The sequence below is a fragment of the Lactuca saligna genome, chromosome 6 (genome assembly GCF_052625555.1).
Source record: "Lactuca saligna cultivar CGN05327 chromosome 6, ASM5262555v1, whole genome shotgun sequence".
Lineage (NCBI taxonomy): Eukaryota > Viridiplantae > Streptophyta > Magnoliopsida > Asterales > Asteraceae > Lactuca > Lactuca saligna.
In genome coordinates this window covers 25,402,442-25,474,530 of record NC_136422.1, presented here as the reverse complement: position 1 = coordinate 25,474,530, position 72,089 = coordinate 25,402,442, and the positions used below count along the sequence as shown (strand labels likewise).

At 36.9% G+C, this 72,089-nt stretch overlaps 1 protein-coding gene and 1 long non-coding RNA gene across 7 annotated transcripts; both read right to left on the bottom strand.

Moving 5' to 3' along the window:
* Positions 1-30,891: 30,891 nt before the first annotated feature.
* Positions 30,892-34,988, bottom strand: LOC145003443 (small ribosomal subunit protein mS47-like). Of its 5 annotated transcripts, none has more exons than XM_078962564.1 (11): positions 34,185-34,988; positions 33,986-34,091; positions 33,716-33,902; positions 32,635-32,736; positions 32,263-32,488; positions 31,931-32,015; positions 31,731-31,816; positions 31,574-31,637; positions 31,373-31,418; positions 31,205-31,267; positions 30,892-31,086 (listed from the first exon to the last, which is right to left on the bottom strand). In XM_078962564.1, exons 3-5 carry the CDS (start codon positions 33,836-33,838, stop codon positions 32,297-32,299), a joined length of 417 nt encoding a protein of 138 aa, XP_078818690.1. In that variant the 5' UTR covers positions 33,839-33,902; positions 33,986-34,091; positions 34,185-34,988; the 3' UTR covers positions 30,892-31,086; positions 31,205-31,267; positions 31,373-31,418; positions 31,574-31,637; positions 31,731-31,816; positions 31,931-32,015; positions 32,263-32,296. The 5 variants fall into 5 exon arrangements, with proteins under 5 accessions (XP_078818690.1, XP_078818691.1, XP_078818689.1 ...); XM_078962565.1 differs by having other exon boundaries at positions 33,716-33,872; XM_078962563.1 differs by having other exon boundaries at positions 33,716-34,091.
* Positions 34,989-35,158: 170 nt separating this feature from the next.
* On the bottom strand, positions 35,159-37,006 carry LOC145001558 (uncharacterized). Of its 2 annotated transcripts, none has more exons than XR_013661639.1 (4): positions 36,692-37,006; positions 36,349-36,568; positions 36,186-36,264; positions 35,159-35,196 (listed from the first exon to the last, which is right to left on the bottom strand). It is a non-coding gene; the product is annotated as an uncharacterized LOC145001558 (long non-coding RNA). The 2 variants fall into 2 exon arrangements; XR_013661638.1 differs by having other exon boundaries at positions 35,162-35,637.
* Between the last annotated feature and the right edge of the window lie 35,083 nt (positions 37,007-72,089).

The following is a 72,089-nucleotide window of genomic DNA, read 5'->3' as shown; positions in this document are numbered from 1 at the left end:
ACTGATTTTGGATCCACGAGAGCTTCAGATGAAGAAAACCCTAAAAGTCTACTGAAGTGGGACTTGGTGATCGAGGTTTTGTAAGATGCAACCTCAAAGTGAATGAAATCAACTGCTTTGCTATAAATTGCAGATTAATATGCCTTAAATAAATGAGCCATTGGAACATATTCCACCATCGTTAACGCCAGATCCAGAGGTGAGACCTTAAGGCATTCGATTATGGGTATGAGAACTTTATCGTAGCGTGAGGAGTCAAGATCAATAATCACATTTTGACCGTGTTTCACACTGAGAATGATTAAAGAGGCTGATTGATCAACAAAAGAGATATGCTCAGATGAACCTGCCATTGAAGCTTTGAGGAAGATGATTAATAGCTGAGAGAATACGGGGTTTTTTCTTTAAAGGATTCGAGAATAATGTTTGCAGTGAGTGTGCCAAAGATAAAGAAATAAAGCAAATGAATTTTAGGGATTCTATGATATCAAATAAAATTGACATGAAAATTAGATGGATCTCAGGCAACGATCTCTTCCTTCTGAGTCAAGAGAGACTCTGAAGTGCTTGTGTGGTATCCTGTTGAATTATGATCACTAGTCTATTAAGAAACTGCGAAAGACTTCTTTTAACAGGCTTTTAAGGGTGGTTTCATCTTCAATCTAGTTTCGAAACTTAACATAAGCCCGAAAATTTGAAAGAAGTACTTGCTTGACCGATGAAGCCATAAAAACAAGTAAGTTTTGGATATTATTCAAGTGACTGGATATGATGGAAATAAAAAAATGGATCTACTTGGGCAGAATTGTCTTGGGTCGAGAACATTTCATTAAGATCACTCAAAAGAAAAATGAGATTTCAAATTATAATGGTACAAACCAAAAAGGTTTTATTCGACAATTCCTTGGTGAAAATATCTAGAACATTTAATTGTTCACCGTCAATTCCGAAATGGGATTCAGGATTTTGGGTCTCACTCAAAATTATGGTAATAATGATTTCAAGAACATAAACACAGATGTTGTGTGATCATAAACCTCAGTGGTAATTTCTGAGAGTCTCAAGGGTTACGTTTATGAACACGAAATTGGTGGAGAAAATGTAGACTGGTTCCAAAGAAGAATGTGTACCTCTACTATAAATGAATGACAAAACATTCAACTCTTAACTAGGTGTGAGAAGAGTAAGGTAGCTTAACGACTTATGTGAATGAATAGCCCGATCGGGAAGAAACGATCAGAATGAAAGTTTCATTAAGACTTCAAACATAGAGTCTCAGAGGCTTGGGACAACATGCATCAACATGCTTCTAGGGATAGTTTTCTAGTACCAAGATACAGAATCATGCCTTCCCCACTATTCTGAATTGAGATTATAAAGAATCTTAACCTGACAAGAAAACATTAGCTTTTCAAATTCAAGAAAAACAATTTTTGTTATTTTTGATTTAAAAAAAAAGGATAAAACAAAAATAAAGCAACATGTTTTTGTAATTTTCGATTTTCTGAAAAAAAAACAGAAATAAAGAAAAATGTTTTTGTAATATTTTTGATTTTGTAAAAAAAGATAAAACAGAAATAAAGAAAAATCTTTTTGTAATTTTTGATTTTCTGAAAAAAAAAATAAAACAGAAATAAAGAAAAATATTTAGTACAAGAAGAATTCAGAAACAGAAATGAACAGTAACTTTTGAATCATTCCGAAGCTTGGAACCAATCATAAAAGACATAGTGTAGAAAGGATACAAAACATTCTGAAACTCTGATGAATAGTAGATTCTCAAGCATTCCGAAGCTCGTAACCAATCAGAATTTGAAAAATGAATTTCGTGACGTTCTGAAGCTCGGAACCATTCGGAACATGAATAGTAAATTCTGATTATGAGGAAGATTTTGGAATAGAGTTAGCTTCCCTCATTCCTAGCCCTTGTAAAATTCTATTGAACGTAGGTTCATGTAATGCTTTTGTGAAGATTTTAGCCAACTGAAATGAGGATTTAATGAAATAAACTTCAATATTACCATCCTCGACATGTTCCTTTATGAAATGATATCTCAGTGCAATGCGCTTTGTTTTTTAGTGTTGCACTGGATTATGGCAGTTTTCAATTGCTCTTTCGGAATCACAATATAGAGGGATTCATTTCATATTAATTCCATAATCTCTAAGATGGTTTTAAATCCACACTACTTGTGATGTACATGATGCAACATCAATATATTCAACTTCAGTGGTGGATAAGGAGACACAAGTTTGCTTCATAGATTGCCAACTAAAAAGTTTGCCATCCAAAAACTGACATCCCCCTGATGTACCTTTCCGATCAAGTCCACATCCTCCCAAGTCAGCATCGGAATATTCTTGTACAAAGAATCCTGATTCCGACGGATACCATAGTCTGAGAGAAGTAGTTCCCTTTAGATACAAAAATATGTTCTTGACTGCCAACATGTAAGGATCTCTAGGGTTGACTTGAAATCTGGCACAATAACACACAACAACCATGAAATCGAGACGAATAGAAGTTATGTATAACAAAGAGCCAATTATTTGTTCCGAACGGCATAGGAACTCTGACTTTAGAATCACCCACCATTCCAAATTTCGCCAATAAGGTCTTTGTAAAAGCTTCTTGATTGATGAAAATTCCTTCTAAATTCTAACTTATATTCAATCCAAGGAAAAAGTTAATCTTACCCATTGCACTCATTTCAAATTTAGTTTGCATTAGCTTTCAGAATAAAGCTATTAGGCTAGGATTAGTTGATCCGAAATTAGTGTCATCAACGTAAATTTGAACAATCATCAGATGGTTACCCTCCTTCTTATGAAAGAAGGTAGGATCAACAATACCTTTTTTAAATTTAGATTGCTTAACAAATCAAGTTAAAGTTCCATAGCATGACCTTTTGTGACATCCCCAAAATCACGGCCAGAAAAGACCGATTTTCATTTATGCTTTTAAAATAATTTCAGAGTAAATCCTTTTGATTTGAAAGAGTTGCGGAATTTGTTCCCAAAACAAAACATGATAAAATAATATTTATCAAAGCATTTCATCAAGAGATTCATTTTCATTATATAATTAAAACTCGGGGTGTCATGTTCCGATACAGACCAATAAACATAAACGATAACATTACAAGTCATTCAACAAATATATACATATGCAGACTTGTAAACAAAACAACTTGATGGTTCATCCATCTACGCCCTTGCGCCACTTCCTGTAATACAAATAAAACTGAGTGGGTCAGGCTTGGGAGCCTGGTGAGCATATAGGGTTTTCAACCCACAATAAATAAATTATATTTAATTTCACCAACCAATCACTATCCCAATTACTCATTCCCGTTATCCTCACTTTACGTCCCTAAAACAAACATCTATCTCAAGGGGCCTAATCTAGGATTTTCATCGGGATGGACATTACTGCTAAGGGGTTTCCTCAATAATAGATATCCTAAAGGCAACCATGAGGGGGATAGAGTACACCGGTGAACACATCGTTCACAACATCTACAGGTTATGAACCTGCTAGCGTTCCACGAGACTGTCTAGAAGGAGTCTGTGGTTGTTATCCATACTCCGCTGAATAACTAGGTCAACAACAACAACAACATCGAGGCCTCTCATCTGTTTATTACACACCAACTATCTACCCATGTTCTACCCAACATATTAGTAGATAAAAATATACATTTTTATACATAGTTTAAAACCTGTATATCATTTTCATTCAATATATATTCCACATAACAGATGAGGCATACCCACATAACACGTATTTCATAGAAAACAAATCAGATCTATGAGATTGAAGAGAGTGAATATACATTCACGTACATAACAACAAAACTATACACATAACACGTATTTCGTATAAAATACTTCATAATTATGCGTTAGAAGAAAGTAACTACACACTCATTTGATCAGAAGATGATCGGACAGCACTACGGCTTGCAGAAGTCTTAATCCTCAGCAGATCTGGAAGATCTCTACAAAAATCGAACTTCTCGTGGGCAGAGCTTCGGCTCAAAAACCGCACTTCTCGGGATCTTTGAGATCTCGGGACTCGCTTCGGGACTCGGGAATATTACCGGGGCTTCGGGGTAGCTTCGGGGGTAAAAACGCAGAGCTTCGGCACGAAACGGAGGAGAAATGAGCAATTATGCCCGGACCCCTTGCATCCTATTTATAGGAGGCTGGAACCTCCTCGTACGCGGGGCGTACGCCTGTACGCGGGGCGTACAGGGCTCCGAAATCGTCACTGCATGCGTCATCCGAAGTGTCGACACTTCTTGCTGTACGAGGGGTGTACACGAGTACGCTGGGCGTACTCCGGATGAGTCCGGTGACTCGTCTTCAGATAATGCCGGATTTTATAATTAAATTTAATTATTAATTATTTAATAAACTTCGAAAATTCATATCTCCTTCATACGAACTCCGTTTTCGATGTTCTTTATATACACGCGAAGGTGAGACTACGCTCTACAATTTTCGTTTAGACTTTGTCGGCTATTTTTGAATTTATTTTTATTATTTATTTTTAATAGGCTGTGACAGAAAATTTCTTTATAAATTCATATCTTCTTCGTTTGACGTCCATTCTCGCCTAACTTTTTATCACTTTGATACTAACAACGAGATCTTCGATTCTCGTTTAGATCACTTAGGCTAAATATCGCTCTAACGTAAATTTCACTTTTTACGTTAATCAGCATTGTCGGTTCTGTCGCGAAACTTCGACAGGTCATAACTTCCTCGTTATAACTCGGATTTCGGCATTCTTTATATCTTCGGAAACCTTGTTTCAACTACTACAACATTATCTAAAGATATCGAGTTTATTTTACACTTAAAACGCTTATTTTTATTCTTAATTAATCAAACCACATAATTAAGCAATTAAGCACAAAACACATAATACTCAAATAATACACTTCTATTATTTCAAAACGGGTTACAAAGGTTAACCTAGACTATCACATTGCTAAAAATGGCAAGCCTAGACACACAAGCGCTACACCTTTGTGCTTGTTTGAGACCATATACTGCTTTATCTAGAACATAAAAATGATTTAGATATTTTTCATTCACAAATCTAGGTGGTTATTAAACATATACGGTTTATTCCAGTTCACCAGTTAGAAATGCACACTTCACGTCCATTTGATATACATCAAAGTGTTTGTGAGATGCATAGGCAAGAAAAATCTTAACAGATTCCAGTCTGGCCAGCAGTGCGAATGTCTCTTCGTAGTCAATTCTTACTTCTTGATAGTAGCCTATAACGACCAAGAGTGCCTTGTTGCGAATTACGTTTCCCTCTTTATCAATCTTGTTTCGAAATACCCATTTCATTCCGACAATAGAAGCATCCTTCAGAGTGGGAACCAATCTCCATACTTTATTTCGATCAAATTCGTTAAGTTCTTCCTACATTTCTTGAGCCCCATCTACATGATCAAGAGCAATTTTCATAGTTTTAGGCTAAATTTTAGAAAAGAAAGAATTAAACATGCAAAATTCCAATTTTGAAAATAATGCAATTTGCTTTGCTTTTTGTTGAGCCCTTGTAAGAACTCCTGAAGATGAGTATTCGATCACTTGAGAACTTGGATGATCTTCGGTCCATTTAGTCATAGGAGGATAATTCTGATCATATACTAGATCGATTTCTACAACAACTTGTTCAAATTCCGATTGGACATCGGAGTCATTATTTTCATTCTCCCCCTGGAAGTTTGCATATGACCCATCATTCAGAATCAGATTCTCCCCTTGGAATTAATCATCGGTTTTGGAGTTCAAAGTGGAACCCTCCCCCTGAAATGGAGCATCAGAAGGTTGTGATAGATTTAGGAATTCAGAAGCATTCATAATTGGTTGTTCCTGATAAGTCTCGATGTTTTTAGTAGTTTCATCAACTATCCTCTTTAATTCATCTTCTTTGTTGTCCTTGGCCTTCGATTGTGAGGAAATGGCTTTTTCAGGCTCATCAAACAAATTTAGAAATTTCTCATATAAATTCATGATAGGAATTGTCATAGAATTTGTGGATGGAAAGATTTCCCCATATGACAATCTTCTTTTTGATATTTCTTCATATAGTTGTCATCGATGGTGACATAGTATGCTTCTTCAATTTTCCTTGATTTATTATTCAAAACCCTATATGCCTTTGAAGTTAAAGAATAACCCAGTAAAATTCCTTCGTCTGCTTTCACATGGAATTTATTTTTTCTTTAGAGGTTAAAAGAAAGCAGCTGGAATCAAATACATGAAAGAATTTAATGTTAGCTTTCCTATTATTCAAGTTCTCATAAGGAGTAATCAGACATCTTTTATTGATCAAGGAACGGTTCTGTGTGAATCAAGCAATTGCAATAGCGTTAACCTAGAAGTAGAGAGGAATATTCGTAAATGATAACATCATCCTTGCAACTTCACAAAGAGAAAGATTTCATCTTTCAACTTCACCGTTCTACTGGGGAGTATAAGGTGAAGAAAAGTTATGAGAGATCCGTTTTCTGGTTAAGAATTATTTAAATGCTTGATTTTTGAATTCCGAACCATTGTCACTGTGAATTTTCCGAACAGACTTTCATAAATGTAGCTCAACCTGTTTGATGAAATCCATCAGCTTCGGAGTTGCATCTGATTTCTATATAAGAAAGAACACCCAGGTAAATCTAGAAAAATCATCAAAAATAACCAGAATATATTTATTACCAACAATACTTTTTATGGCTGATGGTCCACAAAGATCAATGTGCAACAATTATAGTGGCTCAATGATTTTGGTATTGACGATGGTTGAGTGACTCTTCCTGCTTCGTTTTCTGAGCTCACATGTAACACCTAAATGTTCCTTTTCGATTTTTAGAAGGGGTTGACCACAAACAAGATCACTAATGATGAGTTTGTTTATATCCTTGAAGTTCAGATGGGAAAGCCTTTTGTACCACAACCAACTATCATCTGAAGATGCTTTCATAAGCAAGCAAATAGATGACTTCCCTTTGATTGGATTCAGATTCAGGGGTACATCTCTCTCTTTCTTTTAGACTTCGTAAGTACTGCCTTAGATTTCTTTTCAGTTATCTTCGAACCTTCTTCATCAAATGATACATTCAGTCCTGTACATATAACTAATTGCAAAACACTTATCAGATTGTGTTGCACACCTTCGACATATGTTACCTTTCGAGCCAAGAATTCTCCATTCATAATCATTCCATATACTTTTATCTCTCCAACAACTTTGTTTTCAAACTTCACTCTGCCGCCATCCTTTAAAAATCTAAACTCTCTCAATTCTTCTCTTCTCCCAGTCATGTAACGAGAACAACCATTATCGATATACCATTCCTAATCGTATTGTTCGTCACGCATAACCTGAAAAAACTAGAGGGATTTAGGAACCCAAACCATCTTGGGTACTTGTGATGATGTCTTTTGAATGGGAAATATCCTAGTTTTATCATCCCAAGATGATTTTCTTTTCAAAAAATTAGATTAATCTCACAAAGATTTTGGAAACTTCCTTTTTGTTATCACAAAGATTAATTTTAATAAAATTAGATTTTTGCTTATTATATTCGTTGATTATTGGTGTCATTCTTTTTTAAAATGTCATTTCATACTTTTTCAAATTTACTTCATATTCCTTGAGAGTAATCTCTAGTTTCGAAACAACTTGGGTTTTACCCTTAATATCCATTGATTTGTTGAGAGGTTTTGAAAACTGAGTTAGAGGAGAACACTTTGATTTTGGCTTTTCAATTAGTTTCGAAAATTGTGTTTTTGGAGAAAAAATTCACTTTGGTTTCAGAATTTGAGAGGAATCAACTTTTGGATTAGAAGATCGTTCTGAATTGACAGAATTTTTATTTGAATTCTTATTATTCCAAAAATGTTTTCTTTCTTTCAAATTCTTCCTATATCTAGCATTCATCTATCTTTTCTTAGCAATAAGTTCTTTAGTAGACTTAAGAATGTTGGATTTCGGTTTTTCTTTTCTAACTGGCATTTCATGCTGTTCAGAGGAGGTTTTATTGGAGCCTTATTGTAACAAAGTTTCACACGATTCAACGGTTTTGAAATGTATTTCCCTTTTGTTTTCCATGGGTTCATATCTAAAAGACCTTTTGTTTCCTCGCCATTATCAGTCGGCTTCGATCAGAAGAATTCATCGCATCCATTTGCATTATCACTAGCTACTAGGGACCTTTGTTTAGTTGTATCATTTTTGTTCAGTCGAGTCTTAACAAAAACTTGATTCAGAAAGGTTTGAACTTTCGGAAAAACAGTTGTCATTTTTCTCAAAATATTTGAACCTTTGTTTTCAACAATTCGAGTGAATTCAATTTAATTTTCTGAAAACAAATTTTTCTTTGGTTGATCAACATTTTGCACAAAAATAAAACAACAATTTCATCTTCTACATAAATTTCATTCATATCACTTTCATCAAATTCAAAAACGTTTTCGGAATCAAAAGTATTTTCTGAATTTAATTTCTTGCATAATGAGTCATATTTTTGCATAGTATTCAATTTGATTTGTTCTTTATCTTTTTCATTCAACATTTCTTTCAACATATTATTGTGGTCTTTGGACTGTATGTGTTCCTCGATTTTCTTAAGTCAATCCCTATATGAATTAGAAACATTATCTGATGAAACAATAGATTCGCATTTATAACAAACAGCATTGATTTCATCCTCTTTCAATTTAAGAAAGGGTAAAATCATTTTATGCAGACCTTTCCATATTTCACAATCCAAATGCAATTGAGTAATATTGTTATATAAACGCTAAGTAATTAGACAAAAAATATTCCTTTGTTTCATAAGTGCAAGACTATCTCTTTTAATATAAATAACATCATCACGTGACCTAGTAAGCCCTAATTCCAAAGTGTCTATTCTTAATCTTCTCTCTTCACTATTAAATGTCACCCTATTAATTTGATCAGTCAAATTAGAATTACTGAGACGAACTATCACTAAAATTAGAAATAATATATTTTAAATTGTCTAGTTCAGAATCATAATGAGAGATAAAAATGTTAAGAGATTTCAGTATAGAATGTACCTTATCGACCACCTTCTCGCATTCTTTCACTTGCTTCGAAATAGTCTTTGTAGCAAAACAACTTTCAGAAGCTTGAACACCATCAGTAGCATCCCTTCTTTGTTTTGAAACTCTTTTATGAGCCATTAAGAACTTGCCATCGTAACCCTGCGATTATGACTTTGCCACAAAGCACCTTCCATGTGTGGGTTTCTTGACCTCATCATCCTCCAAGTCTTTAGACCACAACTCAACTCGTCCATCATCATCACTGCCTTCTCGTATAATCAACGCCGACATCACATTTGATGCATTCTTTTTCCAAAGCTCCTTTATCTTTTGAACATAAGAGGCTTCGTCCTTTTCATTTTTAGTATTCTCATTTTTCTTCCTTAACATACACTCCTTTGCAAAGTGATTCTTGCCATGACAGCAATTAAAATCATAACCTGAATCATCTAACAACTTCTTCTCCTTATTCTAATCGTCGTTCCTAGAGTTCTTAAAAAAGTCATCCCTTGGCTTCTCTGAACTCGGATTACCTTGCCTGAACTTGCTTATGTAATGGGAAAAGGTCTTCTTATAGAACTTCTTGGGATTAGACACCAAAAGAGTCTTTTCTTCTTTTGAGATTTCACTTTTCGAAAGGTCTGATTCAAAATCTTCTTCTTTAGTCTTCTTTCCCTTTGCAAGTAATGCTAAGGATCCCATGGTTGAAACAAGCTTCACTTCCTTTGTTACTTCCTCTTCATGAGATATCTGAATGCCTACAAGTTTAGCCAACGAATAGCTTTTAAATTGTTCGTTTTCCTTAACTGTGGAAACAACAACCTTCCATTCGGATCTAAGTCCATTCATAAAAGTGACTTTTTCAATTACTTCAGGCTTGTATCCGTACAAGATTATTGCTCGAGTAGGAAAGGTAGCATATTGCTTTGAGCTGCCAGATAAGTTGGGGTTGATCCACAAGATTTTCATGCATCTTAGCTTCAGAAGTATTTGTTGGATGAGAAAACAATAATTTCGTGTATCTCAACTTCTTTATTATTTAGGAGCCGACTTCCATCCTTGATGTAGAGACAAAGAGATTGGATTAGTGATGTTTCGGTGGCAACACCCAAAAGGTTTCAAGCGGACATAGGAACCGGAGGTGGAGACACAGGTGAATTATCCAGAGTTGTTTACTAGACGGGAATTAGAGGATGAAGTTTGATTCAACTTAGGAAGAGTTGTATTGCCCTAGTTTTTGTTCAGTTATATAATAGAGGAAATAGCTATAAATGAAAGTAAATAAATAAATAAGAAATACTAATACTAATAAGAATAACAATAAAAAATAACGGATAATGAAATTTTGGAGGTTTTGTAACTTTTCTAAGGAATAACTTAAATTAGTTTTTTCTTAAGGAAGGACTGAAATTGGCAGCTTTTAAACTCATTGGTGCGAAAGAATTTGTTTCTTATGGATAAAATTGCTCTTATAGCAAACTTTGGGGGCTAAACTAAAAATATAAATTTAGAGCCATATTTAGAAGAAAAATGGGCTTATTTCATTTTTTCCACAAGCCTACTTCATGTATCTTTTTATGCAAATAAACTAATTCAAGCCCTTATAACCCATATTTAGTGAAGGTGCAGTTTTTTTTTTTTTAAGTTGTCAGCCGAAGAGAAAAGAAATCGAGAGGAAAAAGAATTAGCTATCAAGAGGAAGCAAAGGAGGAGAGGTGATTCGATCTTCATCCCAAAGCATCACCACTACCATCATCTGCCATCATCGACCACCAACCACATTGTTGTGGTGCCTGTGGGTGGTGTCTCTTATTTCATACCTTGAAGCATTGAATGTTAGGTAAAAGTTTTAAAACCCAAATTTTGGCCTTTATCACTAACGCATCATACTTTGGGTTTCCCTTTTAAGCGTACCTTGAATAGTGGTTTACAATTTCGTATGTCATTTTCGACTCAATAACTTGTGGTCACCGTTAAGATGTTATTATCCAGCTTTGGGGGTTATTTTATGTTTTCTTAATGGATTAAGAAGCCAACCTAACACATTAAGGAAAAGATGTGAATTTATGTATTTTTCCCTTGTCTTTCCAGTATTGTAAAAATTATTGAAAAATCATGGAAGATCAGATTTGAGCAAAGCTAGTGCCTGAAGCTCAGGATCTGAGTCTAGTAACTCCAAGATTTTGCTGCTAAGATACTTTATGTTTAAAATCCATAATCGTAAGGACTTATACAAGCAGTCCATAGAGATCTAAAAGACAAAAATTCTGGAATATAGAAAAATATTGCAGTTTTGATAGACGTTGGTGGTACTCAAGAGGTGTCAAACAAACTATTGTTTAGAGTAAAGGATATCCATTTATACTCTTAATTTCTATTATATGAGGTTTGTAAAGTAATTTGGTTTTGTTAGATTCTCAGGCTACTACTTAAGTTCTACCCTGCAATTCGAGGTGAGTTTCTCACTACAATGTGTGATGTTGTCCATCCTTTACATTAGCTTGTATGTATGCTTGTAGGATGTGTTGATAGTACTAGGTTGTGTCAGTCTAGTGGGTGTATGATATCGGCTCGGCTTACCGAGGGATATGTGTATGGTATTCACTCAAGTTATCGAGGAATCCATGTTGGGGTGCTCAACGTATTCGGCAGGGCGGCAGGCTTAGTCGACGTGCCCCAAAGTCTCGACTTCCTAATCAAGGGGGATCGGTCTTAACTGATGTTTCCCAAACTAGTTTATGCTTGTTTTTATTTGCTCTTTGACTTTCATGTGTGGCTATGTTGTTTTATTCTTTTGGTATTTGTATGCATGATAGGGGTAGACCCTGTATAATGTTATGTTGCATATGTATGAAATTCAGTCAGCTTTGCGCTTACCCTTCCTTTAAAAACTATTGTTTTAGGATTTTCAGCTACTAAGGATGGCAATGCGTGACAATACTTACTAGCTCAGGTCAAACTGATAAATATTTTATCATACATTGTATTGTGTTCCTTTTGAGTTTAGAACTTAAGATTTACAATGGGCTTTTGAGTTACTTTGATCTAGGGGGTTTGTTTTGAAACTTTTCTATAATAAAAGTTATAATTTTGGTTAAACATATGTTGTATTGAAAGTTAGAATTTATTGCAATTTTTAGGATGTTACATTATGATTGGTGATATTTTGTTGCAACACCAAATGGTTGTAACACTGATAAATTAAATGGAAATGTTTTTGTAAAACTAGATTGTACCGTGATTGATTTTTACAGTAATTGGACAACCGTGGTAAATTTTAAAAGATAAAAAGTATATGTGTTATAATTTGGTATCGATCCATAATTTAACCAAACTAGGTGAGATTATCCTTCCTAGGCTTAAACTAGGTGAATTAGGGTGTGTGTTTGCTTAAGAATGAAATGTTTTTGCACTTGTGTGTCTGAAGTGATGTGATATAAAGTAGAAAGAGATTTTCTTATAAACATTAAATGAGTTATGCTTGTCGGTATAGGAATGTAGAAGTTAGAGTATATGACTAGGATTTTCCTTTCACTAGGATAGGTGGTTGTAGTTAGATTGTTGTTAATGAACAATCGGGTAGATTGTTTATCGAATAGTTAAGATTCTATGTATAGAATAGGACTTTGAAATTCCTAAGAGATATGTGTTTCGTAGCATTATATTAGGAATGAATTGTTCGTGTGAAGTACATCAGGAGTGTTGAGAATAAATCCAATATGATGAATGCGGAATATCAAGAACAATCAAGAATCAATCACCATAATATGCAAGTAATCTCATAAAGGTTTTGTGTATATTTATTACGATATTAACGTACAGAGAAAACCCTAGTCTGGAAAAAGCTTTCTTCAAAATCTAACCTAATGATTATTTATAGGGAACATAAAGTATTTACCATAAATATAAAACCAATTTCTTAGAAGAGCTCGATGAAGAACTTCTACTGTAAAGGCACCATAGAGAATCATAAAACGATTAACCATAAACAGGCTTCCCTAAATAACTAAACATGCCAAATCAGTTTCAATATCTCAAATACTCAACAATATCCCATAGATGTTGAAACTGACGAAGATCACGATTTTCGATCTTCTTAGCATTTATCCCCCTAATTTGTAAGACTCATCAACACATGATGTCATCAAAGCGATAGAAACAAATATTGTCTTCCAAAAACGAACACCCCCTTGAATAATCATCACTCCCCCTTGAATATTCAACAAATAAAATGGAGAGAATCCAGAAAGTAAAGAATCACCAACAATCTTCGCTAGCTCATATAGTAAGTCGTAAAACCTCCTCTACCATAAGGAGCGAGCTTGCCAAAATTGATCTTTAATACCAGTCAGATTTGATGAAATAAATCTTTTAAGAATATTCTCAATTGTCAAAAAAAAATTAAAATCGAAAAAAATAAGAAAAATTAATTTTGTATTTTTTTCGATTTTTAAATATTAGACAAAAAGAATGGAATAAGAAGCAATTATTTATAAGGTTTTAAAAAGAATAAGACCAAATAAAATGATTAGAAATGAAAATATTTTGAAAGAAAGGGGTTAAAATGGTAAAATCCAAGAATTGTAAAGGAATTAGGAATCTGGGGTACAAATAATAAAATTTTGAAAGATGGGGGATGATTCTAAAAAATAACATCTTCTTCATTGGAACGCTGAGAAACCAGTCCATTGACTTTTCAAAGTCAAAATCACATTGCCGACTCGATGAACTTCCGATGCGAGATTCTTTGTACCACTGGTTCCAATTAATGAGTTCCGATTTCGTTTGTAAATATCGATCTTAGTTTTGAAATCTATTTCTACACTACCGATTATGAATCAGCAACTCTGATTAATAGCTCTAACTAAATTCCGAAACTTCGACGTCATTAAACTCCAAGCGATTTCAATTACAGATGTTTTTCGTATACGAGCACCAAAATCCGATCGTCTATGAACTTCTGAATGCGATTGCAACATTGATACTAAATCACTTATTGCGAATTGATTGCAACATGCGAATGCATAAACTCCGAACGACAGAACTCTTAATCAATTCCAATTTGTGGTATAGCTGCGGATCCGATACCTTCTGATCATAGAACTCCGAATGCTTGCAAGCTCTGATTGCGAATCATAATCAACATACGAACCTTGAATTGCGAATGCCTCCGAACGTTCGGAGGTATTCGGAGACGAATGCCAAAATTGTTGATTGCGAGTCAAAATTCCAAATGCGAAGGTTGAGCGATAACAATGCTGCGTTCAATTGCAAAATTGGTATTTTACTTCTAAGTTACGAATTTGGTCCCCAGAGCATCAGCGAAGTAGTGATTTTGACACAATATTCCGAAAGTAACATCCTTTTGACAATAATTCCGAATCTGACCCTTTGTTTACTGTACACTGACAGTTTCAGCCCACTTTTTGATGTAATGTTAGATTGCAGCCCTCCTTTTGCAGAAAATGTTGTTTTTCACCCATTTTTTCAACTTTTTCAGCTTCTTTCATTTCCAACAATTAAAAATCAATAAAAATTGATTTCTTCAACACAATTTCATATCTTTGACTGATTTTTCTCTAGATTTCACCATATTTGATCCTTTTTTTTATAAAGGTCAAAATTCTTATGACACTTTTGGTACCCATTTAAGATTCAAGATTAAAGTTGGTTTCATGCACAACCATTTATTTGAAGACAATCGATCATCTTTTGAAAATAATGATGGGTTTTAGCTATAAGAACTTTCCTATGTGCGCATGCAAAACCCTAATGCTTAGATCTAGGCTTTCTAATAAACATGCTTTTGAATCCAAGACTTCTAATGGCTAATTAGGTTAAACAACAATATTAAAACAGATCTAGAATCATACCTTTGAATTCCTTGTTGAAAGGTATGATTCTAGATCTGTTTTAATATTGTTGTTTAACCTAATTAGCCATCAGAATCCGTCCAAGGTATATCCTAATGGATTTATAGTCTAAAGTCTAACTATCAAACAATTGACAGTTTATACCCTCTTATTTAATTAATCTCTTTAAGTCACCAAATTAATACCAATTAATTTATGACTTATATTAATCAAATAGCTAAATATTATTCCTTATAATATTTACTCTCTCTTAATAAATCATCCTTCAAGTTGCTATGGTGAAGGCAACCCAAAAGGACCATGCACAACCAAATATAGTTATAGCCTTAGACACTATTCCAACAAATAATACCTACTTTTTAGTTGGAAAATGAAAAGTTCCTAAATATTCATTAAATCAACCAAATATTCTTTTCTTTTTCCTCCAACTTCTAACATATTTACCTGAAAGAAAAATAAGAATTGAAGTTTCTTTGAACATTCTTGACTTTAGCTTTCTGAACCTTTTCACATGAATTAGGTACTTGTACCATGAGCATCCAAACCTTCTTCATTTTACTCTTGTTCTTGTTCTTTTTCTTCTTTCTTTTCTAATTTCTAGGCTTCATAAATGAATTTCGGATCTGAACAACCTCTTCATCTTTTTGAATTTGAACATTAGAAACATTTGGTACATAAACTTTTAGAGTTTGATAAATCTGAACATCTTGAAGTATTGGCTTTCTGTAAGGAATCATTCCTTCAAAAACATCATCAAAAAATAAAAAGTCATCTGTTTGAGTTCCAATTGAACAAAATGCCTTTACTTTCACGATTTCAGAAGATTTTCTTTGAGATTCATCTTCAAAACAACTAGATGCATATGGTGATACTTCTGTAAAACTAGAAACTTTAGACTCCCCCTCAACATGAAGATCTGGAGTCACTTTTTCTTTAGAAACATGAAGAACATTATGATCTTCAACAAGATCACCTTTTTTTTTCTTTCTCTAAGCTTTGTTGAATTCGCTTCAAAAATAAATATTCTTTGATAATGATAAATTGTTTTAACAAATCTTTATCTTCCGCTACACAATTACTTTTAAATCCACCACAAGAAATATATGTGAAATCACCAATTTTCTCATCAACATAGAGATTATACATCTCAATGGAATTCTTCAACATAGATTGCTCAGGACATCCCAAAACAAATATCCTTCTTTAAGATGAAACTTTGGATTTATAACTTTTAATCCTAGTCATTTAATGTCTTTTAATACCATATAATTTTCCATTAAATCTTCAACAAGAAAGAAAACTTGAAGAGAGAGAAAGTAGATCTAACAAAAATTCTAGAGAGAGAAAACAGATATGAGATAGTTTCTAGACAAAGAAAATACGTTTGAGATGATTTTTAGAGAGATAAAGTAGATCTGAACAAAAATACTTTGACAAACACGAAATTATTCTTCTTTTTCTTCGAAAACTCGATTCAAGAACAAATCAAATGAAATAATGAGTATAAGATAACATATCTGAAAAAGATTTTGCAATAAAACGAGTTAGTAGACTTTTTCTTTTCAGAAAACATACAAAACTTGAAGAACAAGGTGAGATTCATGATAAAATATCGCCATAAACAAAATCGATTCTTGTAATAAACGTTGAGATCTACAAGAACCCGCTCTGATACCACTTGTTGAGAATAAATCCAAGATGACGAATGCGAGATATGAAGAACAATCAAGAATCAATCACCATAATATGCAAGTAATCTGATAAAGGTTTTGTGTATATTGATTATGGTATTAACCTACAGAGAAAACCCAAATCTGGAAAAAGCTTGCTTGAAAATCTATCCTAATGATTATTTTTAAGGAACATAAAATATTTACCATAAATATAAAACCAATGTCTTAGAAGAGCTCAATGATGAAATTCTACTTTAAAGGAACCGTAGGGAATCATAAAAAGACTAACCCTAAAAAAGGTTTCCTTAATAACCAAACATGCCAAATCAATTTCAATATCTCAAATACTCAACAAGGAGTGAATGAATATTCATGCTTCTAAGAGGAACCTAGAGGAATAATTGACATTGAAGAAGTGTAACACTCAAGTTGGTAAGTTTAGAATTTACTCTTTTTAACTAAAAACTTTTCATTTTGGTCCTTAAGCTACTACGCGGGGCGTACTAGGTGGTACGTGTGACATCGCCATTTTTACGGCCAGAAAAGACGGATTCGTTTATGCTTATTTAAAAATCAGAGTAACCTTTTTGAAGAATAATATTGCAGCATTTGTTCCTAGAAAACATGATAATGATATTATAAACGCATTTTCGAAGAAACGTATTTTATTTATATTAAAACATTGGGAGGTCATCGTCAATACAGAAACATAAGCATAAACAGACCTTACATTAATTTACATTAATGATCTACATCTCCTTTAATCTCTTAGTGTACTGTATCTTCACATCGATACATGTGATACAAATAAACTGAGTGGGTCCGGTTGGGAAACTTGGTGAGTACATAGGGTTTTCAACCCACAATATATAATTATAATGTTTAATTATCATACAATTAATCCAATTACCCATCCTCATTATCTTCTATATTCTTAAGTATCTTCCCTAAGAATCATTTATTCCTCAATATTTATTCCTAAGGATTCCGAAGGAATAGGCACGAAGTCCATCGTTGCCAGAATTTATCTAATAGGCACTAAGTCCATATTTTTCAGTGTTATCCATTAGGCACTAAGTGCATAGCTGCCAATGTCCATCTATTGGCCACAAAATCCATAGCTGCCAACATTCATCTATAGAACAAGAAATCCATAGCTGCCAACATCCATTCATAAGCCACTAAGTCCATAGCTGCTAGGGTTTTTAGAGTACATCTGGTGAACACGTAGTTCAAAGGTTATCTATTAGACACAACTGTGAATATTATCCATTAGGCTCAACTGCCATGATATTTAGAGTACATCTAGTGAACACATAGTTCAAAAACACCTACAGGTTGTGGCGTAGATGCCAATGTTCATTTATATCATCTTTCATCTCTCATCATTCATCTACCAATCTTTACCTAATATTCTTATAGGTATAAAAATACATATACAGTTTAAATCAAGTAAAACATGTATAAATCGTTCATCTAGCATAGATATCAGGAATATATACAATAAGCACATATAGCATGTATTAATATTAAATACTTTATATCTATGTGTAAGATGAAAGTAACTATAAAATACTTTATATCTATATATTAAATATATACAATAAACACTCACTTGTATTAATATTAAATATCTATATATTAAATATATACAATAAGCACATATAGCATGTATTAATATTAAATATTTATATCTAAATATTAGATATATACAATAAACACTCACTTGTCAAAGTGATGACTCGAAATTCGAGCAGCGCTTCGATTCTAACAACTTTCTTTTCCTTCAGTGAAACCTAGTATCATTATTACTAGATTTTAGTCTAATATTTATTGCGGCTAACTATTAGTCTAGATTCATCATTAACTCAAAGTCTACATTCATGATCTATCAAGTAAAGAACAACCAGGTAGGATCATATCGGAGTTAGGGTCCGTTTAGGAAATGAAGTATATTGTTTGGAAATCTCACTTTAAACACCCCAGTAAATCATAGCCTAGACATCATCCCCATAAGTAGATCAATCAGTATAACTACTTGGAATCATTGATAAATCTTGTTTATAGGTTCATAATAACGATAATAAACTTAAACATAAGTTTTACTTAATGTATGTTAGGCATAACTCACTTACTGGGGTTTTTAGCGAGGAACCGAGCTCTAAGCGGGCAGAACTTTTGAGCATAGGCTCTTCTTCCCAGAGCTTTCCGGTGCTCTAGGACCCACTTCTAACACCTAGGAGGTGCTAGGGAAAAGGCTAGAGGGTTTGGGGGTATTTGGCAGAGAAATTATAGAAATGTGTGGAGAAATGAAGTGATTTGCGCCTCTATTTATAGGTTGTCTAACGGAAGAACGTTGAGCATTCCCTTGCCGCATGTCACCATCTACCGGTAAGCCGTGGTTAGGAAGGAGTGGCTCAGATCGTGCCACGTGTCACTCGCACATTACTCCAAAAACAAATTATCTTCTAAAATCTGTAACTTTCGTATTCGAGCTCTGTTTTTGACGTTTTCTATATCCACGCGTAGGTATCAACGGGATCTACAACTTTCATTTAGACCCTGTCAGCTAATATTGAATTTATTTTTAAAGTTATATTTTAACATACTTAGACAGTTAAAGTCCGTTAAAAATTCATAACTTTGTTATCCAGCGTCCGATTTCGATTGTCCTTATATCATTGAGCTCCTATTAATGAGATCATCAATTCTCATTTAGGTTTTGTCAGAAAAAATCGATGGATCTAAAATTCGATTTCTGGGCTGTACACTTTTCTGCTAAATCTTAGAAAAAATCATAACTTCCTCAAACAAAGTCAGATTTGGACGTTCTTTTTATGTACATTCTTGGTTTAACATATACTAAGATTTTTTTTAGATTTATAAGGCTAAAAAGTAGATTATAAAAAATTCACTATTTCGGTACGCAGCGCCGTGTTGGTTTTGTCGCAAAAGTACGACGGGTCATAAATTCTTCGTTATAAGTCAGATTTTGGCGTTTTTTATATGTACAGAATCCGTGTGACATATACTTTACTTTTGTTAAGATTATGTATTATAAATAATAGTCTATCAAAAAGTAATTTTTGATGCTCATTCTTTCTAATTTGACTAGCCCGAATTTATGGGCGTTACGATTATCTCCTCCTTAGGATGATTACGTCCCAGAATCATCAACAAAACAGTTCGTGTATAATGACTCCACACGTTATCTTTTCATCATAGGTAATAACCGTAACTCTTATGTTCTTTCAAATGAGTATCTAACTCTTAGACTTCTTGACTATTGGCGGTGCTCAATCTTGCAACCGCTCTTCATACTATTTTAGACTTTCAATTGTAACCTTCGTGTAACACCATAAATTTTCAAACAAAATTTTCAATTTTAAATTACCAACATCACATTTAATAATTAAAAAAATCTCAAGTGTCGATGTCATAACATATTTCAAAATAGTTTTCAAAAGTAATTATCAAAATCCAGGATCCTCATTCATGACTCTTTCTCGTGTGTGTACAATCGAGCCACCGCCTTCCCGTAATCCTGATAAGAACCTGAAACACATAGCACATAACATGGTAAGCACGAAGCTTAGTAAGTTCCCCAAAATACCACATACACATATTAGCCACTCGAGGCTATAACTGTAAGACCTTTTGGTCAATATGTCTCAATGGGACCGTCCGGTCCCACAATTCTGGTAAACTTTCCGGCCCTACCATGACTTGCCTTCCAGCCCCAACTATGATTCCCTTCCGACCTTAACTCTGATTGCCTTCCAGCCTTAACTCTTATTGCCTTCCGGCCTTAAATCTGATTGTCTTATGGCCTTAACTTTGTTGACCTTCCCGTCCTAAACATACGACATATACATAACACATAAATTCACATAAATCATATCAATACATAAGACCTTTCGGTCATATATCACATAAAGTCTCATACTTACACATAGTTACCATTTCAAGTAAGGTATAGTGAGAAGACTCACCTCGTATGATGAACAACCTCTAGTAATGATGCCGCTATACTCCGGTCTCTAACTCTGTGCCAAATCCCACAATTACCCCGATTAGAAACTAAGTCCAACTCCCAATCTTTAGGTCTAAAGATAGCCCACTGACTAGCCCAATAATGACCTAAAACCCATTGGGCCCACCAAGGCCCAATTCTCAATCTAAATTGCAGGCCCAACACTAGATAAAATTCCCAAGTCCACTAACGGCCCACTTTGCTAAAATGGGCCCACTCCTCCAATGGGCCTCACCCCAAGCCCAATTATATCCTTGGCCCATAACTTCATACTATTGATGGCCCAACAGCCCAAAGCATGGCCCAAAGCGAGGCCCAAATCAAAAAAATCCAACACAGATAAGTTATGCGGGGCGTACACCAATGTACGCTAAGCGTCCCGACTCGAAGGCGAGTAAGTTGAGCGTACCTGCACGTACGCTCAGTGTAACCTTCCTGTTAAGCCCTTTTCCATTAAGTGCTTATTACTTCATTCTAGAGGCTAGAAATTCAGATCCAAGACCTTATTATCCTCTTAATCCTTAAAGTCATAATCTTGGTGACTTGTAATCCACCAAATAAGCTGAAACTCAAAAGGTAACAACATACTTTTATATCAAGGGCTAGACATCATGCATGAATACAAATAGGGCATCAAGATGGCAACTTTACTGCATAAGGGATCCTTTTAGCTCTGAGGGCGGCAACCCTAAGCCCAAAAATGAGATTCCAACATAAAGGTCCAAACTTGGGACCAAAACAACTCCAAAACTTCACTACACAAGATCTATGCAATCTTAAGTAAAGTTATAAACTTTATACCTCAGAAGACCTCCAAATGATGATGATATTCCAGATCTATGAGCTCCAAACTCCCAAGTTCTTCCTTGCCAACTTCTTCTTTTGAAAAACCCAAGCTTACATCACCAAAATAACCCTCTTGAAGACCAAATCATTCAAGGTTGAAGATATGAGACATTCCAGGGCTTCTCTGAGGTTAGGGAACAAACATGGAGGCTAGGGTTTGCTCTATAATGTTCTATAAATAGTGGCACACCCTAAATTTAGGGTTTTTGGACTCTGGACATACGTTGGGCGTATGCCAAGGAGCACCCGCAACCACTTCCCTTATATGCTAGGCGTACCCCAGCCCTACGTTGGGCGTACCCACGCGCTTCCATTTCTCATGCATGGTCTTCCATGCCAAATTTTCTCCTTAAGGAACCATTTGTGTCAAAAACTTCCAAGTGTCATATCTTCCTCACCTGATGTCCATTTATATCCACGAAAAGGTAACGAGAAGCTCTACACTTCTATCAACTTTGTATATCCTAGAGCCCACTCGAGCTTAGATCCAAAATTATGAAAAGCCCAAACCAACACCTGTCAATACCCTTAGGACCCAAAGCACAACCCGAAACCTTTTCTCACACAATACACCCTATCCATATCCAAGAAATCCTAAACATTACTCCTTCAAAATCTCGAAACCTTCTTATATTCAGATTACGGCCCATGAGTTTTGAATCGCAAACAATCTGAAACAGGATGTTACAATTCTCCCCACTTAATTTAGATTTCGCCCTCGAAATCGTTCCTTTTCTTCGAATAGCTCCAATCAAATATTCCGAGAAGCACAACCGTAAAATCTTTTAACATTCAACAATCCTCCTCCTAGGACATCCGACACCAAATAGAAATTCCCAAACCAAAGAAGGACGTTCCCTTTTTTCCGTGAAGGTACCTGCTCTAACTCTCCAGAACTAGAAACTATCATGGTATGTCTCCCCGAGAGACCGCCCGTGCCGAATATTACCCTGATAATCGCTCATCAAATAACAAACTCGGATAAAACACTCCCAACTCGGAATACCAGGTCTGCTCCCGACCCAACGGTTGAACCTCCAAGGCTACTCCTTGCACACCCAATAAAATGACTTTACAACCCTCCTGTTCACAATATCTACCTTAACTTATCGTGAAGCACAAGTCACGAAGTTCACTTTACCCCAAGCAAATACCACAATTTTTCTTACATCGTCTCACCTCCAACCTCTGTCATCTAGCAACCATTGATTCCATACATTTCACGGTTCTTCCCATACCGACGAGCTAACTTACTCTGGTTTAATACATCTGATGGAGAACAATAGTTCTCAAAATGAACCCATCTACGAATTCTGAAACCTCATCTTGCCTACTAAACACACGAACGAATCCAAACTCAAGCTCTAGAGTCGAGTTCAACAACAAAATTGGGTCCACTAGATTCCAATGTGGTACTTAACTCATGACCCAAGATTCGCAGTCCATGCGTGCACCACTTCTCCAATACCCTTCGGTTGCGATAACCACGACCCAACTTAGAATATATCGATTCTTTGCAAATATGGAGACCTCAGCCTCGCCCCTGGTCCAACCACTAGGCTCCTAAAACTCAATCATTAGGGCTACCCAAGCCTAAAACCCTTTTGCGTCATGCTCTAACTAGTGAGTACTATGACTCCCAGTAGCATCACAACAACCTTTCACTAAATAGTGAGTACTACAGCTCCCCATAGCATCACCACATCCTCTCACAATCTCATTGAGATTGCAGTTCCTATCAATCTTATCACACATGCTCTTACCACTTTACAATCTCATCCTCAGGTCGACACCACATTACGATCATTAACTCTTTCCCTGCGGACCAACCATCGATAGGTGTACGCACTTACCGAAATTATGCATTGTTGTTTCTGACGATATCCACCATAACAAAACACATGTCCCTGCTGCAATCCACATTCTAGAATAATCTCGCTTGATGTCAATTGGCCGATGGGCTCCCACTGGAACCGTAGATACTTAATACACCACTTGCCATCCCAAACTCAAAACTCAAAATAATCTGAGATTTAGGACATTAAACTCGGATACCCCGATACACCATTACAACGCCTCGCGGTGTATTGACTCTACCACTGATCTCATACTCACGACATCATACTCAGATACTGCATTGCTTCCTCGGAATCTCGCAACCGATCTTTCTCTCGTGCTACTTGTATCCTCGGAATACTTAATCTCCTATTTTGAAACACGGAGAAATCACCAACAACTAAAATAACGAAGATGACCCTCCAAAACTCTTCCCTCGACTGCTCAAAACCAAGCGAGATTACGCATGCCGACCCGGAAGTAGGCTTCCTGATCATCTCCTACCTTTTCCAAAGAGCATGGAATAATCCATTCATCGAACTGAAATTTCCCAATTGCCGAAGTATCCCCACGATGTAACATCCCAAGTTAGAAGCAAGAGTTCCAGGGAGTAAAGTGTAAATTAAGTCAGGGACTCGATGAGTAGGTCCTCTTACTCACCGAGTCGGCAGATGGACTCGACCAGTTGTGCTGAAGGGATAAAACCCTAATCCCGGAAGTTGTACCCTATATAAAGCACATTATAGCCACCATCAGCCTCTTTACTGCCCATTTGAGTTCCAGAAACCCTAATTAGTGTGTGTGAGCATCCATTGTTGAAGTTTGAGCTTGGAAGAAGTATTTAAGAGGAGAAAGTCAGAAGATCAAGAGGCTAGCATCGAGAGATCATTGTAGATCAGAAATCTACTCCTTCTTGGGAACATTTCTGAGGTAACAAGTCGTTACCTTGAGTTTTCTTCTTCTAGATCCATTCTTGGTTGTTGTTTTGGGAATTTTAGCTTGATTGGAACCCATTTCGGGTTTAGAGGTTAGATCTGAAGTTACAACTTCAGATCTAGGTTAATAGTGAGCTATGAAAGCTTAAAGCTTCAGCCATGGGGTTTGATTTAGAGTATCTTTGTCCCAAAAACTTCCTTATAGCTTGATTGGAGCTTGTTGCGCCTTGCATGCACGTAAAGTTGGAAACTTGATTGGAGGGTTGTTTCTTCACGTGTTCATGCCCTGCTGATCAGAGGGTGAGGTGTGCTCTAAACCTTTTGAGGCCCGACGAAGGATTGGTGAAGGTTGACTACGGGATCTTATTCGGATGCGCAGCAGTCCGCGGTTACTTGGGACCAGTTTTAGGAGATGTTTAGTACTCGTTACATTCCACGAGTTGAGAGAGAGAGGTTGGCTCAGGAGTTCCTGGAGCTGAACAGGATTCAGAGTCAGTGATGGAGATCACCAGGATGTTCACTGAGAGGGCGTTGTTTTGCCCGGAGTTTGCTTCAAAGCAGGCTTAGATGTCTCGATATCTGAGTATGCTCAAGAGGGATATTTGGCAGTTTGTGTCTATGCAGAGGTGCGAGACCTTGGTGGAGTTGCAGGAGGCCGCTCAGCGGCGTGAGTTGGAGATTGAGTTACAGTTGCGAGAGTAGAGGCAGGCCCTGGTGCAGTCGTAACCGGCACCGAAACGGTCCAAGATCATTGATTCCAGGTTGGGAGGTCAGGGTAGCAACACTTGTGAGAAGTGTGGGAAGGGTCATACCGAAGTTTGTAGGTCCGGTGGTGCGTGCCGCAAGTGTGGGAAAGAGGGGCATTATGTGAGGGAATGTCATCAGTCAGCCCCGGTTTAGGATTTGAGGATCTGTTATCACTGTCATTAGATTGGACACTTGAGGGTCAGATGTCCACAGATGGTTGCAAGACCGATGCAGGCTCCAACACCGGCCACTTTGAGGATTATGGGTGGAGCGGAGCCTCCGAGGGCTCAGGGGTGCGCTTTTCAGATCACAACAGAGGAGGTCAGGGCAGAGCCGAATTCGGTTGTGTGTATGTTTTCGTTTCTTTGTTGTCTGGTTATCTGGTTATTTATGTAGTGTTGTATTTTATTCGTTGTTCTGCATGTTTCATGGTTTGGTTGGGAGTGTTAGTAACTAGGAGTTGTAAGCGATTAGCATCCAAGAGATTGATGGTCAGAATTTGGTTGTATGGTCTTGTTGTCGGGCATAGCAATTGTGATTTGAGAAGTGTTCAGCAGAGAGTCAAACTCCCTTAGAGTTCGTGTTGTGCGATGACGGGAAGTGATTTTGGTGAAGGTTGCTCGTTTCATAGGAAACCACTCATGGATAAGAGGAGTATGTTGAGTAGAGATTATTGATTCATGCCGATTGAGTCACCGGTAGTCAGTGCTCTAAGTGGGGAGAATTGGAAAATTCTCAGGAGGATCAAGAAGCATTAGAGGTTGATTAGCTATTTGAGATTCAGTAGTGTGTCATTCAGCCATGAGTGTGGGCTGGTATAAGTAAGTGACAGGCAAATGGGGCGGGGTACAGACCAAGGTTTTCGGAAAAGGTGATTGGTTGTTGAGAGGCCTAGGATTAGGCTGGGATCTGTGTAGATGGAAAGGAGTTAGAGTTCGGAACCCCTAGAGGGGTAGAACAGTATGTACGGGAAAGATTCCCAGGAAGGATAGTTCAGGATGATGTATGATAGCTTGAGCGGTCTGGGGAGACTGAAGGCCGGTGGGAATACCAGTCAGGCCGAAGGCTCGAAGAACGGTCCAGATAGGCTGAAGGCCTTGGAGGGCAGTCCAGACATGTTGAAGGTTATGAGAGTGGTCCAGATTGGCTAAAGGCCTGGTAAGCCGGTATAGTCATGCTGAAGACTCTGTATGTGTTGATAGATTTATATGAGGAGATGGATTGAGTATGTTGTGATGCAATAGCAACCAGTAGGTATAGCCTCGGGTATTTATTACGTTAGTAAAAGGTGGTGTATGGACTTCGATAGCCCTTGTGATCAGATTCAAAGTATATGTGATGCATGGAACAACGGTTACTCTACAAGGGATAGTGTAGAGTGGGGTGTGAGCACCTTAGCACTTATTGTTGTGGCAAGGTCTTCGAGCAGGTTTCCTTAGATAAGGAAAGGGAAGGGTATGTAGCTCCGAGAAGGAGTGTTGGTTCATTGCAGTGGAAGCAGTAGTGTGGATGGATGATTGAAAGTATTCCAATTATGATTATTGAGCATTGTGTTTGTACGAGTGGTATGGAAGCACATTCGGGTTGGGTGTCCGTTGAGGTCGCGGAAGAATTTCCGGTGGTGTAGAACCAGAGGAGTTTGGAAGGTATGCAAGGATGGAGTCTTGAATTTTCAGTAGGGTTGTGATTAGGAGGTTATGTATGCAGTGGTATTTCATCCGGGGGATGTCTAGAGGTATCATCAGTGTTTCGGGTCTTTCCAGCCCGAGGATGTTGGATCAGGTTCAATATGTGTATATGTTTGTAGATGGGAGCTCATAGGAGTTGCTCAGGAGCTGTAGGATTTATCATCCAGTTAGCATGGAAAGAAAGGGTCGTTTCAAGAAGAAATCGGCATGAGTTCCCAGCAGTGCAATTCAATAGAAATAGTGTAGGTTTGGGCAAGGGGTGATAGATTGGTACTGGTTCAGGACCGGTGGTTTGTAATGATATCTAGTTTCTCACGAGGCGAATGAGTGGGAAAATTCGGAAATAAGAATGTATCCTTTGGGTTACCCTAAGTTGATAAGTGCTGTTATCAGTAGGAGAAAGTCAGTAGCCAGTTTGGAGCAGTTTTCAGAACTCTACAGAGAAAGAGTTGGACTCTATGAGATTTGATGGTAGTGTTTGGAGGAATCTGAGTCAGTTGAGATCCGAAGTTGCATTGTGGGATTATTCTTTGGAATTTTGTGCTACAGTATGCTTCGAGGATGAAGCCTAATTTAAGTGGGGGAGAATTATAACATCCCAAGTCAGAAGCAAGAGTTCCAGGGAGTAAACTGTAAATTAAGTCAGGGACTCGACGAGTAGGTCCTATTACTCATCGAGTCTAAGCGGGATTTTGTTACGGGTTAAGTGGCCAACTCGTCGAGTTGGCAGATGGACTCGATGAGTTGGTGTTGAAGGGAGAAAACCCTAATCCCGGAAGTTATACCCTATATAAAGCACATTATAGCCACCCTCAGCCTCTTTACTGCCCATTGGAGTTCCAGAAACCCTAATTAGTGTGTGTGAGCCTCCATTGTTGAAGTTTGAGCTTGGAAGAAGGATTTAAGAGGAGAAAGTTAGAAGATCAAGAGGCTAGCATTGGGAGATCATTGTAGATCCGAAATCTACTCCTTCTTGGGGACATTTCTCAGGTATCAATTCGTTACCTTGAGTTTTCTCCTTCTAGATCCATTCTTGGTTGTTGTTTTGGGAATTTTAGCTTGATTGGAACCCATTTCGGATTTAGAGGTTAGATCTGAAGTTGTAACTTTAGATCTAGGTTAATAGTGAGCTATGAAAGCTTAAAGCATTAGCCATGGGGTTTGATTTAGAGCATCTTAGTCCCAAAAACCTCCTTATAGCTTGATTGGAGCTTGTTGAACCTCGCATGCACGTAAAGTTGGAAACTTTACGTGTGAATCTGGCCCTAGGAGTCCAGATCTATGTATTGGAAGCAATGAAATGGCCTGAAATCGTCTGAATGAAGATGTTACGTTTGGACTCGGCGAGTCTGGGAGATGACTCGGCGAGTCGGGCTAGATATCATACTTGAGTCGCATTGTAACTCGGCGAGTCACATAGGTAGACTCGGCAAGTTGTATGATGATGGGAAGGAAATCGGATGAACAACTCAGCAAGTCCGATGAAGATTGCCTTGGACTCAGCGAGTCGGGTCGCAGAACCCCGATCCCTTTCTGTTCAAGCCTTGGATTAGTGTTTCGGTTGGGGACTCAGTGAGTTGGTCAGGATGGAACTCAAAGATCATTGGACTCGGCAAGTCTTGGGGTGACTCGGCAAGTTAAGTGTGTTATGAGAGTTTTCTGGATAAGGGAACTCGGCGAGTCGACTAGGTGACTCAGCGAGTAGAGTCAACCAGGAAGGTTGACTTTGACTTTGACTTGGACCAAGGGTTGACCAGTTTGACTTCAAGCGTATTTTGGTAATTATTGGTTTTTATTGGTTTGGTTATTTGGTAATGATCAGTGGTGGAGTTCGTGCTTGTGGTCGGAGCAGCATGGTCTTATTTCTTCAAGTCGACAGTTGCAGGTGAGTTATCCTTACTATATCGACAGGGTCTAAGGCACCAAGGTCGACCCTTTATCGGATGGGAATCCAGGTAGTTGTTGTTATGTTATTGCTTTGCTATGCCTGCAACCTGGTAGTTAGGATGGTATAGATTAGAGACCCGGTTAAGGTCGGTATCCTAGTATATAGGATGATGCTATGTTAGCGATCGATTAGGTCAGAATCCTTGTTAGGATGTTGATATGCTATATGATCTGTTAGACTGTCTATCTCGTTAAGGATTGTTATGTGATTAATTGTTTTATGTGCACATTTTTGTTTGACACGGGTCGGGTTGAGGCGGTCCTGCTTTATGCTGTAGGCCAACATGCCCAGGGCGGACCGGATATTCTGAAGGCCCAGCGAGCGGTCCGGATAGGCTGAAGGCCTTAAGAGGGCGGACCAGACGTGCCGAGGCTCGGAGAGTGGACCAGGCTGACTGAAGGCCCGGTGCGGGCGGACTAGTCATACTGTAGACTTAGAGAGTAGACCAGGTGGATTGAAGTCCTGGTGAGGGCGGACCAATCACACTGTAGACTCGATGTATATGGCTTGACTCGGAGGGTGGACCAGGTGGACTGAAGGCCCGATGCGGTGGACCAGTCACACACTAGACCCAATGTGCATGGTTGTTCTGTATTGTGATATGTTATGAGTATGGTTATATGTGGTTGGTATTTTGGAGGTAACTCACTAAGCTTTCGGGCTTACAGTTCAGTGTTTTGTTTCAGGTACTTCAGGGGATCGTGGCAAGGCGAAGGCGTGATCATACAACTCCTCATGTTTATGATATGGTTCTAGGAAATACTCTGATGTTAAACTATTTTGAAAAAAATGTATGAACTTAATGGTTTTTTAATGAATTAAAATGTTTTAATTTGGCTCAAATTTTATGGTCGTCACACATGAACCAACCACCTCGAAAAATTCTCATCTACCATAGGGCCTCTACCCAACGGCCACCTTCCGTACAGACACTCAACCCTTCGTGAATGCGTACAACATGCATTAAGTCCCTCGGAAACTTACCTTGACCACCAATAACCCTGGTCTCATAGTGCATGTCTCTATCCAGCTCCCTAACCGTTCTTGAACAAAGCTCTTATCCTTTCGATAAAATACTAGGTTCTCCCCCTTTCAGGGTTCGAATCATCACCAACTGGCGCACCAATAATCTATTCTACAAACTGTTTCCCTCAGGAACATCACACTTACCCTTAGGAGGTACTTTGCAATGCTCAATGTCTCCCCGATAGAGACCCCGCAACTCCAAATATCTCGAATCTCAGATGAAATCCTCAAAAACTTCTCATCATAATTGCCTCTAATCATACAGAATCTCATGCCATCCCATTATTGGACACCCAAACTGTCCAGTAGGAACTCTGGCTCTTAATCTAAAAATAATGAATTGTTATATTCCTCATCCTCGACTCCTCAACCAACCTTCCATCACATGGATTGTAATAAGGGTGGATACCTCATTACCACACTCGATACTCATCATAGACACTAAGAGCCACCGCCCCAATATCCTCTTCTTGATCATCCGTCGCTACAGCTAATACATTCCCTAGTATGCTCAAATAGGGTGTATCCTTGTCGTTAATCATCTCAGTCCCCACTAACAGCCTGCTCATGCTCTATCATTACCTCTCGGCAGACATACTGCCCAAATACTCTGATGGAAGGCCGCCATCAATGCTAACCCACAAGGTTTTACCCCCAAGCTCAAAAACCAAAATCTCAACACTTCTTATATTTCCCACAGGAAACGGAAATTACACCACTCAGGTTATAGAAGATGACATATCCACTATCAGCTGATTGCACTACTAGAAAAACAACCTTTTACGATGCTCATTGCGTGTTGTAAAAGGCTCAGACGACGCGCAAATGCGCGTCAAGGAAGACCCTGTCATAAAGAGAGACGACGCGCTTTTGCACATTGTCTATAGACGACGCTCATTTACGACGTGCAATTACGACACACGTTTACAACACACAATGCTTATCAAGGAAGGCCTTGTTATAAAGAAAGACGACACGCATTCGCGTGTCGTAAACTTACGATGCGCGTGTTAATGACACGCAATGCGTATCAAGAAAGCCCCTGTCAAGAAAGGTCATGTCATAAATGAAGATGACACACATTTTTGCGTATCATAATTTTAAATGATTAAAACAACATTATTTATAGATTTACTAATTTTCAAATTAAATTTGTATTTAATGTCTCATAATAGAAATAAAACACCATATACAAAAATACAATTTATTGCATAAAATTTAATGTCATATAATTCTATTTCTTACAATATATAAACTTGTATTCATCTAATCTACTCCGTGTTTCTTACTAACAATTAGAATGAAGAATGCAACACTTGCATTTGCAGCATCTTATCTCTTTCAGCTTGAGCTTTATTTTCCTCTTCTAGCTCCAGAGCTATTCGCTTTCATCATCAACCATGTAAACACAACACAAAATCACTTGTCATTTTCATTCTACTTTTAAAATTAATTCTTAATATTCTACTTTGAATACAAGATGTTACAAATCAAGAAACTTACACAAGTTTTCTGCATCATCTGAGTATATATGTAGTCATCAACTCTCTGCTTTGCAAAAGCAACCTATTTCACATCAAATTAAAACTGATTTTAATCAAATTTGTATTATAAAAATATTAATCTTATTTTGATAACTAAAAGTTGCAATTTTTTTAAAGGAATAACCACCCAAGTGAATTTGTCTATGTTTGTTTTCCCCTTTCCCACCATGAACCTGCAAGACACGAGACATCAAATAAATCAAAACTAAAAGAAATTTTGATTTTTTTTCCTTTGAGTAACGATTAACATTTAACAAAAAAACAAAAGGGTTGTGAAGAACACTGGTTTTATCTACATAAACAAGATCACCATATTGAGCAAGAGAACCTGATATGACAGAAGGGTCACATGTCATGAGTTGACCAAGGCGTTCTTCAATCCATGAAAGTTTCTGTAAGTATCAATAAATAAATTTCAAATAATCATATATTCTTTTTCAGTTGTCCCAACATATGTAAAAAAATCATCGGTTGAAACTGCATACCCCACTTAGTGAATAATGTGTAGCAATGCCACATGCAACAAGTTCAGCTCCATTAAGCTTTTCTCCAGTCAAAGCCAAGAATTCACCTACAAAAACACAAGAAAAACAGAATTAGGATTTAAAATTCCGAAGGGTTAAGAATATTTTATTCTTGGAAATGATGAAAATAAAAAATAATGAATTAAGAGTTGGATTGAAACCTAAATAACCAAGGAGATGAGAAAGATAAAATGAAGCCCATGCATCTGGATGGAATCCCATTTGAACTTAAGGAGTTGCAAACACCTACAATTCAATTCGTGAGGTTAATTTTAAAATTATAGAAGTAGCCAAATGCAATAAACAAAATAAAAGAAAAAGAATTAATCTATGCATATTGGGTGGAAAGTGAAATATGAAGTGGCTTAACGAATTGCTAGAACTGTATTGACAATTAGTCATTGGTGTCAAGTAAAATTCAAAGTGAAAACAACAACCAGAATTCAAGGGTAAATTAGTCAAAAATTTTAATTTAAGAGAAGTAGCAATGTACATCCTCTCTTTCAGGCTCGATTGCGGCCTTTGCTTTAGAAAATGTTGAGCTCCATTCTACATATTCGGTTCATTGCAATGGCGATTGCTTCATGGGCTTCACGGGATATAGCCCCAAGAGACATGCCACCTGTACAGAAACGCTCAACGATTGAAGTAGCAGATTCCACCTTTTCAACTGGAATCAGGGATCGTTCACTTTTAAATTCGAAAAGATCCCGAATCACCTGGGGTCACAAATTGGAATCACAACTATCAGCTATATGTTGTCCTTCATATTTACATTCTTACAAACAGATATATATATATATATATATATATATATATATATATATATATATTATCATTTATTATTTAATATATTTATAGTTACATTAACAGGTCCGGGTTCTCTCTCTGAATAAACTGAATATGTACTCTCACGCTTTTCACGCACTGCTTTATGAAGTAGTTTTGACATCTCCGGGTTCTCTCTCTGCAAATACAAAACTGAATATACTTACCAGAGTGCTCCATGAGCATCAACAATGTGGTTCCCACCTCCACCACCACCACCACCACCATTGTTAATGGAACCCATGATCGATTGAGGTTAGTTCTCTAAACTAAATGGTAGGAGTTGGAAGGGTAATATCAATGCATCCCGTTTACTTCAGTAGCAGGGTACGAGGTTGCACCATGTGAACTCGCCCAAAGGCATATAAATGTCAAACAAAAACATTTGAAATGTCATATATATGTAGGTTGTACTAAATTTTAGGAAATACAAGATATTTATAATTATTAATCACAATGCATGGTACTTATAACTCCAACTAAAAGTTTCCAATTAATGGGTTACTATTTTTGATCTCATAAAGCAGGTTATTTTTTTTAGCTTTTTCCCTAGTTGAAAATGGAAAAGTTTGATTCAAGTGACAACATGCTATGAAAATAACAATCAAAAGAAGTAACAGATGAGCCAATATCTCACTTAGAACCATGAAGAACAACACTCAAATGGAGTAACAGGGAAAGACTCCGTTGAAAATCATGCTAGGGTAAGAAAAATGATAAAGAACAAGCAAATTGAGATTTGAGAACAATCACGCGCTTCCAGGTACTAAAAAGCCTACAATTACAACTTTTGATAGAAAATACCTAAAATACCCTTTCATATTTTGGCCTTCCTTGCATATGTGAACTTTAATGGAATGGGGGTCTAGCACAACATAAACTTCTACTGAATCTAGTGTTATGTATTTTACCTAGCATGTTACTTTCTTAATTAGATGATGCCAATCAAAGAAATATACACCTGATGAAAGCTTTCAACAACCTTGAAGGGTGTAATGATATATGTATCCTATTTACATTAGGCCTAGCTAACAAGAAGAAACTGTGATGCCACTGAAAATGCTATGAAGTAACTGTTTTTTTTTTGTTGCCTATTTGTAATGAATAGAAAGACTGACCGTGACTGGCAAATGAGTTGCAGATTGCATGGAGGTATGAATCTGAATACCATACACATTAGAAGAATTGTGGCTCCCATTGACAACTTTTTGCTTCATCTTTTGTAGTTTTATGTCTCCCATTGACAACTTTCACAAGTAAACTTATGATGAATACCTATTTGAAAATTTTGGCGGGCTAATGAAGCTGCAGTGGCATCATGCACACAACAAAAGAAAATTGAAGAACTAGAAGCACAACTTCAGGAAGCTAAAGACATTGTAAAAGACCTCAGGGAAGAGTTGAGAGCAGTTGAAGCAGAACTTGAGAGGTTCCCAAGAAGCAAACAAGTAAAGCATCATGTACAAGTAGACAATGCATCAATTCCTGAACCCCCTGTTACCGAAGTACAACCCAATTCAAAAATTCATAGACTTTATAATTCTTTATTTCCTTTAAAGAAATCTTTAATCAACAACAGGGATTTACCTTCTATAATCTTGAGAAGCAAAGAAACCGAATTGCATATAAACGGGTGTACTCAAAGAATCCGAGCATGCGAACGGACCCCACCAGAAATAGATGACACAAAGCCCGAGTCAATTGTCAAAGAGGATGAAGTAGTTGATAAATTACGTATAACACCCTCTGTGGAGGAGAAAGAAGTAGTAAAGGAGATGGATCTAACGGCTGGTAATTCATGATTGACTTCTCCAACTTCAGTCAAACTTTTAGAGGAAAACTCTGACAAAGATTTAGTAAGAACGTGTAATGGTGAAAGCAGAATTATAGAGAAAGATGGAATAATACAAGCACAGAAATGGAGGTTGATCCACCATTAAAGAGTTTAGAAACAAAGGTTCCAAGTCAACCGTTGACTGATAGAGTTATCAAGTACACGTTTCAGAGGAAGAGGAAAAGAGGGGCTTTGATTAATGGAAGTGGTTCTAGTGAAAGAAGTGAGGAGGGGTCTGGAAAGGTGAACTTGAAAGGGGAATCAATATGCTTACAACATCAGTAAGTTGATTTAACTCAGGTTGGTGATCTATAAATACAAGCTCCACTGTAATCTTAAACACCATGTTTCTCCAAAATACATGTGGTGGAGTTAAATTATAAAAAACACAATAAGTTGTCATAGTTTTTGTGTTTTGTGTCTTCATGTGTATTCAAAGATGACATTTGATTAGGCTTCTTTTTTATGCAGCTTGATAAAGCAAGATTATTGAAGCTTGAGGAAGAAAGATATTTGAGCCATTGGTAAAAGAACAGGTAAAAGCAATGGGACAGCCATGCTGGCATCCTGAAAGACCAGTGATATTATGATATAATTGCAATAATTAAAGAGAAATGGATAATAACAAGTAAGTACCTTGTTGTTGAAAGCCATATATATATATATATATATATATATATATATATATATATATATATATATATATATATATATATATATATTACCACGCGTCTGTATAGCATACCTGGAACCTGATCAATACAACTTCAACATACTTTGTAGTATTAACAACTATTAAAACCTCAAACAAAATAGTAACAGACCGATAAGCTTTATCAGGCGAGTACTGATGCAAGATGTAAAGTTCTTAACTCAGAAAAAATAATGCAAACTAAAACCAAAAAAGACAATAATTAATAGCACTTTGCATACCGACGCCTACACTTTATCATACTCTATTGACACTTGTTATCTTTGCACCCAATTAACAAAAGTTTGACCTGTATCTGGTTAACAACTTAAGATACGTTAACATATAACAATGGAACCAATACCCACATAAATCATATAGACATACTAACATACAACCAAAGACACAACAGCATCTACCTTATTTAAGAGTTTCATAGTTCAAGTTCCATGTCCAAGAGGCACAATAACGTAGATCCAGAGAGAACATTACCAACACACATAATATATACTTACCTATAAATGTAATCAAAATTTTAATCAGGCTCACAATAAGAAACAAAATATTAACTGTAGCAAAAGAAATAAAATTAGTATAACACACACTTATCAAATTCTTAATCAGTACTCAAAATCAGAAAATTTTTAATTAGACCTCATAATAAGAAACAAATTTATGGGTAGACAAACCATTGTTGGGTTAATCGGTTGGTTCAACGGGTCATGGGTCGGATCTAGTTCATGATCCAGGAGTGTTTGATTGAGTCATGCTGAAATAAAGGGATTATACCCATGTTCTAGAAGGTGGACAACAGAAAATGGTCAAGTTGACCAAGTTTATAGGAGATACGAGATTAGCATGTGCATGTTTGTTTTCTTAATTATAAATAGGTGTTATTTTCCTTTTGTATTTTCACCTTTTTTCATCAGCATAGTGAAGCTTCTGCATATTCTATTGTTGTAACTACGTGAGAGTGTGTGTTGTGTGTGTGTTTTCAAGGGCCTGTGCCAACAACCATTAGAGAAAAAAACGCAGCAAAGAAAATAGAACAAATAATACATACATGTGGAAGAAGATCATTCTGATGGAGAAGAAATCAACTTAATATTAAGTAGACTTGGACCAGAGATCGATGGTGAGACCTGTAATTACGTGGTTAGTAAAAACCGAAGATCAATTGAAGTATTGTGGGTATCAGCGAACACTATTGAAGGTGAGACCCTAACCTGAAGTTCGGCCAGTGAGCGGTGGTTTCCTACTTCTTGTTGAAGGTGACGGAAGCACGAATATAATCAATCAAACTATAATTTTAGAAAAGGATTTTTTCAATGAAGGGATGGGAAATTTCTTTGGCTGTCGATTTCAACTTTCATGGAGGGAATGGAAATTTTCGGCTGGAGGGAAAGGGGAAACGAGCCCTAAATATTGCGAAGTAGTTAGGCTGACCTGAAGCAAGGATGTGTAGAATAAAAAATAAAAAACCCAAATTAGATGTGTAGAATCCATTACAACCAAGTGAGGAATTTATCAAAATTAAGTGACACTGTGCTTAAATGAGGGATAATCGACCTGGGAGGTTTTTGGGTATGACGACGACATAATCTTTACATCCTTGAGGCTTCTCATCTCCAATAAGGGGTTGTATTTGTGATTCAGTAATTTGTCACGAGAAGAGGTGTCGATCATGTCAGAGTTGTCGATTGGGGTGGCGATGGCGATGACCCAATCGGTGTGGTCCCTCATCGTGCCGCGGTGTACCAATGAGTCCGCCATTCTTTTGCTACTGTAAGCTCCTCTCGGATGATACAAGAGGCTGAGAAGAAGCGAAGGTTAGAGATACCCCCATTTTTTTAGGGTTCATTGGTAGAGGATTGTAGAAGGAGAAGGAGATAAATGGCGGGGTGTTTAATTTTTTGGTATTTCATTTCCTTGCTATTAAAAAAAATGGAGAATGCGCCCCTTCATTAAAAAATATAAAACGACACCCTTTTTTCTTTAGGGCCCTCCGTGTTTTTTTTAGACACTAATTTAAGAGCACGCAAAAATGCGTGACCTCTATCCTTCAGTTTTTGGAAACCTGACATTATTTTTATGGACACACAATAATGCGTATAGTAAATCTACGAGTGTCATTGTTTGCGCGTCACTAAAGGATATTTTTCTTGTAGTGTTGCTTAACTCATGCCGCAATCCTCCATAAACATCATCTCTGCTCATCCTTGAGTCCTGCGACTTCATCTGACATCTCACTAAAATACCTTGGAATCATCTCAACTTACCTCACAAGGGCTGCTTTGTTGGAACTTGTTCCACACCGCCTTCTAACCTCATACTATATCCAGTGTTGCAAAACTCGGCCTACTCGGCCAATTACTCGGAATCAGCCCTCCACCAAGGCGAGTAATGTCAACTCGGTCAAAAAAACTCTGATTTAATCAAAATTGGCCAAAAATCGGTCAAACTCGATCAAAAATCAGACAAACTCGGTCAAACTCAGGCCTACTCGGTCTGACTCTGGCCTACTCGATCAAACTCAGCTAACTCGGTCAAAGGGTCAAAATTGTCATAAAAAGAGAAAAAAATCAAGAATTTCATGATTAATATGTATAATGCACTTAATGATTATTATTTAACATAAACATGTGATTATTACTACATATATATATCTTAAATTTTCAGTACTTATCCACGTAGTGAGACAATTATGTGTATTTCAATTTTTATGTATTCACATGTATCTAATTTTGGTTATATATTTCAACCAAATTATGATTTTAACTTATGATTTAGACATAGATAATTTTCCAAAAAATATTTCTACATGAGTTATCGAATCCGAGTACTCGCTACTCCCCAATCGGTCGAGCAGGTACCGAGTAGCGAGTTCTACAACCTTGACTATATCGCATCCGATCTCGTTCTATCCAATCACAACGGAAATACTGGTAGAACCAGTAACACTAACTGCCATTGCCATGGTACTCGAACCATGTGGCCACCTCTCGATCTACCATAAACCATGGTACTCGATCCATGTTCTCTCTTCTCAGTCTGCTACAAAGCAAGGTACTCAAACCACGACATCCTAATCAATCTATCACTTAGCATGGTACTTAAACCATGACATCACCAATTGATTTGTCACTTAGCATGGTACTCGAACCATGACATCACCAATTGATACGTCACTTAGCATGGTAGTCGAACCATGACATCACCTCTCAATCTGCCACTTAAAATCTCCAGAATACTCCCTGCATCAAGTATGGGTCCTCTGCTTTCAGTAGTACGGGCCCATAGTACCTGTCACATCTACCCGTACTTTCCACACTAACCATCCCAGATTTCCTAAGTAGTTTCACAAACTCATCAATCATCAATCCCATCATACCTGCTCCCTCCCTTGCGAATACTCATCCTCTATCAGTATACTCATCTGACAAAGGTCACTCTTTAGGCTCTTCTTAGGTTCTCACACTTCTCCTCCATTGGCTGCTGAAGAACTCCTCATGATTCCAGCCATCTTCCTTTTGAATATCGTCATATCGTCATATTCACTTAGTAGCTAACTCCCATCATCAAGAGTTCCACAAAGCATGAAGCTAGTAGCATTCGGGCATCGAATATTCTCTATCAACACGTATAACCACTCTAGGTTACAACTCCGTTTGCTATCCTCGTACTCAAAAGATATCACCGAGCTCAAGCAACTCCATCCCTCATAGGTATCTGACTACTCTCTCATCAGGCTCCTCAAATGCTCATCTAGGCATCTCTCCTAGATTACTCCTCTACTCAGATCCCTCTCTAAAAAGGATTCCTATTGGATACTCTTACTCCGCACATACTTAAAAGCAAATCACAGATAGCAGTAACTCCTAGGCTAAAGCATCAAAATCAGGCCACTCTAGTCCTAACATATGAAATACCTAGCCTATTCTCTAGCATGCATAACATATCTCATAACAACTTATAATACATAAGTAAGGGTATTTTGGGAAATCACTGTTCGGGTGCTGACTGATTGTACACACTGCTCGTTTCCTCTTTCTCTTAAAATTCTCTTACTCATTTTTAGAAGAAAAAAAAATCGTTCCTTTTGAAAAGTTTTCTCAAATCCTCAGTTTGTGTACAGACATACTCAAAGGTATATCTGAATCCCTCAAACCAAGGGTATGATACCACCTTGTAACACCGTAAATTTTCAAACAAAATTTTCCATTGTAAATTACCAACATCACATATAATAATTCACAAAATCTCAAGTGTCGATGTCATAATGTATTTCAAAATAGTTTTCAAAAGTAATTATCAAAATCCAGGATCCTCATTCATGACTCTTTCTCGTGTGTCTACAATCGAGTCGCCACCTTCCCGCAATCCTGATAAGAGCGTGAAACACATAGCACATAACACGGTAAGCACGAAGCTTAGTGAGTTCCCCAAAATACCACATACACATATTAGCCACTCAAGGCTATAACTCTATAAGACCTTATGGTCAATGTGTCTTAGTGGGACCTTCTAGTCCCACAATTCTGGTAAACATTCCGGCCCTACCATGACTTGCCTTCCGTCCCCAACTCTGATTGCCTTCCGGCTTTAACTCTGATTTCCTTTTGGCCATAACTCTGTTGACCTTCCGGTCCCAAACATATGACATATACATAACACATAAAGTCACATAACTTATATCAATACATAAGACCTTCCGGTCATATATCAAATAAAGTCTCATACGTACATATAGTCACCATTTCAAGTAAGGTATAGTTAGAAGACTCACCTCGTATCATGAACAACCTCTAGTAATGCTGCTGCTTTACTCCATTCTCTAACTCTATGCCAAAGCCCACAATTACCCCGAGTAGGAAACAACTCCCACTCTTTAGCTATAAAGATAGCCCACTGACCAGCCCAATAATGACCTAAACCCCATTGGGCCCACCAAGGCCCAATTCTCAATTTAAATGGTAGGCCCAACACTAGATAAACTTCCTAAGTCCACTAACGACGCACTTTGCTAAAATGGGCCCAATCCCTCCAATGGGCCTCACCCTAAGCTCAATTATATCCTTGGCCCATAACTTTAGACTATTGATGGCCCAGCAGCCCAAGGCATGGCCCAAAGCGTGACCCAAATCACAAAAATCCAACACAGACAAGTTACACGGGGGCGTACACATATTTATGTTAAGCGTACGGACTCGATGGCGAGTACGCTAGGCGTACCTGCACGTACACTCAGCGTAACCTTCCTGTTAATCCCTTTTCCATTAAGTGACTTGCAATCCATCAAATAAGCTCAAACTCAAAAGGTAACAACATACTATCATATCAAGGGCTAGACATCATGCATGAATACAAATGGGGCATCAAGATGGCAACTTTACTGCATAAGGGATCCTTTTAGCTCTGAGGGTGGCAACCCTAAGCCTAAAAATTGAGATTCCAACATAAAGGTCCAAACTTGGGACCAAAACATCACTACACAAGATCGATGCATTATTAAGTAAAGTTATGAACTTTATACGTCAAAAGAGCTCCAAATTATGACGATATTCCAGATCTATGAGCTCCAAACTCCCAAGTTCTTCCTTGCCAACTTCTTCTTTCGAAATACCCAAGCTTACATCACCAAAATAACCCTCTTGAAGACCAAATCACTCAAGGTTCAAGATATGAGACGTTCCAGGGCTTCTCTGAGGTTAGGGAACAAACATGGAGGCTTGGGTTTGCTCTACAATGTTCTATAAATAGTGTCACACCCTAAATTTAGGGGTTTTGGACTCTAGACGTACGTTGAGTGTACCTCCTGTACGCAGGGTGTACACCAAGGAGCACCCGGGACCATTTACCTTATACGTTGGGTGTACCCACGTGCTTCCATTTCTCATGCATGGTCTTCCATGCCAACTTTTCTCCTTAAGGGACCATTTATGTCAAAAACTTCCAAGTGTCATATCTTCCTCACCTGATGTCCGTTTTCGACGAAGTTTATATCCACGAAAAGGTAACAAGAAGCTCTACACTTCTATCAACTTTATATATCCTAGAGCCCACTCGATCTCAGATCCAAAATTTATGAAAAGCGCAAACCAACACCTGTCGATACCCTTGGGACCTAAAGCACAACCCGAACCCTTTTCTCACACAATATACCCTATACATATCTAAGAAGGCCTAAATATTTCTCCTTCAATATCTCGTAACGTTCTTATATTTAGATTACAGCCCATGAGTCTTGAATCACAAACAATCTGAAACAGGATGTTACACTTCGAGTTACGATATCGATCCTTATTGGAGACTCCTGCTCCTTTGTAAATAGAATTTATTTCAACTATCATAAGAGACTGATGGTTCATGTTATCATGACCTCTCATCGTATGATGCAATGCTAAGACTCAGGTCTTTTGAGTCAAATTCCAGAATAGAATATACCTCCATTCATGTTCTAATGTGATATAATCACATTCTAGCATGTAACACTTCTAGCTACATGATTTTTACTTCCACGGTGATCATGATACTTCTATTAATCACTTTGATTATCTTTCACTTCAATCTTTTGGCTTAATTCGGATGGTACATCGAATTTCGTTCTCTGAATAACGTAACACAATCATCTTAGTCGGACTCGATTTGATATCTCCACCAGGGTCGGAATCATGTTCATCTTCTTAGTCATTGCCGAAACAATTGTAACGATATACATGAACAAAATGGGATCAATTACTAGCGCTTTGGTAACCTTGTGACTTTACCTGATCCAAGTGCAAGTCTTGTGCTTCTGGTAGTATAGGCCTTTACTACCTTTCACACCTACTCATACTCGTCCCAAGTATTATCTCAATTTCCCCAAGTTTTTATTTCCTAAAATCACAAAACGATTTAACACCTACGAATCTGTCCAAATAATCATAAAAATTTCCCAATACTCTACTAGGACTTCTTCCATGCGTATCTTCAATCATCAATTATGCTTCAACTCGGTTGGTGGTGGAAATGCCAAACGATGGGATAGCTTCATGGATTATACCAAGTTCTTTCTTTCTGCTAATAGAAAGTGTACTTTTCCCGTACTAGACATATTATTTATTAGACGCATTATAAAGGAAATATACCTCTCTTACGATATCTTCTGATAAGTGTCATTCACTATTGTAAGCCTCCTCGTTTCCTCTGTTTACTCAATTCGCTACGAGTCTTCACCACGACGTTATGTTCACGGAAGCATGCGTTCAGTGTATCAGGACAAGAAATAGATAAGTTTTAGACGTGTAATCTGCCTTATTACTCCAAAAAGTTACATGCAAGTTCTAATACCGTAATTAAACGTTTCGAAATCTGAACACATAAAATTTCCAGATCCGGTCGGCAATCGACCATAGATCCGATCAAATAATAACATCCTAAAGCATATAAGGCATCTTATAGCATAAATCATTTAGCAAATAAAATCAATTTAGGCATCTAATCTTAAAGTAAGCTAGTGTTTGTGTCAATTCAGGTGTACTACCTAGAATATAATAGACACACTCCTCACGATCATCGCTTAGCATTTTAAGTTTAAGTCTAGAAATAAATCCTTACTCCTAGTTTGCTTAAACTAATGCTCTGATACCAACTGTGACATCCCTATTTTCACGGCCAAAAAAGACCGATTCATTTATGCTTATTTAAAAATCAAAGTATCCTTTTGAAGAATAATATTGCGGGATTTGTTCCCAGAAAACATGATAATGATATTATCAAAGCATTTCTGAAGAACGTATTTTATTTATATTAAAACATTGGGATGACATCGTCAATGTAGAAACATAAGCATAAAACAAACCTTACATCAATTTAAACTAATGATCTACATCTCCTTTTATCTCTGAGTGTAATGTATCTTCTCATCGATACCTATGATACAAATAAACTAAGTGGGTCAAGTTGGGAAAGCTGATAAGTCCATAGGGTTTTGGTATCTATGGACTTAGTGCCTATTAGACAAATGTTGGTAGCTATGGACTTAGTGCCTATTAGATAAACGTTGGCAGTTATGGACTTAGTGCCCTATAGATGGACATTGGTAGCTATGCACTTAGTGCCTGTTAGATAAATTTTGGCAGCGATGGACTTCATGCCTATTCCTTGGCACAGTTCTTTGGAATAAATATTGAAGAATAGATTATACCAAGTTCTTTCTTTCTGCTAATAGAAAGTGTACTTTTCCCGTACTAGACATATTATTTATTAGACGCATTATAAAGGAAATATACCTCTCTTACGATATCTTCTGATAAGTGTCATTCACTATTGTAAGCCTCCTCGTTTCCTTTGTTTACTTAATTCGCTACGAGTCTTCACCACGACGTTATGTTCACGGAAGCATGCGTTCAGTGTATCAGGACAAGAAATAGATAAGTTTTAGACATGTAATTTGCCTTATTACTCCAAAAAGTTACATGCAAGTTCTAATACCGTAATTAAACGTTTTGAAATCTGAACACATAAAATTTCCAGATCCGGTCGGCAATCGACCATAGATCCGATCAAATAATAACATCCTAAAGCATATAAGGCATCTTATAGCATAAATCATTTAGCAAATAAAAGCAATTTAGGCATCTAATCTTAAAGTAAGCTAGTGCTTGTGTCAATTCAGGTGTACTACCTAGAATATAATAGACACACTCCTCACGATCATCGCTTAGCATTTTAAGTTTAAGTCTAGAAATAAATCCTTATTCCTAGTTTGCTTAAACTAATGCTCTGATACCAACTGTGACATCCCTATTTTCACGGCCAAAAAAGACCGATTCATTTATGCTTATTTAAAAATCAAAGTATCCTTTTGAAGAATAATATTGCGGGATTTGTTCCCAGAAAACATGATAATGATATTATCAAAGCATTTCTGAAGAACGTATTTTATTTATATTAAAACATTGGGATGTCATCGTCAATGTAGAAACATAAGCATAAAACAGACCTTACATCAATTTAAACTAATGATCTACATCTCCTTTTATCTCTGAGTGTAATGTATCTTCTCATCAATACCTATGATACAAATAAACTAAGTGGGTCAAGTTGGGAAAGCTGATAAGTCCATAGGGTTTTCAACCCAGAATAATAGAACTATGTTTAATCATCATACAATTAACCCAATTACCCATCCCCATTATATTCTTTATTCTTAAGTATCTTCCTTAAGAATCATCTATTCTTCAATATTTATTCCAAAGAACTGTCCCAAGGAATAGGCATGAAGTCCATCGTTGCCAAAATTTATCTAACAGGCACTAAGTGCATAGCTACCAATGTCCATCTATTGGGCACTAAGTCCATAACTGCCAACGTTTATCTAATAGGCACTAAGTCCATAACTGCCAACGTTTATCTAATAGGCACTAAGTCCATAGCTACCAACATTTGTCTAATAGGCACTAAGTCCATAGATACCAACGTTCATCTATAAGGAACTATATCTATAGCTGTTTACGTCCATTCAGAAGGCACTAAGTCCAAAGTTGCCGGGGTTTTTAGCGTACATCTAGTGAACACGTAGTTCAAAGGTTATATTTTAGGCACAACAACCAATATTATCCATTAGGCGCAACTGCCAGGATATTTAGAGTACATTTGGTGAACACGTAGTTTAAAAACACCTATAGGTTGTGGTTTAGCTTCCAATGTTCATTTATATCATCTTTTATAAGTATAAAAATATGTATACAATTTAAATCAAGTAAAACATGTATAAATCGTTCATCTAGCATAGATATCAGGAACACACACAATAACCACATATAGCATGTATTAATATTGAATAGTTCATATCTATGTGTAAGATGAAAGTAACTATGCACTCACTTGTAAAAGTGATGGCTTGAAATTTAGGCAGCGCTTTGCTTCTAACAATTTTCTTTTCCTTAAACGAAACCTAGTATCATTATTACTAGATTTTAGTCTAATATTTATTGCGACTAACTATTAGTCTAGATTTGTCATTAACTCAAAGTCTACTTTCATGATCTATCAAGTAATGAACAACCAGGTAGTATCATATCGGAGGTAGGGTCCATTTGGTATACGACATATACTCTTTGGAAATCCCACTTTAAATACCTCACTAGATCACAACCTAAACATCATCCACGTAAGTAGATCAATCAGTTTAATGACTTGGAATCACCGATAAATCTTTTTTATAGGTTATAATAACGATAATGAATTTAAACATAAGTTATACTTAAAGTATGGTAAGCATATCTCACTTATTGGGGGTTCTAACAAGGAATTGGCCTCTGCACGGGCAGAACTACTGAGTCAAAGGCTCTTCTTCTTGGGGATTTCCAGCTCTTCGGGACACGCTTCTAACACTTAGGAGGTGCTAGAGAAAAGCCTAGAGGGTTTGGGGGTACTTAGGAGAGAAAGGTTAGAAAGATGTGGAGAAATTAAGTGATTTGCACCTCCCTTTATAGGTTGTTTGATGGATGAACATTAACCATACCCTTGCTGAACGTTGGGTGTTCCCATGCCACATGTCACCATCTGGTGGCAAGGTGTGGTGAGGAAGGAGTGACTTAGATCACGCCGCGTGTCACACGTAGATTACTCCAAAAACTTATTATCTTCTATAATCTATAACTTTTGCATATGATCTTCGTTTTTGACGTTCTTTATATCCACACATAGATATTGATGGGATCAACAACTTTCATTTAAACTCCGTTGGCTAATTTTGACTTTATTTTTAAAGTTATATTTTAGCAGGCTTAGACAATTAAAGTCTGTTAAAACTCATAACTTTGTAATCCGACGTTTGATTCCGATCGTATTTATATCGTTGAGATCGTATTAATGAGATCTTTAATTATCATTTAGGGTGTGTGGGAAAAATATCGATCAATCTAATATTCTATTTTCGGGTTGTGCACTGTTATGCTAAATCTTAGAAAAATTATAACTTCCTCAAACGAAGTCTGGATGTTCATTTTATGTACGTTCTTGGTTTAACGTAGACTATGACTTTTGTTTAGATTTCTAAGGCTAAAAAGTAGCTTATCCAAAATTCACTTTTTACGATACGCGGCACCGTGCCAGTTTTGTCGCAAAACTTCGACGTGTCATAACTTCTTCGTTATAAGTCGGATTTCAGCATTCTTTATATGTACATAATCCTCGTGACATATACTATAATGTGGTTAAGATTATTTATTCTATATAATATTCTATAAAAAGTCATTTTAATGCTCATTGTCTCTAATTTGACTAGCCCGAATCTGTGGGCGTTACATTACACTTAGCGTACTAGCTTGATGTTGTGATCGCGGATCCAATCCATGAATGTTGGGCGTAAGTGGAGTAAGCCTGGCATATTTAAGTCAGCATGAAACCCTAAATTTTAAGGCTTGCACCCTATTTAAACCTTATAATAGCCTCATTTGGTCACATTTAGCCTGCCTCCACCTTCCTTTGCCCTGAAATCAAAACCCTAGTGTGTTTTTGTGAGTTTTGAGCCTTAAAGAGTGTTTGTTGGTGGTTTTTGAAGGAGAAGAAAAGAGGACCATTTGGAGAGGTGTATTGAGCTTGAAGATCGAGCCTTAGCTAATCATTTGCAAGCTTTTTGAGGTAAAAATCTCACATCTAGATGATCCTTGATACTAGATCTAGTTATGTTGTTATTTTATGCTTTTTGAGTCCTTAGAATGATTCATAAGCTTCTTGACTCACTCCATAAGTGTTAGTGGTATATCTTGGCTTCTTTCAGTCCCCTTATTCATAAAAATGTAAGCTTTATGGTGTATATTGGACCATGCATGTGTTAAGACCTTTGTTAATCTCTTTTTGAGCTCTTGAGCGCTATTAAGCCATGTGTGTGTGTAGATTTGCCAAATTTACGTGATAAGTGGTCTTATAGAATCAGATCTGAAAGTTTGGCTTGAAATCTCAACGGATTAAGAGCTTAATGGAGTGGGGAGGACAGTTGGGAGTACGATGGGCATACCAAGTTTGTACGTTGCACGTACTAGCTCAAGGTGTATGCTAAGCGTATAAGCTAAGTATGCCCCGCATACTTAGCAGGTCGGCTTCGGATTTGGGCTTCTTGGTTTAGGGCCTATGTTTTGACCTTAGGCTCTTGTTGGGCCATCACATTTTTTTTGGGTTGGTGCTATTATATTGGGTTCTTTTGGTTGAAGGCCCAAGAAGGGATTTGGGCCCAATTTGGAAGATTGGGCCATTATTGGGATTTAGGTGACCATTTTTCGAATTAAGCCTTTTTGAGTAGTTGGTTTGGGCCTTAGCCTTTGGCCATGTTAGGTAAAGGGTAAAATGGTCTTTTACCCTAGTTTAGAATCTTATTTATGGGTTAGAATCCACTTATTAATTAGATGTTATTTTATGATGACAGCGTGGGTATTTTATCCGACCAGCAGACAGAGATTTATCTGAGAGACTCAGCAGCTTGAGGTGAGTTTCCTCACCATGTTTATTGGGTCAAAGACACCAATTATGGCCTGTGGTTTATTATGTTAGGATGCTATATGTCTGTGTGACTCTTGCATGTGTAAGCGTTGGTATGTATACATAGTGGGGCTCGTTGTCGGGCGAGGCTCGATGACTGTATTGTATGAAATTGTCTTTATGATTATCGAATGTGTTCATATGATTATATGTTTATATGTGTATCAGGCGGGGCCAAATGTCACACCCCCAAACCGGAACGGCGGAAAAGTTCGGGGTGTAGGACATCATGTTTAGTATCACAAGACATGTATCATAGTAATCATAGTAACAAACAACCATTGTATTAATATTAAAGTGTTTGCAAAGTATTTGATTCACAAAAGATTGAATCCAAAAGTAAATAACAAAACAAGACATGAAGCTACTATGCTCCATCTTCTGAATCCCAGAGTGCGTACGTCTCCACTATTCTCCTAAGAATACAAGTTATTTGAAAGAGTAAATCAGCATTTAATCTGGTGAGTTCATAAGTATTTTAATGTTGTAAAGTAAGTTGAAAGTTCTTTTTAGAAAAGTTTGTCTGTTCCTTCAGAAAATCCTATATCTTCTGATGTGATGAATGAGAGTAAAAATGACTCTACAATTCCCTCTATAAGTACTAAATGGATACAAGTTATATAAATTTTAGAGTAAGTAGACAATCGATTGTGTGAATCTGCCCTAAGCCCACAACCAAAAAAGGAAGACAAAATGAGGCGGAAGTCACACATCCCATTGTTTGTTAGATCTTCACTGTATATAACCAATGTGTATTCATTTGGTACTTACGGAGTTAACTGTAATAGTTCTTTATATTTGATGAAAACATTCTTTAAGAAAATCATGTATTTCCTTTAGTAAAAATAGTAACCACAATAGTTCCTTCTATAATCACTTAGTTTATACAAGCTATATATAATCTAATATCGAACGGACAGTTAAATGGGTGAATCTGCCCCAAGCCTACAAGCAAACAAGGATCAGGAAGTAAGGTGAAAAACACACATCCAACTACGTATCGGATATTAATTATATATGACTCTGATGTATAAACTAAGGTATTATAGAATTAACAACTAAAGGTCCTTTAAGTTATATTGGTTTAATAAAATGGATTAAACCCTTTTTCTGATAAGTTTCTAGTTTAGCCTACTAAATGTTCTAACTAAAAAGTATGTTTTTGTACTAGAAAACGGTATATTGAATTTGCATACTATGTCCTGACCCATACCTGGTACTCCTTATGATTACTTGGTGTATAAAGAATATATACATAACTAAGATCGGATAGATAGTAGAGTGGGTGCATCTGCTCTAATCCCACAACCAAACAAGGAACAATAAATGAAGCGGAAAGCACACATCCTACTGTCTTCCGGACCTAATTGATATATATCCCTGATGTATGCACTAAGGAATCATCAGGTTAGCATTATAGGCCCCTTTCTAAATGAATATACTAAGACTAGACTGTATTGTTTGTCTTTTGTAAATTTTCCAAGTTTAGGACTGTCTGTACTAGAAAATAATTTGCATTACCCTTTATGTGAGAATATCACAATATGAATGTAATGGGAAAATGAAAGTATTTCGTAATATTGTATAAGTAATTACTGAAGCACTTACTACCTTAAAACCAGTTTGTTAATTAAGGTTATAATGTGAGTTGGTTTTAACCATACTGATATGACACGTTTTTAACACGACGACCTAAAGGCACCGAAACTGATGTGACATTTGTCACCCTTAGACTTGCAAGTCCCACTGTAGCTAGCAGCAAGGTGTAGGGTGTCAATCCCGTATATATCTATACACAAACTCATGCTCTCCTTCCAGGAGACTCTGGTTACAAAACGCGACATAACAAGTATATTGCTAAGCCATGAAGTAGTGATTTCACATTATTGTTATCTTGTTCTTGTTATCGTATGTTCCTTCTATTCTAGTGTATAGTATGTTCCTCCCTGTTTCTCTTTATAGAATGGTCTTTGTGTTTCTCGTTATAGTATGTTCTGAACTGACTCTTGTATGTTTCATTGTACTAGAAATAGTGACTAGTAGTCCTCTAAACTATACCTATTATAACTTACTAGTTATGTTGTTTTAATGACTGAGTATGTTTGTACACCTTTGCTACCCAAAGGTATTGAATTGATTTCAAATAGTTTGTTTGATAACACAGTTTGAAATATAAGAAATATCTTTGATAGTTATCAATCACATGTGATTGATTATACAACTATATGGTTTTCTACTAGTACCCCCCGCCCCATAAAAGCATTTAAAATCATTTAAAAGATAAGTTAAGGGTATGAACTCACTTGGTAGAAGTGACGATTTGATGAAAACGATACTTTGCTCGGGTAGCACTTCGACTGGAAAGACGTCGATTTCAAAGAAATCTCAGGAACTTCGGGACTTAGGGCTTCTGTCAAGGCTTCGACACGTAACTAGTGCGTAGGGGCAGTATCAGGATGTTTAACACAGAGTAAAAGTACAAAGGAAAGTAGAGTTGAGTAGCCTAAACTCGAAACCTTCGGTTTCTATTTATAGGGAGTGATTTCGGAGCTCACGTTGTGAGCATGGAGTAGCTCACATCGTGAGGTCGATCCTATCCATCTGCTGACTCGACTTCTGACAGCCCGACGTTGGATCCTATCCATCCGTGGCTAACGTTGTGAGCTTCAGGCTCACGTCGTGAGTCCTCTAACAGTGTGAGGATTCGTGTCCCAAACTTTAGCAATTCATATCTCTCGCATACGAGCATTGATTTTGACTTTCTTTATATCCATGCGTAGGTGAGATTATGCTCTACAACTTTCATTTAGACTCCGTCGGCGAAATTTGATTTTATTTTTAATAATCCATTTTTAACAAGCCGAGACTGGAAAAGTCCGTTAAAAATCCATAACTTCTTCATCCGACGTCCGTTTTTGTCTGTCTATTTACCATTGTACTACTATTATCGAGATCTTCCATTCTTATTTAGGTTGCGTTGGCAAAAAGTCACCCGATCTCTATTTCGAGTTTTTAGCTCAGCTGTCTACTACTATATCCGAAATTTAGAAAAATCATAATTTCCTCATACGAAGTCAGATTTGGACATTCTTTTTATGCACGTTTACAGTTTAATGATATCTATGAGTTTCATTTAGATACCTAAGGCTAAAAAGTATTCTATTGAAATTTCGCGTTTTATGCTTAACATTGCTTTACCGGCTAAAAATGTTTGGGTTGTCACACCCAATGTTAGGCGCGGCCTGATGATTGATAGATCTTTAAACCGAGCGGGGCTCAATGTCGGGCGGGGCACGAGGCCAGGTGGGAGTCGATGTCGGGCGATACCCAATGAAGGGTGGGGGCCCAGTATGTGTTTATTATGTATTGTATGTGGTATTTTGGGTAACTCACTAAGCTTTGTGCTTATGGTTTTCAGTTTATGTTTCAGATACTTCTGGTTCAAAAGGGAAGAGCCCAGAATGGCTGAAGAGAACACACCATCTCATTTCACATTTTATGATTTACGCTGACATTTTATGGTGTGGTGACACACTTTGATCCATCTTGGTTGTATGAAAATGTTTTGCATTATCATTTTAAAAATTTTAAAATGAAATTTTTCGGTCATATTTTTGGGACATTACAAGAAGAATAATGAGTCGATCCACGAGCATGTTGGCTTTGGTGGGTACAACATGGGTTACTAAGGAAGGAAAGGTCTAGTGTTACACAAAAGTCTTGTTCTTAAAATATTCATTTCATGTTAGTAGGAATTTCACACTACTATCGGTGTGGAGAAAAAGAACATAAAGATAAATTTTGGCAATCAAAGTTTTTAATGGATGTGTGATGTAGTATATACCATGGAAGAAGTCACATTTGAGAGATGTGCCCATAATGACGCATGAATTTCTTTGCAGATCATGATCGTGTGTAAAGATAAGAGAAAAGCGAGTTGGAGTAAATGTATAACTCCTAACATGAGATAATATAAAGGACTGATAGGTCATAGTAATAAAATGATGATTCATTTTGGGTAATGAGAAAGGGATCGAGTTATCCTAGTTAGTAGACAATGTCCTGTAGGGGTGCATGTAAATGTTAGAAATTCATAGGTGGAAGTAATTACCCAAGAAAATGTAGGGACCACCTATGCGACTGGCTCATTTAGAAATAATATTAAGCTTTACATTTATAAGATAGTGACAAAAAGGTAAGATACTTTGATAACACGGCGCATTAGTAAAGAATACGCGACACATAAGCTAAGTACATTGTTATATGTAGATAGTGACTATGGATGCGACACGAACAAGAAATGGCCACAACGTGTTGATGCAGCTTTGGTAAAACCTCAAGTTAATGTGTATTCAGTGAGTGAGGTATATGTACTAGTACTAGAAAGTGAACCTATTTTATGAGGATATGGAACTGATAGAAGCTGACAAGATAGTTAACAAAATGATAATAGAATAAAAAATTGATTTGATAAAATATCAGAGAGAGAATGTGTTGGAAGATGGAAAAGGTTGATTTATTTGAACATGTGAACTGGTAAAATGAAATGGTGACGTCGAGACTATATAAGTACAGTATACATGTAGTGTTATGGGAACATATCTCTACAAAAACATGGAACTGATTGTGACTTGATTAACACATAAAATTTTCTATGAATCAAGCTTGGGATAAAGGAAGCATTATTGGAATGGATTTCCCATTGCAAAGTAGTGCCAAAGAGGGTATGATTTCCCCTAAGAATTCTTATGAGAATAGATATATCATGGTGCATAGATACTAATGGTTAACTAGTTGGGTTAGTGGTCGATATGATAACTAATTATGGGGCCTTGTCAGCATGGTTCTTTTTATGAAAAGGTCAATGTTTGAGTTATGGAATATGACTGGATCCACAAGGAGTGTTAGAAAACCTTGTTTGGGTGTTTACCAACAATGATCAGCATTTGGATCATAGAAAATAGCCAAGTATATATGAGATAATGATCTGAATTTTCTTCACAATTAATAAGGTTTAGTAGAGTATAATTGTGTGATAAATACTACGAGTTGATCGTTAGATAACCAAAAGATTTTATGAATGATATTTAGGAATTATGTAAAATTTCAATAAAAATGTAAAGAAAGAGAGTTTCTTTAATTGGAATAAAAGAAGTCGGTTGTATGACCAATAATAGTAGATTAAGTAGTTTACTCAAGTGATGATAAAGTGGACTAGGAAGGACTACTTCCTGGTAAGAGTATTGTTAGTAGGGTTATTATTAACAATAATCGGTTCTCTATTGGAAGGGTTACTTCCAACAGTGATTGGAGTGTGTTTAGGTGGCTTCGTTTGGAAGGGTTACTTCTTGGCGAGGGATTTTTTTGGAAAGGGTTACTTTCTAACAAAATCGTATTGTTAGAAGGGTTATTTTAACAATAATTTTTATCATGTTGGAAGGATTATACCAACAGTGATTGAGACTTTGTCACAAGGGGTACTTCTAAAAAAGATGATGGATTTGCTGAGAAAGGTTAGCTATTATTAAGTAAAATTTACTAGGAAGGGTTTAGTTTCCGATAAAGTGATGGGTTGTTAGAAGGGTTACTTCCAACGATAAAGAGTAGACTATTGGAAGTGTTACTTTCAACAGTGATGAATGGACTGTTGGAAGGTTTAGTTCGAACAATGATGAGTTGGTATGTTGGGAGGGTTACTTCAAATAGTAATGAGTTTCTCTATAGGAAGGGTTACTTACAACAGTGATGAGTTGGACTGTTAGGAGGGTTACTTCCAACAACATTGAGTTGCTCTGTTAGGAGGGTTACTTCCAATAGTGATGAGATAGTATGTTGGGGGGTTACATCCAACAATGATGAGATAGCCTGTTAGGAGGGTTACTTCCAACGATAAAGAATAGTTTGTTGGAATGGCTACTTCCAATGATAAGGAATTGTATGTTGGAAGAGTAACTTCCAACGAGGATGAGTGGCTCGTCGGAAGGGGTTACTTCCAATGGTGAGAAGTGATTTAACGGAAGGGTTACTTCTAAAAATAATTGATATTCTAACGAGAGAATTTATTTCTAGTTTTGGTCAATGTTTTGTTGGAAGACTTATTTCTAATAGAAATTAATATCCTTATCATAAAGGTTCAATAGGGAACGGTTACTTCCCAATGTAATTAGATGGAACATGAAATTTATAGTCATGTGATATTACATAGAAGAGTAGGATTTATACATGGTGATCATTAATTGTAAAGAAATTCCATTGGGTAGATGGAATATGGAATTAGAAGATTCCAATGAAAAGACATGATTAGAGAAAAGATCGTGGATATAGTAAAAAAGGCAAGCTTCTGATTAAGTATATCAAGAAGAATGACCATGAAAGTTGGAAATTTTTCTTAAGCTCGCAAGAAAATGTTAAGGTACTTCACGTACTATTAGAGGAAACTCATGGTTAAAATTAGAATGATGTTTGAACGATGATGACAATGTGAATAAGGAAAATAATGATGATGATTGGCAGGAAATAGTAAATTTTTCCTACAATGCCCGTAGTTAGGAATATTATGTGGTTTTATATGCTACTATGTGTAGGTAAATATCATCCTTGGTATATATGAATTATCGCATGGGAATATTGGCTAAATATAATATTAAGAGAGATATTAGTAGATTGACTATGGTTAAATTGTTGTCTCTCTTAGAATTTTATTCAATAATACTCCGAGGAGGAATAAAGTAAGTAATGTATAAGAGTTTTTATTACTCTTGTGGTTATGACTATTGCATTGTTGGTGCCTACAACTCATGGATAGATTGTAATGTATTTGATGAACTATCTCGCAAACAACGTTCATTTATGAGATTCTTTCTAGAATCGTGGTGATTGCATTGGTAATTAATATGTTTTTTTTCATTTGCAGAACGGTCTGTAATGACCAAAGCGTGAGAATCGATGAATATGTCTAAATAATGTTAAAGGATATTCATACTGAAAGTATGAAGAAGAATGATGAAATGTACAGTATGAATATAAAAAGTAAAGTAAATGATCAACATGGTAATACAAGTTATGTAGATTGAAGGAATAACATCTTATAAGGTGTAAGATAGTGAGGTACATTATAGGTGGTATATTTAATGGTTTGTGATAAGATGGATGATATGATGAGTCATGACATAATAACCATTATTAGTATATTAAAAAGGAAGGATTAACATTGAATTTTGATGCAAAGTGTTAGGAAGTATACTATAATACCTTATGACGTGTTAGAAAATTATGTTACAGTCATGGAAATAATTAAGAGATTTTGAGGATAGAATCTTATTAATGGGAGAGATTTTACCCATAAATTTGAAAATCAATTTACTCTATACATGAGTAATGTTAAGAAAGTCGTTGTTCTCTCTAATACGAATCAATGGATATAAAGTTTGTCGAAAACGGTGTTCGTATGGGAAAATTATGGTCGTTCGAAGTTGAGATAAAAGTATGTTGCTATCTAAGAGTTCGATACTATGTGGTAGGGTCACACATTTTTTGTGATGCGGGGATGAATTGGGTTATGAGGACACATGTCAAGTGGAGAGTGACACGTGGCAACATGTGGTATTTGCGAAGTTCAACATATCACCACAGTGCAGTAACATGTTTGTTGTAGTACAGTAGCCATGATTATATATTGGTGTTTTCTCCATTCGTTGTATGGTTTTCTGGGAGAGCTATGAACAATTACGCAATGTCTTGAGGCCGGTTAGTGAGGACACGATCATTGAAGATGATAAGGTATTTTCTTGACCCGGTAGTACGTAATTATGTTAACATGGCATTAATTGTGTAGGGTTGTTAGAACCCAATGTTAATGGTAGAGTCATGATATGGTGCTATTATGAAATCAATGGTAGTGTTGACAAACGAATTTTGTTATAAGATTCTTGATTTGGATTACTAGGGTTGCAAACCCTAGTCTTCAGATAAATAAGATTGAGCTAATGACTTATGGGGTTTGGTCGTTTCGTAGTTGTGATATGGAGCTTAATTAGCCTAGTTACAAATGATTACTAATGTTAACTCCTAGTGTATTGGGACAAGTTCATATGAACACGGTATATAGTCCAAAAGGTTTGGGCAAGTAGTTTAGTTGCTAGACAACACATACTAGAGGCCAAAGTAGAAGTTAGTTTTCACTAGCGCATATGGATATTTTTGAGTTCATAGAAAATAAATTTTTTGTGTATACATGTTTGTTATGAAGTGTTTTATCACTTAAATGATTGTGCTCTCAAGTTGAGATTAAAAAAGGTATTGCTAATTGTTTTAGCATACAATACGTTTATTGGTTATAGGGTTGTGCTATTAGCTATGTTAGGAAAGTTTTAGTGTACCATATGGTTGATACTAACTATTGGGACAATTGATGTTATTTTGTGTACATTTGTAAATAAGCTTATGGGCTTTAAACGAATGGGTATTAGAATGCATTACATATGCTAGTTATGTGATATACTCCTCACTAAGTATTAAAGATTACAGTTTGGGATTTATGATAATTCTCAAGATTTTATTTGTCGTATGTAGTAGTTGTTAGAGAATGTATTCCTGTTATAGAACTTAGTGACAGGTTATGGTTATGAGTTACCTAGTGGTAGGTTATGGTCATATGTTGCTTATAATAGGCAAAATTGTAAAAATCGTTTGACGGTAGCTCGACGGTCGACTGATGTTAAGGGATTAATTGGTCTTGGCGGGGATTAATCGAGGATTAATCGGGGACCATAGATTATTAATAAAATATTAAAACTAATTAAATATTAATATATCTTAAGAAAAACAAGTACTTCAAAATTAAAAAATAAGAAAAATTGTAATTTGGAAATACGAAAATATGAACATTTTGGTATAATATTTGAAATTTTGAAAATTTGAAAATTTTGGAGTAAAAAAAGAAAGTTGGTTTTTTGAATTTTTTTTTAAACTTTTTTGACCTTTTTTTGAATTTTTTTTATTATTTTTTTGACTTTTTTGACTTTTTTGACTTTTTTGACTTTTGTTGACCGATTAATCCCGCCAAACCCGATTAATCATAAATTTCCGATTAATGCTGTAATCCTCGACAGTTAAAGAACGTCAAATGATTAATCCATGATTAATCATCGATTGATCCAAATTTCTGCAACCATAATAATAGGTTATGGTTATAGTTTTTATAGAGAAACCCGCCTTGTAGGTTCTAGTAGTAGGACAAAGTGATAAGAGATAGCTTTGGGATGATTTGTTATCCCGAGGATAGTAAATATTTGATTATGGACTAACTAGGGGTATTTTTCCCATATGTCCAAGATTATGTTTTGAGTTTATTCTTTTCTGCATGATTATGTTTTGAGTGCATTCTTATCTGCAAGATTATGTTTTGAGTGTGGTCGTATTTGAATGATTAGGTTTTCGGTGTGGTCTTATCTGCATGATTTTGTTTTGAGTGCAATCTTATATGCTAGATTATGTTTTGAGAGTAGTCTTATCCATAAGATTATATCTTGAAGCACAGTTCTGTTTGCAAGGTTATGTCTTGGGACATGCAATCTCAATGTGTACAATTTTGTCTATAAGGTCATGTTTTGTGGATGTGGGATTCCCATATTTGTTTATTATGACATGTTAAATGTTAGAAGATTGCCAATATGTTTTAACTGCTATAATGAAAACATGTTTAGATTGTTTTTTTGGGTTAAAACCCATGTAGGTCACAAGTCTTTTCGACTTACGTGTTATTTTTAAATGTGCCATGTACTCATGTATCAAAGTAAAGTTTAGAGAGATGCCGATAAAGAAGGCTTATAGAAGACTTAGTGAAGTTTTTAGGTGGCTTGATCCCTTCTCTTTTACTATGTGTAACGTCCCATTTTTTGTTTAATTGTTTAATAGAGGAATATAACTATAAATGCAAGTAAATAATAATAATAATAATAATAATAATAATAATAATAATAATAATAATAATAATAATAATAATAACAATAACAATAAGAATTTTATACAATGAGTTTTAGGAAGTTTTGTAACTATTTCTCAAGGAAGGACTGAAATTGGCAGTTTTAAAACTCGTTGTTGCAAAGGAATTGATTTATGGGGGCTAAAACTGCCATTATAAAATTTTTAGGGGCTAAATTGAAAATACAAATTTTGAGCCATATTTTGACAAGATCATTGGCTAATTTTGTTTTTTTTCAAAAGCCTATTTCACATATGTTTTTTTATGTAAATAAACTTATTCAAGCCCTTAGAGCTCGCATTTTAGTGAAACTATTTTTGTCCGAAGAGAAAAGAATCTAGAGGGAAAAGAATTAGCGATCGAGAGGAAGAAAAGAAGGACTGCAAATCACATAGGAGAAAGCTAGTGGGGGTATATCCTTTGGTTCAAGTAAGTTCTTAGTCTTTTTCTCCTTCGAACAAAGCCTCTAACTTTGGGGGTCATTATGTGATGTTTTAATGGATAAAAATCAATACTAACTAAAAAACACAAAGTTGTGTATTTATGTATTTTTTCCCCCTTTTTGTTCAGTTTTGTAAAAAGTATAGAAAAATCATTGAAGATCAATTTGGAGCAAAGTCTATGCCGAAAGTTCAGGATTTGAGTATACTAACTCCATTATTTTTGCCTAATTGTTGTTTGGAGACGATAAGATTCAGTTGAAAACCTAACTGAGGTGCCAATTGTTGAAGACTTTGAATGGGGTTTACTTTAGAGGTAGAAAAAACCTGTGGTGATGCAGTTACGATAGTGGTAATGGGTTTGTTGATCATGTAGTTATGATAATTTAGAAGACCATGTAACTCATTGAAGTTGTTTTTTGGCTATTTTTTACAAAGTAATTAGCGTATTTGCCTATTTTTATAAATTTCTTTTTTGTACTAATTAGGTATATCTATCTATTTCTTTTAATAGACCAAACCTAAAGAGGTACATGACCACTTCTACCAACCTTCTTTTCCACGTGTCCTCCTATTGATGCTTCTGATTTTTTTTTAGACATCGTGAATTTTCCTAATTTTTCTCTCACAGTTTCCTTTTACCACACGATCAATTTCAAATCTACAATGAAATTATCTTCAACTCATAGTAATTTTTGAATCTACTTTTTTTCAAAACTACAATCGCATAAAATTTGGGATTATCGTATCGATTTCCTTCTCTGAAATTGCATAAAAGTTGTTTACAATCATATCATTTATTGGTCTCTCTAAAACCCTAACACCAAGGAAGAACGTAAACCCTTTGATTTATTCTTCACCTACTACTATTATGGTTGATCATCCTTTCTCACATGTCTCTCGCACTTTGAAAATCAAGCCATAACTCATAGTAGGTTGGAGGAATGTGGTAGTTCCACACACAATGCATCTAAGCTATTGAGATTGATCCAAGTATTCTAAGGCATGCTCTTTTACTTATTTATCATGATTCCTCATTTCTTATAATTCTAAGTTTTTAATATATTTTTTTATTAAAGTTGCATATTTTTAGGGTCATTATCGACATGGTACTACCATAATCGAATTTTCACTGAGTTGTTTCTTTTGTTTTTTTTAGGCATTTGGATATGACATGCTATAAAATGAAGCATTATATTCTTATTGTTTATTATCATGTTATATAGACATATAGTTTTAAGTGAAGCTATTATAAAAATGTTTTATCGTTCATTCCAACATTTATTTTGTCAATTAATCTTTTAACTTACTTTCCTCTTCTTTCTTTGTTACAAAAAATGAATTATAATTAAGAAGATTCAATATTTTCACTTATGGAACCCTTGTGACTCAAAATAACACAAGTCTTTTCATCATTCGCTACATTTTTGTTCATTAATGAAGAAATTTTGGATCCTTTCTTTCTACTTATTACAATTTCTCAAACTTTTCACCTTTTTCCCCTTTGACAGTTTCCTTTAAGGTCTTCTATAAGGTCGAACCTTATAATCCGATGAGTCAAATACATGCTGACCATCAGCTCCAACGCCAGCGCCAACGTCATCTTATGAACCTCACCAGTGTATGCATGTGATCACTAGTGTTAGTGTCTATAATTATAGTAATAGTAGTTGTTAGTTAATTGTTCCTTAATCTAAGTGATTAGGATCAATCTATTTACTTAGATTAGAATTAATCCCATAAATGCCAGGATAAATTGTTACTAGTGTTACTATATGTTTGTGTAATCGGGTTGTGCTAATTGTAACCCTAATTGCCCCTTTGTGTCGATTCTCTTTGTGAAGAACACTTCTTAGATAAAACAACTTGATGATAACTTTGTTCTTAATTCTTTCTTGTTTGTATCTAATCATTAGAACCTTCAAGCGGTTTTAGAGCAGGTTTTCTAATAGATTCAAGATATCGTGTCTCTTTCATCTCAATACCATCCCAAGTCCTCAGTAGCAAACAAAATTCCATTGTTCTATGAAAATGAGTTTCCCATGTTGAAGACTAAAGCTTTGACTACTCTTGAAACTATGGACTATTTCATGTTTGACATTGTTAATCATGTTCCCTATGTGCCTATGTTCCAACCACGGTTAATAATGCTCCCGTTGGTGGATTTAAGCAAAAACCAAAGGCAAAATTTGATGAAGAAGATAAAAGACTCATTACTCTAAATATGAAAGCAAGAGCTACCATTGGGAATTCTCTTCCCTACCATATTTATTGTCTGGTTCAGAACTATGAGTCTGCATAAGAGATGATGAAAACACAGACCGCGGCTTGTGGAGAAAAGTAATCTGAAGATGAAAGGAGGAAAGAAAAGTGTTTAATGGATTGCATTGATGAATACGACACATAAGAATCTGATAGCAGCTCCAACACTTTCAACACTGATTTCTCTCAAACTGAAAAGTATTGTAAGATACAAGACTGCAAAGTATTGTAAGAATCTGATTTGCCACTAAAAATTCTCTCTCACTAATGAATAAAGAAAACACAAATTTGTCTTTATCTAATAAATTCTTCTTCAATGAAAAGGAAAATTTTGATGAACACACCAAAACAAACTTCAGCTTATAGTTCATAATTGGGCACATTCACATTTCAAGTTAAATAAAATAATAAATGCTCAAATTCCTAATTACTGTGAGAAAATTTTTGGTGGCAATATTGATAACGTTGTAAAAATTTCTCGAACATTTTGAATCTGAACAAAATTTTGACAATATGTGTAATCTTGAAAAGGACATTAAAACCAAGTTTGTTAGTACCTCTTTTATAAATCAAAGTGTGGTTAACAAACATTGTTTCACTGACTCAAATGGACATATTGAATGTAAATATGACTTGTCCGCTGTTGATCCATCACAACGGCCTCCAAATCATGAATATGTTTTTCCTTAAACTAAAAATTTGCCAAAATATCCTATTTCAAATGGAGAATTTCACTCAGTGAATGAAATTCTTAGTAAATTTCCCCAATGTATTGTCAGTGACGTTGACACTGATTGTCCTTCAAGCACTTATGACTCTGATTAGCTTTCATGCAATTCAGTCACAACATCATCGTGTAATAAAAGTGTCTCTTCACAATACAACATATCTAATTCTAGAACAAAGGAATTAAATTTTAAATTAAATGAACAAGATTCCACTCACCGGAAGCCAAATTTTAAGAGAAATCAAAAATCAAGTTTTAAAAGGAAAAATATTGGAGTCAGTGTAACACCAGTAGATTCGGGCTAGTCAGTTTCAGTATTATAAGCGTTCAAATTTACTTTTTGATAGAAGATTATTTAGGATAAATAATCTTAATGAAAGTTATAGTATATCTGACAAGGATTTCGGGTATATAAAGAATTCCTAAATCTAACTTCGTGAGAGAATGTTATGATTTTCTAGTATTTCAGAGTAGTAGTATACGACTCAGAAACCAAAATTGAAATCGGTTGAGTTTTAGGTAAAACAATCTAAACAAGAGTTAAAGATCTCCTCAATACCTATATGTTGATATAAAGACAGCCGAGAACGAATACCATATGAGAGTTATAATTTTTAACAAACTTTAACAGTCTAATCCTACTGAAAATATATTCAAAATTAGCCAATGGTGTCTAAGTCAAAGTACTAGATCTCATCAATAGCTACGCATGAATATAAAACCTGTTGAAAACGGAGCTAGTATAAAGAAGATATAAATTTTTAAATATTTTATAAAAATCTACATGTAGTCGCGTGTAGAGACAACATGCACGGTGCGCACTAACACCCCACCAGATGCTAGACAGGACTCACTACCCAGAAGCTGCCATGTCACCTAACCAGACCAATTGTGTGGCGCGCATTACCTTTTAACCCTTTAAATATGTTCGATTCTCATATCATTTCTCCACCCCGATTCTCTTTGAAAAATCTTTCGTATCTCTGGCCCTTTTACTCTCTAACTTCCTGGCTCCGTTAGCAAGGCCCTATGGTGTTAGATAGTCAGCAAACTGAAGCTCCAGGGTCAGAATTATGTCCGTATAATCCTTCGTTTTCATCAGAATATTTTGTAAGTTAAGCTACACTTATTTTATACAAGTGTAACTTCTAATTATAGTAATAGTCGTTATTAGCAACCTATAATTAACATTTATCAGTGATTCCAAGTCATTATACTAATTGATCTATTTATGGGGATGACGTCTAGGCTAGATTTAATGAGATATTTAAAGGGGGGTTTCCAAACAATATACTATGTATACCAAACGGACCCTACCTCCGATATGATCCTACCTGGTTGTTCCTTACTTGATAGATCTTGATCTCAATATTGGGATTAGTGAGGAATCTATACTATCATTAGTCGCTATCTATGTAAGACTAAGACTTAGTAATATGAACCTAGGCCACATTAAAAGGAAAAGCCAAGTATCGAAGCGAAGTGCTACCCGATTTTTCAGGCATCCACTTTTATCAAGGAAGTGCATAGTTACTTTCATGTTAAACATAAATATGAACTATTTAGATAATTAAATGTTATGTGTGCCTATTATCTACAATATGTGTTAGATGAACTTATGTGTTACGATTTTAGTCGATTTATTATACAAATATTTTCGTGTGTGTGTGTGTATATATATCGGGTAGTGATGGGTGATGAGAGATGGAAAATGATTAGGAGATACCCTGACCCTTACTTGAAGTCATCACGATGTAGTCATCTACTAGAGTATAAATGACCACCACATACTAATCTAAAAAAATCCAGTGGAACATAGGCATGTTTGCAACCTGTATGTGATGAATTTACGAGTTCTGGCGATGTAAGAACCATGTATTCATGCGATATACTCTACCAATGAATTACGAGTTCAGGCAATGTAATAACCATATATTCAATGCGATGATTAGGCAATGAACATTAGGAGGAGTCCTTAGCAATGGAATTATAAATTGTGATGATAGGTAGCGAATACAAATATATATATATATATATATATATATATATATATATGTGTGTGTGTGTGTGTATGTGTGTGTGTATATATATATATATATATGTATGTGTGTGTGTATGTGTGTATGGAAGAAACACAAGGAAGGTTAATTGGGTTAATTGTTTGATAATTAAAAATACTAAATGTATTATTATGGGTTGAAAATCCTATGTACTCACTAGGTTTTCCAACCTGGCCCACTCAGTTTATTTGAGACGCATGTAATTAAATAAAAATACTTAGATAATGATGTATGTATATTCTAAGAGATTCAAGGAATGTAGATCTTTAGTATATTAAGACATTGTTAGTCTCCGTTTATGCTAATGTTTCTTGTATCGGTTATGACATCCCTAGCCTTAATAAATCAATGGCAACATTCCTTCGGAAATACTTTTTGAGGACTAAATTCTTCATTAATGAATACACTCTGTATTAAATAAGCATAAATAAAAATTTTTATAATGACCATAAAAATAAGGATGTCACAATCAAAATACGTTATTGTTGTAGAGGCCCTTCACACAAGATTAGCGAGTGCACATTTGAGGAAAATACCAAAAGTGCTGACAATATCATTATTCGAAAAACATAATAGATCAGGAAAATTCTCTAAATTGTCTTCCTAATGAATGCTATAACATTTTCCTTCCTAAGAGACCCATTGCTAAATGTGTGAGTGTAACAATCTATTTATAGATAAATAAATAATGATACTTAAAAACTTCGAGATGTAATTTTTATATTTTATTTTAATGCTAAGTTGTATTATTATCAGGATGTATGCATTGGGGTATTAAAGTTATATTTATGAATATTGAGGGTTAAATTGTAACTTTTGGGCTTGAACTGTAAGGAATTCAGGAGGCTGAGGCTTGTTTGATAAAATATGGATTTAAGTTGAAAAGAAATTGAGAAGAGGGACTGGAAGTGTAATAAAAGGGTTAAGTTGATCATGGATGGGCTTATATCCCATCACCATCCTCTTAGCCTTCATATTTAAGGGAATATGAACCCTAACCCTAATGGGATGCAACAGCCACCACCCTTATATCACTTACATCCGGCTGCCGCCTCCAACTTCCTCATCGCCGCCTTACACCACCGAACCGCCACCGTTGTGCCCCGCCACTAAAGACGAAGGTTGCTATTGTGTAACGACCCAATTTTTCAAAAGAAAATTTATATTTTTAATTAACAAAACACATCTCCATAAATCACGAAATCCAAATATAATTGTTTTCAAAACTCATATCAATTACAACTTTTATTTCAAAACATCAAAGTGTCCCATAAAATGCCTAAGAGAGTGCACGCTGCGCCGTCACGACTTTCCCTTGCCCTTGGGCTCGGATGTACCTGAAACAAATCCACAAACTGTAAGCTAATTCTTAGTGAGTCCCCCAAAGCATACCCCACACACAATCTACATAACACGTATCATATTATTTATAAAAGCTACATATACCACATAAGCCATGCATATAGACATATTAGGATGTCGTGGAAACCTTCCAAGGTCTTACACCAAGTGTCATGAGAAACCTCCACGAGGTCTTTACTAGCCGCCACTGGAACCCCCATGTGGTCTTGGCTAACTACCATGGGAACCCCCACGCGGTCTACACAAGTCATGAAAATATCATACGTGCTAATCAAGTAAACATACTAAGAATCCATGGAAACCCTCCAAGGACTTATACTAGATGCAATGGGAGCCTCCTCATGGTCTTAATATACTGCCACGGGAACCTCCTGGGGTCTTTCCTACAAATTTCCTAGTGAAATATCACATAAATAACTATCAATCTGTATAACATTAGATGGGCCGACCTTGGTGTCTTAGACCCATTGGTATGGTGAGAAGACTCACTTCTGTCTAAAGTATCCGAAAGCTGCTCTCCTAACTGACCGTAACCACCCGTGCTGAACAATAATAGCATTACTTAATGTTAGGATCAAACCCCATCTAAGTGAAGAACCCCAAATCCCCAATTCCTTTCTCAATGGCCCAAAAGTCTTCCTTAGTTAATGGGCCCAAAGTCCATATCCAAAACCATTAATGGGCCTCATGAACCAATAAAGTCCAATCATAACATCCATGACCCAAAACAGATAAACTAACCCACTGACTAGGCCCAATGACTAATTGAGGCCCAAAATCTCAAAGGCCCAAAACAAGTCCAGGTCCATCTGTTGTGTGTACGCCTGGCATACCACCCTGGTACACGCAACGTACTGAGTCGTTGGGCAGTACGTGCGGCGTACAGTAACTTACGCCCAACGTACAAATAGATTAAGCACTTTCTTCCATTAAGGGCTTAATACTCGATGTTATAACGTCCAAAACCAGATATGAGCTCATTAAGACGTCCTAGGGCATAAAGTTGGCAACTTTATGACCTTGCATGATCTATGGAACTTAAAAACTTCATTATTCACATTAGGTCTTCATTTAAGGCTGCAAACTCTTGCATGGAGTCAAGATACTCTCCAATCTTGCACCTTTATGCATCTAGCATGCTCACAAGTTTCAGATCTAACCATTTTAGCTTCTAGAGTTGCTCAACTCTCAAGAGAAGGTCCCAAACCAACAAAAGTGACCATAAAGAAAAACCTAACTAGATCTAAAGAATAAGAAGGAAAAATGAAAGTTTTATACCTCCAGAAGCTCCCCAATGTGAGCTAGATATAGATTCTTGAAGCCCACTGCCACTCCAAGCTTGCTTGACAAGTCCTTCTTCTTGAATAGACACTAAAATGGCCACAAATGCACTTCTTAAGCTCAAATCACACTCTTTAATCGTTTTAGGGTTTTCAGAGATGTTTGAAGGTGAAAGAGGCTGATTTGGGTGAAGCTCAAATGAGATAAGGATGCTTATCTAGATCTTAAGTCCAAAAATTAGGTTTAGACATCCATCACATATGCCGAGTACAATCTTGGTACACCCAGCGTACGTGTTGTCCCTCCACGATGATTCTTGCAAAGTACGTTAAGCGTACCCATGAGTACACCCAACGTACTTAAGGGACTTATTATGCAACATTTAAAATTTCAAGGGCTTAAAAGATAATACCTGATTTGGAGTGTTATATATTGGGCGCCATGGTAGTAGACGATAGGAAGAAGCCACTCGTTGGTCGTCGTTGCTTGTGTTCGTTGTTGGTTCATGCTCATCCTCTTCCCTATTTCTTTTGTTGTATGCCTCAGCTCATGTTATGACCATTTGCATTGTCAATGTTGCCGCTGTTTCCTTTCGTCGTTCCTTCTTTGCCCTGCCATCGTCGTTCTCCTCTAAGATTGAAGTTCAGGCGTGGTGTGTTTATGCTCGTGTTTGTGTGTGTTTATGTATGTTGCTATAATGGTTTCAATCGCATGTGTGTAGATGGAAAGAAATCACAAACAACCACCATGGCAACCATGCCCGCCATACTATCGACTTCTGCCGCCTAGGCAGTGGCTGTGTGTTCGAGTGTACAAGCTTTTTTCTATATTTTGGGGTTGTATGTGCGATTTTTGGCCGGAAAACCCACCGCCACCACCATGAGGTGGTGGCTGCCACTGTTTGATGTCGCCTGCCACCACGTGGGTGGTTGTGTGTGTGTGTGTGTGTCATTAGGTGTGCGTGAGTGCGTTTCCTCTATGTTGAGATGTTGATTGGGTGTTTTGGACGAAGAAAAGTCAAGGAAAACCTCCACCACCACCGTGGGGTGGTGTCTGCCGCCGCGAATCGCCATTGACTACCACCACCCGAGGTGATAGTGGGTGGTTCCCAACTTATTAGACTATAATTAATGAAAAAACTTAACCATTGGACAAATGGGCTTGCGTTGGGTTGGAAACCCTAATCTTGGAGACTGTTGTTTAGACTTGTCGAGACCCACATTTTGGACCATTGGATTGAAGTTATAACTTATGCCCGACCACATTGTATGATTGGTCTAGTGGAGTGATGAACTTAATAGATTAAGCACTTAGTGGGTTAAGTAAGAGAACTTATCCCTAATCGTCATTTTATGTGGAAACCCTAATTGTGTTGGGTTTTGAATTGGGCTTTTCTATTCGGCTTAGATGGTTGGATTCTTGATGGGCCATCAAAGAACAAGTATATGGACTAGGGTTTTTGCATTGGCTTTAGGGTAACGCCCATGTGAGGGGTTTGGGCCGAATTTGGAAAATTAGGCCATAGTTGGGCCTTGGTTGGATATTTGGCTCTTGGACCTTTAGAGGGTGAGTTGGGCCTTGGTCTTGGACCAAGCTAGGTTAAAGGTAAATTGGTCCTTTTACCCCAAGTGTGGATTTATGGTTATGCAGCGAAACCCAAATGGTTAATTGGGTGTTGTTTTTATAATGACAGTTCGGGGATTTCCCAGCGAGCAGCTAGTGTTTTATCCACGAGACTTCGATAGTGTGAAGTGAGTCTCCTCACCATACCAATTGGTCGAAGGCACCAAGGCGGGCCCATTATGTGTTATGTGGTATGCTAGTTGATTATGTGTTATGTGGTATGCTAGTTTATTATGTGTTATGTGATATGCTAGTTGTCTTTGTGATACTTGCATGGAAGACCTCGGGGGTTCCCGAGGCAATTGCTTATAAGACCATGTGGGGGTTCCCATGGCATTCCAGGCTAAGACCATGTGGGGGTTCCCATGGCACCCGGTGTAGGACCTTGGAGGGTTTCCATGGCATCCGTAGTTAAGACCATATGGGGGTTCCCATGGTAGTGGGCTAAGACCATGTGGGGGTTCCCATGGAACCCAAAGTAAGATCGTGGAGGATTTCCAGGGCATCCTTATATGTTTGTATGTATGGTTTATATGGCAGTTAGTTAATACCATGTGAGGGTTCCCATGACAGTGGGCTAAGACCATGTGGTGGTTCCCATGGCACCCGGTGTAAGACCTTGGAGGGTTTACATGGCATCCTTATATGTTTGCATGCATGGCTTATGTGGTTGGTGTGGCTTATGTAGCCTATGTGGATGATATGGTTTGTGTGATTATGTGGATTGTGTGGGGTATTTTATGGGGAACTCACTAAGCTTCATGCTTACCATTTTGTTTATGATTTCAGGTATCATTCGTTTGGAAAGGAAGGGCCCGACTTGATCGCAGCGCACACACCCGTGTTTCCGCAATATGTGATTTTGGGATGAACTCTGATAATGTTTTTAATTAGAAATGTTTTTGGAATACGTAGATTAAAAAGATATATGTGTTTTGACTATAATAAAAATGAAATTTTTACCCTTGATTTTTCGATCGTTAAATGTTGGTATCAGAGCCTTGGTTTGTGGGATTTGGGCATACTCTCAGGTGTGCCTGAACTCAAACTGAGGACATGATAAATTTTTTTATAAAATAAACATTTAAACTAAAAAATAAACTTCTAATCGAAGAAACGGGTGTGATGCGTGCAATCGGCCGAGCTCAAGTAAGTGGTTCCCAAAATACCAATACATGTTTGTTATGATTAGATGATATGATTCGCATGCTAGACTAGAGCTAAGGATCTTGGACAGATGCCTATGTATGATTGTATGAGCTCGAAGATTTACATGCTAGAGATGCCTCTTTATGCTTGTATGAGCTTGAAAATTTACATGCTAGAACTGATCAACCAGTGGTAGGATAGCATGTTTAGGTTATGCCTGATTGTATGAGCCTTAGAACTGCATGCTAGTACATATTCCTGATAAGAGGATAGAACGGCATGATTGGAGTATCTTGGTTAGTTTTACCATTATCCGAATGTTGCTTGCTTTGTGCTTTGTGGGACTCTTAGCAATGTGAGTTAGCTACTAAGTGAATATGCTAGGTCACATGTGGCACAGGCTGGATAATATCAGAGTGATGGACTTGACCCTATTATGTAGATCTCTTCTAAGTCCATCCGTTCTAGGGATGAGCCTTTTACTCGAAGGATTATCTAATCTTTGTTGCATGTAGCTATATTCATGAAGTAGCTTGTTGACATTAATGGGAATCCTTCAGCAACTAAGGATTGGGTGTGTTCGGGAACCTAGGAAAGCCTAGGATATGCTTCGGTGGATTAGCAGTGTGTTTTAGTGAGTTTCGGATGCATCAGTTTGAGGAAGTGACATAGAGGATTCGGGAGGATTGCTGAGGAAAGTGTGGATAGGTATGGAAGGTAGTATTGGGCCTGTACTACTAAAGCATAGGATCCATACTCGAATCGGTGAGAGTCTTGGATAATCTAAGAAGCTTTTGGGAGGTGGATTCTTGGGTATGTTCTGATTTTTGGCTTGTCGATTTCCAGTTGGGAGATGAGCTCACAGGGAAATGGTTCATGTTGGGGTTCTGTCTCAGGTGCAGGTGTTGAGCCGATTAGTGAGCAGTTGCAGGAGTTCATTTCATTGGAGATCTCTCGCTGTGTTTCGGAGATAGTGGATGAGCGCTTGGGCGCATTCCGTGCAGAGGTTATGGCTAACAAGGATATCGTAAGTATTTAAGGGTGCGAGACCCTGAATGATATGATTTATAGAGCCCGAGAGCTAGAGATCGATTTGGAGCACATTGGGAAGAAGGGGTCAGATCAGGTGCATATATTGGAGGGTCCCAGGAGGAGACCCAAGACTTCCGATCAACTTTTGAGAGGCCAACAGCGCCGGATTCAGTGTAGTACATGCGGGAAACTACACGATGGAGTTTTTGTTCCAGGGGTTTAGGCTGCTACAAGTGTGGTAGGGTTGGTCATATCAGTAGTGATTGCCCTCAGGGGGCAAGCCCATTATGTTTTCACTACAATCAGGTGGGCCACAAGAAGGCCAGTTGTCTGATGTTGAGGGAAGGAGCGGTGAGTGTGCCTGCTCTAGCTATTTTAAGGATCACCGATGGATAGGAAGGTAGGGTAGGAGCCCCAGCGGAGAGGAGTTGAGTTTTACAGTGTCAGACAAGGGAGGTCAGGACTCTATTAGGCGATATTGTAGATATGTGTCTTTTGTCTTCTTTCGGGTCCTTTATATCAGTATTTATGGTTGTGGGGACTTTGCGTCAATTTGGGTGAGCATATATTTGGTTCATTTCTTTAATCATGTTCGGGTTATATCTTCAGTTAATGTCATATGCCATCTGCATACCGTGAATCATTAGTGATGAGTGAAAGGTCGCTACCCTCTTAGTTGGTTTGGAGTGTTCGGTGTTATCTTGGTTTGTGGTCGAGATCGGTTCAAGAGCATTATGCGGAAGGTTTGTGGATAGGGCTCCACAAGGTGGTTACCCACCATCATCAGGATTCGGTGGTTTCAGTCAATGTGCTCAGATTTTCTTGTGTGATCACCAAGGGAAGTGGTCTATTGCTGAGGTTTTTGTCTGAGCATCTGTCATTTGGATTTCAAGATTTGAGTGTAGTATTATTTTAAGCATCAGGGGCTATCGGTTTCACTGGGATTCGATAAGTATTCATCTGGTCTTTAGAAGTTGTGTGGTCTTTGGGGGATTGGCTAGTGATGGAGCACTAGTTGGTAAGTGCTAGTCGTCATCAGGTCAACCATTGTAAGGTAAGAAGGATTGGGAACCCTTTAATCCTCCTATACTTTGAGATTTTAGTTGATTCAAAATGAGGGAGAATCGTCCCAGGATTCAGAAGCAGGAGTGGTTTTGAAACTGGGATACGTTTCGCATCCTCATCGAGAAGAAAGACAACCCAAGCGACTGTTGGGACTGAGGATTGTGTGAGTTTGAAGTCCAGTAAACTTACCAACATTGAGATCGTGTTCTCTTGGTGATTGATAGCAGGATTCAGGGAACCATGTCGGGGTCCCAGGCATAATTCGAGTTCAGCCTGGGGTGTTCGGTCAAGTGTATGCTCGACTCTGAGTGTATTTGAATTGATAGATTGGGGGTAAGGCATAGGTCTGCGATTGTGGTGAGTGAAAGTGTTGTAAGACTACGGGGAGCTATAGCATTCACTAGTAGTCAGTTGGGGTGAAAGTGTTGTAAGACTACGTGGGAGCCGTAGCATTCACTAGTAGTCAGTTGGGTGAAACTGTTATAAAACTACAGGGGAGCCATAACATACACTAGTAGCCAGTTGGGGTGAAAGTGTTGTAAGACTACGGGGGAGTCGTAGTATTCACTGGTATTCAGTAGTGTGGGAAGTGATGTAAGACTGCAGGGTAGCCATAGCATTCACTGGCGGCCAGATAGTGTGGGAAGTGTTGTGACGCTGCGGGATGACCCATAGCATTCACGGATTTTTTTCATATGATTAGGCTAGGGTGAGCCAGTTCGCAAGATTGTGGGTAGACCACAGCATGATTGGAATCAGGAAACGGTAGGTCGTTGGAGACCGGGCATGATTTAAGACTACAGTTATTCTTGTAGCATTCAATTTTTTGCATTAGATTCAATGGCAATAGGTTGTCAAGCTACTATGATTGGATGGACCAAAAGGATTGATAGAGCCATGAGTGGCAATATAGCTAGGTCAATTATTACTAGTTGAAGTTGCCTTCGGAGGTCGTGTGGAGTGACTGCAAGATTGCTCGTTGGCTCAACAACCAGGCAGGAATCCAGTATTTCGAAGGTGGGCATACAAGTTGGATCTAGGGAGGCCTCAATTTCTAGAGAAAACAGCTAGGAGGCGGTGTGATGTTCCGAGTAGTGGTAATGATTTGGGATCCTTATGGGAGTAGCTTGTGAGCTGGGGGTGCCAAGCCTTTTACATCAGGATTAAATAATCTCGAAATACTTGATAAGTCTCCCACCCAAAAGATTATCTGAGCCTTTTGTCAAGTATAAGTGTTCTGCAGGGATATTTGGCCTATGATTCTGTTTTCTAGTGGGAACCTCAAGTTATCAAAAGTTGAGTAGTCAGTTGGGAGATAAGTGGAATAGATTCGACAATGATTTAGTATAGGCGATCTGTCAGGGAGTCAGACCATCTCAAGACTTCAGATTTCAGCTTGGGGAAATGGAATTATGTTACAAGGGATTCGTTAATCTGCGAGTGTAGAAATCTGAGAGGGTTG

Excerpts from the sequence above, each read along its gene's own strand:
- LOC145003443 (XM_078962563.1), bottom strand. The coding sequence starts at position 33,838 with ATGGGAGACATAAAACTACAAAAGATGAAGCAAAAAGTTGTCAATGGG. Across the intron at positions 32,737-33,715 it reads CAACTCATTTGCCAGTCACG|AGAGAGAACCCGGAGATGTC; the intron begins GTCAGTCTTTCT and ends TTGTATTTGCAG. Across the intron at positions 32,489-32,634 it reads GAGAACCCGGACCTGTTAAT|GTGATTCGGGATCTTTTCGA; the intron begins GTAACTATAAAT and ends TTGTGACCCCAG.